The 72089-nt window shown below is 40.3% G+C and overlaps 3 protein-coding genes across 4 annotated transcripts; 2 read left to right on the top strand and 1 right to left on the bottom strand.

The window, feature by feature from the left end:
* The first annotated feature begins 4980 nt into the window (after positions 1-4980).
* Positions 4981-12877, top strand: LOC131240478 (protein SULFUR DEFICIENCY-INDUCED 1). Of its 2 annotated transcripts, none has more exons than XM_058238735.1 (4): positions 4981-5239; positions 8748-8960; positions 9068-9223; positions 12180-12877. In XM_058238735.1, the coding sequence occupies exons 1-4, from the start codon at positions 5120-5122 to the stop codon at positions 12600-12602; spliced, it is 912 nt and encodes a 303-aa protein (XP_058094718.1). In that variant the 5' UTR covers positions 4981-5119; the 3' UTR covers positions 12603-12877. The 2 variants fall into 2 exon arrangements, with proteins under 2 accessions (XP_058094718.1, XP_058094719.1); XM_058238736.1 differs by having other exon boundaries at positions 4983-5239; positions 12198-12877.
* Positions 12878-24202: 11325 nt separating this feature from the next.
* On the top strand, positions 24203-36668 carry LOC131240477 (pantoate--beta-alanine ligase). The gene is made up of 4 exons (XM_058238734.1): positions 24203-25146; positions 26836-26949; positions 34259-34390; positions 36276-36668. Exons 1-4 carry the CDS (start codon positions 24310-24312, stop codon positions 36390-36392), a joined length of 1200 nt encoding a protein of 399 aa, XP_058094717.1. The 5' UTR covers positions 24203-24309; the 3' UTR covers positions 36393-36668.
* Positions 36669-43182: 6514 nt separating this feature from the next.
* Positions 43183-51268, bottom strand: LOC131240476 (vesicle-associated membrane protein 722-like). Its single transcript, XM_058238733.1, has 5 exons — positions 50922-51268; positions 45696-45837; positions 45418-45538; positions 45204-45266; positions 43183-43583 (listed from the first exon to the last, which is right to left on the bottom strand). The coding sequence occupies exons 1-5, from the start codon at positions 51109-51111 to the stop codon at positions 43440-43442; spliced, it is 660 nt and encodes a 219-aa protein (XP_058094716.1). The 5' UTR covers positions 51112-51268; the 3' UTR covers positions 43183-43439.
* Positions 51269-72089: the final 20821 nt, after the last annotated feature.

Below are 72089 nucleotides of genomic sequence, written 5' to 3'. Positions count from 1 at the left end.
CACACCTGAACCAGCGACAAACCCTACGTACCTACCTGAACGAGCGTCGCACCCGGCCACTCAGCAGCCCGACCCACTCATCATCACTGTTCATCATCTCCATTCATCAAGTAGGTACATAGGTTTCATTTTTATTTTTATATATTTTAAAATTTAGCTTGTATTTTGGACTATTTTGAAGCAGTGGCCCACCATTTTTATTTAAAAATTTTCAAATAAAATAAAATAAAATCAGGACCGATCCGAACCATACCCAATCCGATCTGACTCAGTTTCCCTAACCGAGTCGGACTCGGATCGGATTAGGCCAGCAGTGGTCCGGATTGGATCAAGTCAAATGGCCCGGACTTGGTCCCGGATCGGATCGAGTTCGGGTCAGGCCATGTAAATTTCAAACCAAGTCGAGTTGGACCCAATCCAATCCAACTCGACTCGATGCACAGCTCTATACACTGCCCATTCATTTGAAAAGATCATTTTAGGGCATGAGCCAAAGAATGAGGAAGATCTAAAGCTTGAGTGGACCTCACCACAAAAGACCATAAAGATTGAACACCTACCATTAAAAACTTCTAAGGGGCATAGAAGTTTTCGATCAAGCTGATATTTATGTTTCCCTTTCATTCATGTCTGTGTTAACTTATCAATAGGTTGGATTTATAAACATCACAGGGACCCTAAGAAGGTTAATTTCAATTGTAGGAGTCATTTTCCTCGCTGTTTCATGTGGTGGGTTAACCCGAGAGCTTTGGATCTGTCTATTTATTTTTGGCTCATGTCTTTAAATGATTTCTCCGAGTGAATAGCATGTGGATTAGAACACATGCATGACGTCACTTCTCACTTCTGTAGAGACGCGGATTGGGTCCTACCCATCCGGACAGGGCTCTATGGGGCCTACCATGATGTGAGTGTTTTATCCACCCCGTTCATCATTTTTTTCAGATCATTTTAAGTTATGAACCAAAAAATGAGGCAAGTCCAGGTCTTAAGTGAACCACAAAGCGGCATTGAACATCCACCATTAAAAACTTCTTCAGAGCTGGAGAAGTTTCGGATCAAGCTAATATTTTTGTTTTCATTTCATCAACGTATGCATGACCTTATTAATAGTTTGGATGGTAAAATAAACATCACGCTGGCCCTTAGAAAGGTTTCAGCGGTGGGTGTCATTATCACTGCAGCTTCCTTTGATGTGGTCCACTGGAATTGTGGATCCGCTTCATTTTTTGTGTCATACCTTAAAATGATCTGAGCAAGGTGATGAACGGCGTTGATAAAACACTTACATCATGGTGGGGCCCACAGGGCCCTTCCCGGACGGATTATCGTCCGGGAGAAGGTAGGACGCAATCCGCGTCCCTTCTTTAGGGAGTCTTTATTTCTCAACCTGTCAGTAGAGCTAGGCATCGGACCGAATCGGATCGGATTGGGTCCAACTTGATTCGGTCCGAAATCTACGTGGGCTGACCCGAACTCGATTCGATTCGGGACCGAGTCCAGGATATCTAACTCGAACCGATCTGATGCACAGTTGGCCTGACTCGAACCAAGTCCGACTCGGTCAGGGAAACCGAGTCGGATCGGGTTGGGTAGGGTTCAGATCGGGTTGGCTCTGTGGGTCAAATTATGAGGTGTGTGTTATATCCAATTCATCCATCCATTTGGAGAGCTTGTCTTAAGGCTTGAGCTGAAAAATAAGACAAATCTAAGGATCAATTGAACCACACTGCAAAAAACAATTGGGGATTGAACGTCTACCATTGAAACCTTTTTGGAGGTCACAGAAGTTTTGGAACAATATGAAATTTGTTTTTCCTATTCACCCGTGTATTTTTAGCCATATTAACAGATTAGATGCAAAATAAACATTATGGTGGGGCCCCTATAACTTTAATCTCATTTCAGCCATTTGGATGCGGATTTCCTGTGAAAGACTTTCGCAGGAAGTTTCTGCACTAGCTGGGAAGTGGGAACCTAGGTGGGGCCCATTGTGATGTTCGTGAGAAATCCTACTCGTCCATCCATTTTTTGAGCTCAATTTAGGACATGAAGCCAAAAATGAACTGTTTCCAAAGCTCAAGTGGGCCAAAAACGTGATAATTAAACGTCCATAGTTGAAATATTCGTGGTCCACAGAAGTTTTGAATCATGCTAATATTTTTTATTTCAGTTCATCCCAGTAGGAATGAAGTTATTAACAGTATGGATAGCTTGTAAACATCACTGTCGAACCCAGGTAAGTTTTAACGGTAGGAATTTCCCTAACCACATTTTCCTTTAATACGGCCCACTTGAAATTTGGATACGGTTCATTTTTGGCATCATGTCCTAAAATGAACTCAAAAAACGGATGGAAGGGGAGGATTTCTCAAAAACATCACAGTGGGCCCCACCTAGGTTCCCAGTGCAAGAACTTCCTGTGAAAGCCTTTCGCAGGAAATCCGCGTCCAAGCCATTCGTGCAACTCGGCGCTCGAGGCGCGTCGGGGCTCGTCTTTGCACGACACGTATCTACACCAGCTGTATCGATGGCGTGTCTCACACGAAACGGGATAGTTATAGTATGTTACTTAGTATGCTCTTATCGTATTGAGTAAACTCTGTTAGGCCCACCGTGAATGCATACGGTTTATCCACGCCGTCCATTCATTTTTCCAAATCATTTTAGGGGTTGAACCCAAAATTGATGCATATCCAAAGCTCAAGTGGACCATACCATAAGAAAAAGTAGATGTATTGATTTCCACCGTTGAAAACTTTATAAGACCTAGTGATGTTTATTTATCATCCAACCTATTCAAAAGATCAGAAAGACATGGATTAAGGGGAAACACAAATATTAGCTCGATTTAAAACTTCTTTCGCCCCCAATAAATTTTCAACGGTAGATGTTCAATTCACACTGTTTCCGGTGGTGTGCTCCACTTGAGGATTGGATACACTCCATTTTTGGGATAAAGCCCTAAAATTACCTACTAAAAGAGATGGATGGAGTGGATAAATTGCATGAATGATATTTCGGGGCACAAAGTACATGTGGATGAGCATGGACTATGGAGAGTGGTACACCGTTTTCAAGAAATTGACAGGTTATGACCAGACGTTCGAGTGCAAGGTAAAAACTAAAAAATAAAAGAGATAAAATAAAAATGGGTAAAAAAAGTAAAAACTAAAAAATATTTAAAAAATATATATACTTGATAATAGATCCGGATCAGATCAGATCCAATCGGATCGGATAGGTCCGGATTGACGTTGATCCGAACTCGATCCGATAAACGGTCGAATCTGCCTGATCCTACTCGAACCGCACTAATCCAAGCCTTTAGTTCTATTCAGATCGGGTTGGATCCATTGGATCGGTCAAAAATGCCCTACTCTACTTGTCAGCGTCACCCTGACTCAGCGGTACGTGGATTAGCTACTGATAGGTTGAGTTAGAAGACTCCCTGCTGAATTGATGTCACTAAGTTCTATGGGCAAATCATGATTGGAAGCGGATTGGCTGGTGTACCTCACACCAGCTATATAGCTGTTGTAGGTACGTGTCGTGCAAAGACGAGCACGGACTCTCCTCAAGCTCCGAGTTGTACGAATGATTCAAAGGAGATCAAAGTTACATGGGCTCCACAGTGATGTATTTATTATATCTACATCGTTCATCTATTTTTAGAGATTATTTTAGAGCATTATGCAAAAAATGAATCATATCCAAAGATCATCTGGACCACACCATAAATAGCAGCGGAGATAATGATTTTTACCATTAAAAAATTCGTAGGGCCCACCATAATGTTTATTTTACATCCAATCTATTCATAAGGTCAAAAATACCTAAATGAAGAGGAAGAAAAATTTTCATATTGATCCAAAACTTCGGTGACCCCAAAAAGGGTTTCAATGGTAGACGTTCAATCGCCCATTGGTTTTTGTAGCGTGGTGCACTTGATAGTTATATCTATCTTATTTCTCCTCTTAAGCCTTAAGACAAGCTCGCAAAATGGATGGACGGTTTGGATATAACACATACCTCATGATCAAACCAACAGAATTTGCTTACGTCAATAAAACAGCTATATAGCTGGTGTGTGGTATACACTAGCCAATTTGCTTCCATCATTATTGATGTTTTGTATCCACAATATACATATATCCATTTGTAACCCTAATCCACTTCAGCTATAATATTATTTGTTAAATGATCTCTTCAAATGGATATATGTATAGCTGATATTTGCTTCCGATTGATGATCACGAAAAACAGTGGAGAGAGTAACGCCCACCTTTGAAACATCAATCATGATCTTTGATTTGATCCGATGATTAAAGAAGGGAAAACACAAATATCAGCCCGATCGAAAACTTTTGTGCCCTCAGAAGTTTTTAATGATGGGCATCAATTTCTCTAGCTTTAGATCTGACTCATTATCTGTCTTATGCAATAAAATATATCTTCCGATGGATGGACGGTGTGGATACAAAACATACGTCATTATGGTAACCACATAATTTGATGACGTCACTTCAGCAAAGACTATTGCTACTCGACGTGTCAGTAGCTAATCCGCCTTTGTTCCTGCGCAAGGATACTGGGTGGGGCCCACCGCGATGTTGGTGACAAACTCACCTGGTCCATCCGTTTTTCAAGATCTATGGCCATAGAAATGTTTAAACAGCGCTCACCGAATCCCTATTGTTTCCTCTCATGTGGCCACCTTGACTTTTGGACGCACCTCAAATTTTTTGTCACGCATCCTAAAATGAGCTTTAAAAACGGATGGACGGTGTGGATTTGTCACAAACATCACAGTGGGCCCCACCCAGCATCTTTGCGCGGTAACTTCCTAGCAAAGGCTTTAGCAGTAAAATCCGCGACTCTGTGCTCGAGCGCATCCAGTATCTGAAAACGCCACCAATGAATCCGGACGCAATCGCGTCCAGGTACAATCCTCCGACACGCTACATATTTCTCTGCTGAAAGCGATAAATGCCAAACATACCAAAAACAGGACGATTTCCAGTCCAGGTTCATCTTTCTCGATTTTTATATATTCGCATTTCTCTTCGCGAAACGAAAAAGAAAGCATCTCTGAAATCCCTAGAAAGAAAGAGAGAGAATGCAAATCCAAGCGAATTCGAAGATTTCTCCTCGAAAAGGAGAAAAGAGAGAGCTTTTTCACGTTATTCACAAGGTTCCCTACGGAGACAGCCCCTATGTTCGAGCCAAACACGTTCAGGTATTTTTCCTTTAGATACGAAAATTGAAAATCTCATTTCTTTTTCTTTTTTCGATTTTATTTTATTTTATTTCATTTCATTTTCTCTCGTTTTGTGTCTGTGATTTAAAGAGATTTCGTTTCCTTTTCGCGCTGCGAGAAATTGGTCGGATTCGTCGGAACGGTTTATTTTCCCGATCCGACATTCTGTTTCCGTTTTTTACATGTTCGTCGGAATCGTAGGTACGTAACAGTGTAACTTTCTCTCACGTGGGAGAAACTACTTATCTTGCGTAAAATCCACACCGTTCATCAGTTATTTCACTTCTTACTTGTTCTTGATCCTCAAAATCAGATGATTTAATACTTATTTAAGCCACTCCATAAAATTATACCTAAAAACCTCTAAATTTACTTGGTATGGTCCAACTGAGCTTTTGAATACTATGATTTTGGGTAATAATCTCATACTTATGAGATGCATCGGTTGAATGGATTGGATTGCATATAAACACCACGGTGGACCCGTCACAAAACTAATGGTGGGCGTCTCATGCCAACGTTTTCATACGGTGTGGCCCACCTGAATACTTGATGGTCATGAATGTAGGACTTTAAGGTTAGAATGATTCAGAGTAGCTGATTGTAGGGTTGGATCTTATGAAAGTTACACCTATGTGGCTCTTGGTGCGCGAATTAATCTAGCAGGGTTCGTCTCGCATGCTTAATCGACTGACATACTCTGATAATAAAGGCGTCCTCGTGTGCTGTGACATCTGGCTGCGTGGATGACGAAATTTCTCTGTGGATAGACATTATTGGGTACACATGATTTTTTTCGTTATTTAAAGTGGATTCATTCGACCCACTTGTTGTTGTAATATCACAATTTTAAAAATAAACATAGTAAAGAGTTGTCTTAGATTTTACCTGAGGCTGATTTATCGGGTTAAAGCTTTTCAAGTAGTAAGAGTGTTTATGTTAATTCCTCAACTTAGGAGTTCTCTCTCTCTCATTTATCACAAAAGAAAATGATCCTATGAGATAACATTTAACCTTTGGTAGGAGCTAAGGATGACAAAATATATGCACTTGGATGGACCACAAAAAATACATGGAGTAGGTGCTACTGATGATGATGATGATGATGGGGAGATGGGAGAAGAATCTCTCGTGGCGGCTATCTTCTTACTTCTCTCTCTCAGTCACATCAAGAGAGACGTCCACAGGGAAGTTCATTGATCTACCTCATACATACACATACTTATTATGAAAGAAGTTTATTGATGTACCCTATACATATACTTATTATAAAAGAAGTTTATTGATCTAATAAGTATTGATCTACCTCATACATATACATACTTATTGATCTACCTCATACATAAACATACTTATTATATAATCTTTCGACTATATATCTAGAATATTCATTTAATATCTAGATCATATACCAATCATAAAAGTGGACTATGATATCCTCATCAAGTGTGGTAAAAAAAAAAAAAAAAAGTTTTAATGGTTAAAATATACCTTTAACGGTTGATATCATTTAGAGAGCCATTTTTAAACTATTTGATCACTACGCTTAATGGAAAAATCACTTAATGATCTTTGATTTGATTCGATCTAAAACATAAACAAGTTCCATAGTAAACCTAGTGGATCCATGCTGGCCCTAACATAAATTAATGATTTCTAATGCACGTGCCTAGTTTCACCCACTTTTAATGGCCTCTAAAAAGCCTAGTAAAGTGTATTAAAGATGTCTGGTCAATATCCAAGATCCTTATACGCCCATGTCTAAAAATTGATCAACTTTTGTACGCTATCAAGTCACAATCAAGTGATCACAACCCAAACTAATGGGCTCTCAGACTATTGACTTGAACTTCGATCCACTAGTGTAAGTATTTAAAAGTCTAAATCAGGATCTTATGTCCATAGCACACTCACAGTCCTATGTAAGATAAGGGTTAAAGGCACGACTAACACTCAATCAGTTCCCAATGGTAGAGACCTTCCATCTTTGCCCAAGTCAGTCCCCTCACATAAGATGATTGTCCTATAAATCTTAAAGAATGATGCCATATATGTATCTTAAATATCTATGTTGATCATGACTCATCAAGATACCGAGATCATGGAACTCAACTCTCCCCAATCAGTTACCATTGTGTCTAATCTCAAGTTCTCAAGGATCAAATGATGTATTTCTTACACAATCAATATCATGTGAGTTTAAGTCATATTGATTTAATCAAAAGCATATCACATATGTCTAGAAGGACCTATGATCATCAAAATCGACGGCAGAGATCAAACCTATCACATCCACATGGCTAGTGGATTAGGGCTCATATTTATTTTTTAGTGCACAACTCCAACATTTTATGCATTCATCATATGTGCCAAATGTTTCACATGTGTGACCATTTATCTTCGAGCAGCTTATTTATGACACGTGTCACCATCAATCTTCAATGCCCTACACACACCATATGTGTCATTGTGCATATGCATTGTAAGTACTACATGTGCCACTACCCATCTTACTCTTCTCATATGTGCCTAGTCCAATTTTACTCCCTATTCCAATGTATTTGGTGAATGGTGAACCTAATAGCTAGTCCAAGAAAACATAACCCGAATAGCCCATCGAAGACGGCCGACCTTGGTAGTCTTTGGAGAATAGACCTTTGTTTACATCCAAATGGGCCCTAGGTCTTATGCATTGGAACTCACAAATAATGCCCTAATGCATTAGTTAGTATATATATATGGAGCTTGGTTGGGTCTGAGGCTTCACCCCTAGTGTGGAGATAGAGTACTTTCTTTGATGTCTGCACCAAGATGCCCCCACATCGTCCACCTATATCGATAAGGAGACTCGAATACTGGGCTCCCTCTCTAATACCACTTTGATAGTGAACAACCAACCAACGCATCAAAAACTCCAGAGCTATTGGGAGAGCATCGATTTATTTCTATATTCTTGGCTCTCTCAGGCAAACCCAGGCAAGTCCTCCCCGTGGGCAACCCCTGCGTCGCACGGGTCTTCGAAACTCATGGTCTCACCATAAGTCCCACCTCGTTGGCCACCCCACCCCCAGTGTGGAGATACGATGCTTTCCTGGATGTCCGCACCAAGATGTCCACGTATCATTGACGATGCAGGAGCATCTTGGTGTGATTACAATGATGCATTGTATCTCCATGCTGGGGTGAGGTTTGTGAGATGCAGAATAGCCACGAGGTGGGGCCCACCGTGGGATGCTAGAATTATGTTGCTTCCATGGTGGGATACAACCTTGCTGGACGGGTGAGATGTAAACACCATGGTGGACCCCCACACATCAACTAGTTGGACCTACCACCAGTTGGGTGTGATCATCTCTCTTTAGAAAATATGAGTATGTGACTTTTTATAATTGATTCCACTGTCTATCATCTCAGTACAGAATTCTATACAGTCATGTTCAAGTTTACACTCTTAAATGGGGTTTTGGTGCATGGCAATTTTCCTCAGTTGGTGGAGAAGGATCCAGAAGCTGCGATTGTTTGGTTTTGGAAGGCAATTAATGCCGGAGATAAAGTCGACAGCGCACTTAAAGACATGGCGGTGGTGATGAAGCAACTAGATCGGACCGAAGAAGCTATCGAAGCCATCAAGTCATTTAGGGATCGTTGCTCCAAACAAGCCCAAGAATCCCTAGACAATGTCCTCATTGACCTCTACAAGGTATGTTACATTGGACCGTTACATGGAAAGCTGAATTAGTCTTTTTTTCCTACATTTGTGCTAGAGCTAAAAATGATCATGGTGGTGGTGATAAATGATTGTGTTAGAAATGCGGGCGAGTTGAAGAGCAGATTGAGTTGTTGAAGCGGAAGCTTTGGATGATATATCAAGGTGACGCCTTCAATGGCAAGGCCACCAAGACGGCCCGGTCTCATGGCAAGAAGTTCCAGGTCTCAATCAAGCAAGAGACTTCTAGAGTCTTGGTAATTACTACACATTAATCACTTAATTAGCTGCTTTAATTTATTTTATATACTTAATAAATCTAGCACATGGAATGAACACGAAGGGGCACTGATTTGTAAATCGAAGTTAGTTTTGCCTAGGTTGCGACTTAGGATGGCCATCCTGTTTCGCTCCATTTTCATTCTACAACCATAAATAAGATACCTTCTTATAATCACACTTTAAAAAAATGCATTCATACATACATATATACATGTGTGTCTTTTGATTTTTGGAGTTGAATGCGAGTCATTGAATATTTTATTTTCAATGTTATAAATCCATCTACACAATGATGGTGGGAAGCATCTGTTCAATTTTTTCTTGTTTAGCCCCTGCATAACATGAAATCAAATATATTAATGGTTTTAATCTTCTTTTGACTATCTTAACATATGGACCCAATAAGGTGACCCATGCAACGATCTTAACTGGCAAGACACAAGCAAAGTTAACTACCAAAGTGGTTGTAAAAAGTAGGTTTCTTTGTATGAATGGTGCAAGGTACATGCAGAGTTGAGCACAGGATGACTAGACTCGGCTGACTCGTTCAGACTCGAGTTGACCTGAACCGAATCGAATGGGTAAGTCAGTCCGAACGGAGTAGGCTTCACCCAATCCAAACTCAAATTGATTCGAGTCCGAGTTGCCCAATAACTCAACCCAATTGGACCCAAAACTCGATCCAGTCAGACTCGACTCGATCTAAAACCCAACTCGACACTCTCTCTCTCTCTTTATGTATATATATATATATATATATATATATATATATATATATATATATATATATATATATATATGCCTCAAAGATTATTCATTTATCTGGCAGACACTCACCACCTCCTCCTCCTCCTCCTCCTCCTCCTCTCTCTCTCTCTCTCTCTCTCTCTCTCTCTCTCTCATCCTACTCTTCTAAGCCTGGCAGCTCAGGCATGCTAGACTCGGTACCAAATCGGATCGAGTTTGGGTCAGGCCTAACTCGACTCCATGCCTAGCTTTAGGTACATGTACCGTAAACTTACAGTGGTACTAGTACCAGCCACATGGAAGACCCAATAATGTTTTCATGGAATCTAACTTGTTCATCGGACGTTTCACCTCAAAGATCAGCTCAATAAAAAGGATAGTTTGGCTGGTGACTCCAAAACCAGCCAGCTAATTGGTGTCAAAGCTCTGTAGGCCACACAATGATGTTTGTGTTTTTATCCATGCCTTCTATTCATTTTTCTAGCTCATAAGTTCAAGTAGACCACACTACAGGAAATAGCAGGGATTGAACATTTACCATTGAAAACTTCTTGGCTGCCATAGAAGTTTTGAATCCGGTTGATATTTGTGTTTTCTCTTCGTTCATGTTTGTGTGACCTTATGAATAGGTTAGATGACAAATATACATCACTATGGGCCCTAGGAAGGTTTCAATGGTGGACGTCATTATCCACACTGTTTTCTGTTTTCTATTTTCTGTGGTGTGGTCCACTTGAGCTTTGGATATGCTTTAATTTTAAGCTCACGCCCTAGAATGAGCTGAAAAAATAGATGGACATCATAGATAAAACATGTACATCATGGTGGGGCCCACTGAGCTTTGACACCAGTTAGCTGGCTGGTGTTGTGGTCACCAGCCAAACCAAGTCCCAATCAAAAACTCAGGTAGGCCATATAGCTAGTTGAGAGAGAACGTCCACCGTTTATTAGAGTTGGGGAACTAATGTCTTGTATATATAGAATCCAATCCGTTTAGACCCTCCATCCAGATGTTGTGAATGGTCAAGCTAAAACTCAGGCTGTTTAGCCACTCAGCTGTTCCCCTTTTGTTACCTTTTCTGTTGTCTACTTCAGTTTTGGATCCATCTTGAGTATGGGACCCTAGGGGTTGTTGAGACAATTTAACGTAATTGATGGATGGGTTGGATGATCTGGATACATCACCTAGCCCCTCATCTCACTGGTACCACTGCGATGATGTCAGTACGACTGGAGTGGGCGGCCCTTCTTTTATTGGCTTCACTTCAATGATAGTTCATCACAATTTTCAAAATGGTGGTGACTTTTCAATCATGCACATGCCACACTCAATGCCGACCATCCAAATAGCTGACCTAGTTAGGATGAGGCATGGCCTGTGAACTACACTGAAAACATGATAATTAGCATTTTATTGTACCCTTGGAACTTGGACTCCTCACTTTTAATTTCTAATCATCCCTTTTCATATATTTAAATTGAATGGTTAAGATTGCTTGATCATTGTGATTTTAGATATATGCTCTAACCTCAACATGCCTTCCAAACGAAGGTGTTTTGAATGTCTGTACCCTTTTCGTTTAAAATACTTTGAATGGACATCATGGCTTCGCCTTATAAATTACCTGAATACCTTTTCTTTAAAATACTTTGCATGCTATAAATAATAAAATTAAAAAAAAGAAAAAGAAAAAGACAAAAGTAGTTTTCTTTTGACAGTCCATTTTAGAAACGTCTTTGAATATATCCATTGGATCTAAAGTCATGTTTGGATGAGATCCAAACCGTTAATATAATGGGTGTCACTATGGATGGGATGTACCAAAATTTAACCCTCATATCTTTTCTTACAAAAAAGTGGAACTCTCATATTGAAATACTTTAACTATTTAATCATTCAAGCCTTTTCATTAGAATATGAACCATTGTTTAAATGACCCATTTATCAAATGCTCATGATCTTTCAGTCTTAAAAATTTTGAGGCAACCACCAAGTGCTAATCTCATTATTTCAATGGTTTGGATCAATGGACATGAACCCAAATCCAACGACTATATATAATCCCGACCCAACGGCTTTATTTGTGGAGTGAATGTAAAGCTAGCTGGGTGCTCTCTACCCTTTCAATTAATCAATGTTTTGCTTTTCTTTTTTACTTTTGTTTCTTTTCTCATTGGGCCTAGCTTCTTATGCCATGGCAGGGAAATTTGGGGTGGGCTTACATGCAACAATCAAACTATGCGGCAGCTGAAGCCGTATACCGAAAAGCCCAACAGATTGAACCTGATGCTAACAAGAGCTGCAACCTGAGCAAATGCTTAATCAAGCAGGGCCGGTATGATGAGGCACGGTCCATTCTCGATAATGTTCTCCAAGGGAGAATTTTGGGCTACGATGACTGCAGGACATCGACTCGGGCCAACGAATTGTTACAAGAAATCGAATCGCAGCAGCCAGACCTTCCTTCATTGCCTATGGACCTTAACCTGGAAGAAGTGATCGTCGAAGGGCTTGATCAGCTAATGAGTGAGTGGGCCCCATCACGATCAAGGAGACTGCCCATCTTTGAAGAGATCTCTAAGTTTTGGGATCAAGTGGCTTGTTGATTTTGTTTGTAACATAGAATATTTGTACAAAAAATAAATGGGTGGGGAGGAAATATTTGAATTATAGTGTTGTTAGAGAAACATTGGCCTAATGAAATCAGTCCGGAGTGCACAGAAGCGCATGTTATCATTCCATCAAAATAAGAAGCTGGTAAGCAGAATTTTAGGCCCTGTTTGGAGACAGTTTTGAGATTTTATAATCTTTTAGTTCATTGTATTTTGAATTGGATAATGTATTTAATTTTAAATGGGTGATAGGATGTTTGGTTGTGCTACTTGAGATTTGAATTTGAAGCAGTTCCAATATATTTTTCTTATTTAGTTACCATTTTTAAATTGATTATGGCAAGACTTAGTCCATCCATGATGTGGGGCCCACATCTGACTGCACTTTCCTACCAATCAATGTGATGTTTTTTTTAATATGATAATAATGAATTATTCATTTCTTGCCCATTGATTGGATGGTGAGTATCATCAGATCAAGGCGACTTTTATGAGGGATGGGCAGTCAATGATGGGCCCACATGATGGACTTTCCAAATCAATGATTGTGACTTTTCTGCCATTGATCATATAGTCATGGTGATCAGATCAAGGGACTTGATCTTAGGTGGGATAAAATAAAATAAAATCAAATGTCGTTCTCATCTATTTGATTAGATGAGTAGGATTCGAGCAACTTTTCACTGGGATAGGGAATCATTGGTGGGCCCCACATGGACTGTCCAAATCAGTAATTAGACTCTTATTACAATCAATTAATAACGCCTAGTAATATAGATGGTCCATTTTGTTTATGAGAGAAATCCAAACATTAATATATATGGACTTTCCATCATACGAGGCTGGCCTCTATTGCCAGTCTCTCTTTGGAATCACTTTGATTGGATGATGCTAACTATTTATGTGGATAGGAAAGTAAAGATTCATAATTATTATTCTAAAAAAGGTTTAATCAATATCTAAATTCTCCATCATCACGTGAGGTGTACGTTTGATTGATGGCACTTCCTAAGAAATCACAAAGATTTGATGATCCTATCGCTCCAATAGATGGGCAAGAAATTTGTGGTTGATTTCAATGTACTTAAAAAAGGTGTGATCAGTGACCAGCTCGTTCATCATGTGAGGCTGGCCATTTAATGCTATCTATCTTGAATGTAACCTACATGTAATGATCACTATATGTGTTGTTGTTCAAGCTGCACATATGGCCACGCTTATAATGAATGGCCTGATTTCAATTAAACGTGTGTGATTAGATTAGGTTGGGTGTGTTAGAATTAGAGCTGTACACAAGTCTAGTTAGCTCAGTCAGCTTGCTCATTCAACTCGGAAAAGCTCCACTCACCTCGGCTCAAAATTGGATTTGGATTGAGTCAAGCTGTTTTTTAGAGCTCAAAAAAATTTTGAGCCGAGATCGAGTTGCCCCGAGCTCAGCTAAACTCAGATCAAATCAGCTTGGTGACTCTATTATTTTGACATGAATGCTACCCACCAAGTGTTTGGTAAAATGACTCAACGAAGTGTTAGTGAGGAAAGAATGGATATGTCAACTGTTTGATTTTAATTATGCTCGCCCGAATGTTTGATTTTGATGCTGCTCTCTAAGTATTTGATGAATTACCTAATACCGTAAAATATTGTTACTATTTTACATTATGTGAGAAATTTAATATGCATTCAGCATGTTTGAGAAAATGCTAAACAAGCTCAAACTTAACTCGAACTGGCCCGAGCTGCCGACCAAACCGAGCCGAACAAGCAAGACGGGCTCGAGGACAAAGCCGAGTTGAATTCGAGCTGGGGTTAGCTACTAGCCGAGTTGTGTCAAGCTCGACTAGGTTTGACTCGTATGCATATTTAGTTAGAATCCTTATAACCCTAGGCTCGACTGGCATAGCTCTAATTAGAATCCTTATAACCCTATGCACTGAATTAGCCAAAATAAGACTAAATGTGTAGGATTAGCTTGGTTATTCACCTACCGTTTGTTTTTTTTTTTTTTCTGGTAGGGTCTACTTGAGGCTTGGATCTGCTTCATTCTTTGGCTCATTCCCTAAAATGCTCTATTCAAATGGATGGACCGTGTAGATATAACACATACATCATGGTGGGCCCACAGAACTTGGTGACGTCATTTCAGTATCAAAACTTGGTGCTGGCGTCCATCTAGCATTGGATACCATCTCATGCAAACACATGCTTCCGGGATTGATCAGGGACGCTATCAGACAAAGGGCGCGTCTAAATAAGATCCAGACGGTTCATCATGTGGGGTCCACCGAGCTAGCCCCAGTCTAGATGATGTCGCATCGGCATCCTAACAGCAGTGCACGTGTAGCATGCTCAACATCATAATAGCTTCGAACAAAACAAAAGGAAAAGGATAAAGTTATCTTGAAAGGTATCGCAGAAGGCAGCGGATTGCGTACTTAACACGGTATGCTTTATTGTACTGACTAAACTCTGTTGGGCCCACCGTAGAAGCATGTATCTTATCCACGCCGTCCATCCAATTTTTCATCTCGTTTTAGGGGTTTATCCCAAAATTAAATCATAAAAAAATATTATGTGGACCACACCACAGGAAATAGTTGGGATAATGATGTCCACGGTTGAAAACTTCCTAAGGCCTACGGTGATGTTTATTTGTCATCCAAACTGTTCATAAGGTTAAAAATATATGGATGAATGGAAACACAAATATAAGCTTCATATAAAACTTCTGTGGACCCCAAGAAATTTTCAAAGGTATACGATCGATTCACACTGTTTTCCTAATTGCATTCCAATTGAGCTTTGAATATTCTTGAATTTTGGGACCATGCCCTAAAATGACATGGAAAAACGGATGGACGGTATGGATGACACATACATCACGGTTGGGAGTTAGTACGCAATCCAATTTCATCGCAGAACTCCACCGTCAGCCATCCTGCAGCTAATCCAAGGTCAAAATCGAGAATAACCAACGGTCCGAAACTCAACAAACGTCCAACAATCAGAAATCAGGGTCGTCTGATCAATCTGATGGTCAGCTTCAACATCTGCAGTGGGTCAGACTATATGGCTGTCATCGTGGGCTTCGGATGCTTAAGCCCAGGCCCAGGTAGGGCTGTCAATAGGTCAGGCTAGCCCATGGGCATTAGGGTCTGACCCACTTGGGCTGGAGTATTGGCCCTAGCCGAGGGGGACTCGGGCTTAAAATTAAAGCCTGCTTATTGAACTAGGTGGGCTTGGACTATATACAGCAGCCTATCAGCCCGGCCCGATCAGGCCCACTGTAAATTTCATGTAAAATTCGTGGGTTAGGGCCCAAAACTTAGACTAATCCATGATTAAGATGGACCAAACAATGTCACACTATCGGTAAATAGTATACAGAACAACACTCACCCTCCAAATTGTTTCCCTTAGTATAGCCCACCTAAGATTTCATATAATTATTATGGTAGGCTATGTAAGAATAAAGAGTGGACATTTCTGTATTAACTATTTTCTGTAGTGTGGCCCACATGAATTACGGGTTAGATTGATTTTTTGGCATAAGGCCAAAAATAAGTTTACACATCTAAGAAGTCAGAGTCACCTTAGTAGAATTTCACCACCCATGAATACCCGAAGCGGGTGTTGAAACTCTTAAGAGTCTACCACTGGAGCAAGAGTAAGGATCCGGGATATTACCTTGACAGCAACTTAGTGGGTGTTATCCTAACAGTGTGTGGCCTACCTTGATGTATTAGCTATACATCCATACCATCCATCTATTTTTTCCATCTCATTTTAGAAAGCCATGCCAAACCCTAAGGGTCTGTTTGGGCAGTGGGATTAGAAGGGATTAGGTGGGATGGGATTAAAAAACATAATTATTACCCATGGAAAGGATTGTCCCCTAATACCATGGGATAAAATTAATGCCATGCTTTGTTGATAATACGGTGGTATATTGAATGAATATACCCACCATCATTTGAAATTATTGAGAATAACACACATGTGTTATATCTAAACCGTTCATTTGTTTTAATTAGAATCCTTATAACCATATACACTGAATTAGCCAGACTAAGACCAAATGTGTAGGATTAGCTTGGTTATTCACCCACCGATTGTTTTTTTTTCTGGTGGGGTCTACTTGAGGCTTGGATCTGCTGCATTCTTTGGCTCATTCCCTAAAATGCTCTATTCAAATGGATGGACCGTGTAGATACAACACATACACCATGGTGGGCCCACAGAACTTGGTGACGTCATTTCAGTATCAAAACTTTGTGCTGGCGTCCATCTAGCATTGGATACCATCTCATGCAAACACATGCTTTCGGGATTGAGGGACGCTATCAGACAAAGGGCGCGTCTAAATAAGATCCAGACCGTTCATCATGTGGGGTCCACCGAGCTAGCCCCAGTCTATATGTATATCACATCGGCATCCTAACAGCAGTGCACATGTAGCATGCTCAACATCGGAATAGCTTCGAACAAAACAAAAAGAAAAGGATAAAGTTATCTTGAAAGGTATCGCAGAAGGCAGCGGATTGCGTACTTAACACGGTATGCTTTATTGTACTGACTAAACTCTGTTGAGCCCACTTCCAAGTATGTATCTTATCCACGCCGTCCATCCAATTTTTCATCTCGTTTTAGGGTTTATCCCAAAATTAAATCATAAAAAAAAAAAAAATAATTAAGTGGACCACACCACAGGAAATAGTTGGGATAATGATGTTTATTTGTCATCCAAACTCTTCATAAGGTTAAAAATATATGGATGAATGGAAACACAAATATAAGCTTCATATAAAACTTCTGTGGACCCCAAGAAATTTTCAAAGGTATACGATCGATTCACACTGTTTTCCTAATTTCATTCTAATTGAGCTTTGGATATTCTTGAATTTTGGGACCATACCCTAAAATGACATGGAAAAACGGATGGACAGTATGGATATGACACATACATCACGGTTGGGAGTTAGTACGCAATCCAATTTCATCGCAGAACTCCACCGTCAGCCATCCTGCAGCTAATCCAAGTTCAAAATCGAGAATAACCAACGGTCCGAAACTCAACAAACGTCCAACAATCAGAAATCAGGGTCGTCTGATCAATCTGATGGTCAGCTTCAACATCTGCAGTGGGTCAGACTATATGGGTCGATCAGTTTGTGGCATGTGCATGCCACGTGTACATTTTATTCACCATTCGTATCAACCATCACGCGTGCACATTGGTACGTTTCACAATGAAAGCTGACATCGTGGGCTTCGGTTGCTTAAGCCCAGGCCCAGGTAGGGCTGTCAATAGGTCAGGCTAGCCCATGGGCATTAGGGTCTGACCCACTTGGGCTGGAGTATTGGCCCTAGGGCGACTTGGGCTTAAAATTAAAGCCTGCTTATTGATCTAGGTGGGCTTAGACTATATACAGAAGCCTATCAGCCAGGCCCGTCAGGCCCACTGTAAAATTCGTGGGTTACCCCGTGTTAGATATAGGGCCCAAAACTTAGACTAATCCATGATTCAGATGGACCAAACAATGTCACACTATCGGTAAATAGTATGCAGAACAACACTCACCCTCCAAATTGTTTCCCTTAGTATGGCCCACCTAAGATTTCTTATAATTATTATGGTAGGCTGTGTAAGAATAAAGAGTGGATGTTTCTCTATTAACTATTTTCTTTAGTGTGGCCCACATGAATTAAGGGTTAGATTGATTTTTTGGCACAAGGCCAAAAATAAGTTTACACATCTAAGAAGTCAGAGTCACCTTAGTGGAATTTCACCACCCATGAATACCCGAACAGGGTGTTAAAACTCTTAAGAGTCTACCACTGGAGCAAGAGTAAGGATCCTCGCTATTACCTTGACGGCAACTTAGTGGGTGTTATCCTAATAGTGTGTGGCCTACCTTGATGTATTAGCTGGATATCCATACCATTTATCTATTTTTTTTCCATCTCATTTTAGAAAGTCATGCCAAACCCTAAAAAAGAAACAAATCTCTGCCCAAACCACGAAATAGTACAGAATGACTATTAAAAACTTTTTGTGAGCCACAAAAGTTTTGGATCAAGCTGATTTTTGTATTTGCCCTTCCTCCAGGTCTTCTTGACATTATCAAGAGGTTGGATGGAAGATAAACATTATGAAAACCTTACTATGAGCCTTTGGAATTTTTAACATCGGGTGCTACCCGAGTAACGTTAGGGTGGGTGATTCCCTAAGAGTGGGGCCTGCCTTGATGTATGCTTTGTATAACGAAGTTGTCCATCAAATTTTATTTTTTTTTAAGGTCATTTTAGGGCATGGTCTTAAAAATAAAGCAGATCCAAATCTCAAGCTAACCACACCACACATAAGTGGTGATTGAACACCCACCATTAAAAACTTTCTAAGCCCCACCGTAATGTTTATTTACCATCCAAACTATTGATAAGGTCACGTAGACCTCAATGGAAAAGGAAAACACAAATATCAGCTTGATCAAAAACTTTTGTAGCCCTAGATAAGTTTTTAATGGTTAATCATCACTATTGCTTGTGACTTGGTCCACCTAGGATTTAGATCTCTTTAATATTTGGGCTCATTCCGTAAAATGATTTGGGAAAACAGATGTACAGAGTTGATATATGACACATACACTAAGGTGGCCCTACAGTCATGGAAACTCCTAATATGGTGTTACTACCTATTTTGATCTCCGAACAAAAGGCTTACATGTGATCTATGTGGGCCATCCAAAAACTAGTTGGGAGAGAGATATAAACCCTTGATTTTTATGCAGTTTATGGAAATAATCATACAAATTAATTCCAATCATTAGATGTCACACCGAACTTTAGGCATGGCCCAAAAATTAGGCCAGTGTTTACATTGTTTCAATCGTGTGTTCAAAGTAAATTATGTATATGCTGATATTAGGGCCAGATGCATAAAATGGACACTTTATGGATGAGTTGGTTAACTGTGATATATTTTCCTTACGTCCGGCCACCCCATTCATTTGTTTTGACAACTCATTTTAGTGCATGATACCAAAAATGAAGCAGATATAAATCTCAAGCGGACCATACCGCTGGAAAAAGTTGTGATTGACTCCCCACCATTAAAAACTTCACTGGGCCACTGAAAAAAGTTGTGACTGATTCCCACCATTAAAAACTTCATGGGGCCACAGGAGTTTTTATTTGCTATCCAACCTGTTTATAAGGTTACAAAGACTTGGATGAAGAGGCTACAAAATATCATTTTGATTCAAAACTTTTGTGGTCTGGGATACTTTTAATAGTCAATTACCAATGTTTTTTGCATGATGGTCCACCTAAGGTTTTGATCTATTTCATTTTTGAGATCATACTCTTAAATCAGTTTTCCAAATGGATAAATGGAGTGTATGCCAGGCACATACATCACGGTGGGCCTTATGGTCAGGGATCCCTCCCAACTGCAACGGATTGCATCCTGAGTAACTCAGTACCCTAAGTCGTACTGAGTAAACTCTGTGGGGCCTATCTTCATTCATAAATTTTATCCAACCCGTTCATCCATTTTACCAGATAATTTTAGAGCTTTAGCCCAAAAATAAAGCCTATAAAAAGATCAAGTGGACCACACCAACAAAAACAGCGTGAATTGAACTTCTACTGTTGAAAAGTTATCGGGGCCATAAGTTTTGAATCAAGCTGATATTTGTTTTTTCTTCCCTTCATCATCTCTTATGAACAGATTGGATGAAAAATAAATATCATTGTGTGCATTAGAAATGTTTCAATAGTGGAAATCAATACTTCCACTGTTTCATGTGGTATGTTCAAGTCGTGTGTGGATATAATTCAAGTTTGGTCTCAACGCCTAACATGACCTTTAAAAATGGATGGATGGCGTGGATAAACCAAATGCATTCAAGGTGGGCCCAACAGAGTTTACTCAGTACGGTGAGAGCCTACTAAGTAACTCAATACACAATCCGAGGGGAACCAGCGAAGTAGAGGTGGGCATGTTGGACCCGATCCGGTGGATCCGACCCGACCCGACCAGACTCGGTACCGTTCCGAACAGAACCGACGGCCTAGATCGGCCCTGATCGAGTCTGTCCATCCAGATCCGATCATTTTTTAGGTCGGATTCGGATAGTGGTGTATCCGGACAGAACCGATCCGAAACCCGGACCGAAATGGTCCGACCCGACCCGACCCGGGATGTAAATATCCCTCTATTTTACAAAATATCCCCATATCTTTTGTTTTTCGTTTAGCGCCGAAAAAACCCGCCCAATATGTACTTGAGCCCCCAACTCCATCTCTCTCTATCTCTTTTATCTCTGTTTATCCCTCTCTCTCCCTTTCTGTTGAAGAAGAAAGCAAGAAAAAAACTAGTTAAATATCTTGAGGTAGATCAAATAACTTTTTTCCTGCCGTTGAGTTTCGGAGATTTTCTGGTAGATAGCTGTGTACTTAAGAGAGAAAGAGAAAGGCCGATGCAGCGGACATTGATCGAAGAAGGTCGGTTGTTTACAGGCGGCGTGACAGTCAGGCCAAAGACAGAAGCGGAGTGTTTACAGGCGGCGTGAAGGTCATGCCCAGAGACAAAAGCGGACTGTCTTATTAAATTGTGGGTTTAATCACGAGGTATGTGTTATATCCAAACCGTCCATCCATTTGGCAAAATCTTATTAAGGCTTGAGACAAAAATATGATAGATTAACTATTAAGTGGACCACACTACGGGAGGCAGTAGGGGATTGAACAGAGTGGACAGAGTGGATATAATGCAGGAATGTCACTGGAGCCCACTAAGTTTACTCAGTACGCTTGCTATACTAACTACGCAATCCGCTTCCCTTCATACGAAGCTTCTTCAGGAAGCTTTCGCCGTGAAATATCTTATCCCATTGGGTAAACTACATGGGACCGTTTTAAATTTTTTTTTTGGTTTATCCACTCCATCTATCAGTTTTTTCAGATCATTTAAGGAGTTGATTCTAAATTTTAAATATATCTAGTAATCATTCGGATCTGTTCGAATTAGATAACTCAAATCCGATATCAGATCTGATCGAGTTCGAGTGAGGCTATGCAAATTTCGATTAGGGTCGGGTTGGACCGAATCCGATCCGACTCGGTCCGATGCCCAGCCCTACATAAAATGAGAGAAGCCACGCTCGCCTAAACTGTGGAGACACGTTGGGTGGATTTCTAGGGTTCACCCGAGCGGATGACTGCTTTATTACAACGTGTCATTGAGATGTCTGTGACAAATCCAATTCGTCCATCTGTTTTGATAGACGCAATTGAACAGAACTCTAAAAAGTCAGACGGATCTAAAACTCATCTAGACCACACTAAATGAAAGAGTGAGGATTGAACACAGAAGATTTATATAAGGATGATTTTTGTTCCTACAGTTTTTATGAGTGGTAATAATTGTATGAACGGTTTGGATGGCATATAAACGGTGGAAGTAGCTGTTCCCACCGTTTTGTTGGTGGAGCCCACCTGAAATTTGTAACTGATTTTTACTGTCCTGTTGTGGTCATTCAAAACTGATGGACGGAGTGGATTTGTCAGGGACATCTCTGTGCACTACGCACAGGACGGGACGCGGATTGCGTCCTATAGAGAGTCTCCAGCTGGGAACCGGCAGAGCTTTGAGCGGCCACCGTGATGTATGGGTCTTATCCACACCGTTCATCCATTTTTTTCGTATCATTCCAGTAAACAATATCAAAAATGAGGCAAATACAAGGAAAAGGTGGACCACACAATGGGTATTAAACTCTTACCATTGAAAACTTCTTAGAGGCCACCAGAAGTTTTGGATCGCTCTGATATTTGTGTTTTTCTCTTCATCCAGGTCATGTAACTTTATAAATGGGTTGGATGGAAAATAAACATCACGGTGGACCCTATAAAAGCTTTAACGGTGAGAATCATTATCACCACCGCTTCCTGTGGTGTGGCGCAATTGAGTGTTGGATCTGTCTCAGTTTTGGTATAATTTATTGAAATGATAAGGAAAAATGGATGGACGGTCCGGATAAAACCCATACATCACGGTGGCCACTCAAAGCTCCACAATCCGCGTTGCACCGGAAGTTGCTGCGCTGGGATATCAGGTGGGCCAACATGATGTTGAGGAGAAATCGACACTGTCCATCTGTTTTATGAAATCATTTTAGAACGTGGGACAAAAAAAGAGGCAGATCTAAAACTCAAGTGGACCATATGAGAGGAAAATTTGGGGAAATAACTTACTACCATTGAAACCTTTGTGAGATTGACCTTGATGTTTATATCCCATCCAAATCGTTTATAAGGTCGTTCCCACTGAGATGAAGTGCAATCCTAGAAAATTTAGGCTCATCGGTGGTCACTAAATCCACACTCTTTCTTATTTTGTGGCACCTCTAGATTTGGATACACTCCATTTTTCGTCACATATCCTAAGATGATCTCGAAAAATAGATGGACGGGTGGATTTCTCCCAAAAATAACGGTGTGCCCCACCTACCATGACAGCGCAGGAACTTCCTGGAAAGCCTTTCGCTCGCAGGGAACCCGCGTACGTCCACTCCCCTCTCAAACGGATTGGCTACTCCCCCTGCCACCGGCCCGGTGGTTGGTGTTCAGTGCTCTGTGGGGCCCACCATGATGTATGTGTTTCATCCATTCTGTTAATCCATTTTTAAAGATCATTTTATGGTTTCATTCCAAAAAGGAGAGGAATATAAATCTCAGGTGGACCACACCACAGGAAAAAATAGTGATTGGATATTCACCATTAAATTCCTCCTAATGCCTAGTGTAATGTTTATTTGACATACAATATGTTGATTAGGTTATACAGCCCTAGATTAAGGGAAAAAACAAAGATCAGCTTCATCCAAAACTTTTATGGCCCTCAAAAAGTTTTTAATGGTCAACGTTCATTCAACACTTTTTCCTGTAATGTGGTCCAATTGAGAGTTGGATATAACTCATTTTTGGTATCATACCATAAAATGGTATATAAAAATATATGGACAGCATGGATGAAACACATACATCATGGTGGGGGCCACAGAGCACCGACACCAGCCGGGAGAGCTTTGTCGGTGCTCTGTGGCCCCCACCATGATGTATGTGTTTCATCCATTCTGTTCATCTATTTTTAGAGATCATTTTATGGTTTTATTCTGAATTTAATATGGATATAAATCTCAGGTGGACCACACCACAGGCAAACAATGGTGATTGGATATCCACCATTAAAATCCTCCTACGGCCCACTGTACTGTTTATTTTACATCCAATATTCTGACTAGATCATACAGACCGAAAAAACAAATATTAGCTTGGTCCAAAACTTTTTTGGCCCCCAAAAATTTCTTAATGGTCGACGTTCATTCAACACTGTTTCCTGTCACGTGGTCCACTTGATATTTTGATATACCTATTATTTCGTCTCATATCATAAAATGATCTATAAAAATATATGGACGGAATGGATGAAACACATACATCATAGTCGGGCCCACAGAGCACCGACCATCAGCCATTGGCTGGTGGCAGGAGGAGCAGCCAATCCGCGTCCATCCCACGCGCCCTCGTCTTCCAACCTTCAACCCACGGTTTCATCTTTCAACCTTCAACGCACGTCTCTCTCTCTCTCTCTCTCTCTCTCTCTCTCATCCCCAGCTCTCATCTTTCCGTTTTTTTCATGGCAAAAGAACCAGAGATCATCAGAGACAAGGACCTGATGAGGTCATGGTCGAGGACCAAACGATCCCAGGGCAAAACACTAGCCCTAGTCCCCACCATGGGCTACCTCCACCAAGGCCATTTATCTCTTATACAAGAGGCCCAAAATCTGGCCAATATCACCGTTGTCTCAATCTATGTCAACCCAGGCCAGTTCTCTCCATCAGAAGATCTTGCAACCTACCCATCTGATTTCCATGGAGATATTCAAAAGCTTAGGGAAGCTGGGGTTGATGCTGTTTTCCACCCCCAAAACCTATATGACTATGGATGTGGGGGTCAGACTGCAAGTGGGTCGTTTGGGAATTCGGGTGTTGTTGATGGGGAAGAGAGAAAGGTGGGTTCTTTTGAAACAGCTGAGGAAAACCCAAGTGGATCTTTTGGGAATTCGGGCTTTGTTGATGGTGAAGAGAGAAAGGTGGGTTCTTTTGAAACTTCTGAGGAAAACCCAAGTGAGTCTTTTGGAAATTTGGGTTTTGTTGATGGAGGTGAGAGGAAGGTAGGCCCTTCTGGAAGAGATGGGGAAGATTCAAGTGGGAATTTTGGGAATTTGGATGCTGATGATAGGAAAGATAGGAAGGTGGTGTCTTGTGTGGAGGAGAAAGGAGGTGCGAGATCGGGGCATGAGACCTGGATCAGGGTTGAAAGATTGGAGAGGGGGTTGTGTGGGAAGAGCAGGCCTGTTTTTTTTAGAGGGGTGGCAACTGTTGTAGCCAAGCTGTTCAATATAGTCGAGCCTGATGTTGCTGTTTTTGGGAAGAAGGATTATCAGCAATGGCGCCTGATTCGACGGATGGTAATTCTGATTTTGCACATTTTGAGCTATTCTTCATTGCCTTTCTCTAATTATCCTGTCTTATGAAGGTAGAATACTGTTGGATTAGATTGAAATTTGGACAAGGTTGTGCATAAGAACAATGTTTGAGTAGTTTTGGATTTGAGTAACAATTAGAGTACTTTTTATTTCAAAGAAGGACTGGATTCATTGGCATATCACCTTTCATAGAACTATAAGATAGAGGAGGTCTCAAGTCCATCTAGGGCTGCCCCCACCATGGGGATCACATTGTGCGAAAACTAGTCCCATCCATTCATCAGATTGACCACACCATAAAACAATGTTTAGCTGCCAATAAATTACACAACACAAGTCTTTATTCATCGAGTGACCACACTTGTATTTTGTAATTTATCAACAGCTAGACATTGTTTTTATTGTGTGGCCCAATTGATGAATAGATGGGGCTGATTTGTGCACAAGGTGATACTCATGGTAGCGCCAAACTATTGGATGGGTTGGGTATTGGACACCATAACAGATTGAAAGTTATCTGATGGTGGATGGTAACTTATGGTCCAAGATTCAAACTCAAGACCTTCTCAAAACAGAGCCTGTGAGGATAAAAGATATATCCTTAAATTTGTTTTATGGAGGTTATGCCATTGGAATGGTATTTTTATTTTTTTTTATTTTTTTTATTTTTTTTTTGTGCCTAGTTGATGTAGCTTTCTGAAAAGATGTGCTCCCCACAAACTGACCTTTATAATCCAATTTTGCAGTTTTTCTGAGTTAAGTTTTGCTCAATTTCAGATTCACAGAAAGATATCCTTAATGCATTGTATCTTTTACTGCAAAAATAAAAGAAATTGTATGGGAAAGTAACTCCAAATTGCTATCTATTTCCATTGCTAGATCTGCCTATGAATTCAGTAAAGCACCCCTGAACTTGGAACTAAGAAAGAAAGATGATCATTTGCTTGCATTGGAGATTCTCTGAGGCTTTTAGACTGCTTACATTTGTTTTCATCTCACCTTTGGGGCGTGCTTCAGTGGGTATTGGTAATGGTACCACCATAAGCTTACAATGATACTGGGCAGATGTGGGACCCGCATGATGTCTTCACAGCATCCCACCTGTCTCTCAGATGGACCTGAGAAAACCTGTATGAACCAAAACTCAGCCTAATCCAAAGCTAGGTGAGCCACAGCAAAGGAATGAGCTGGGAGGGAAAGCCCAGCCTTGAATTTCACAAAGGCCTACCTGAGTCACAAAACTGCCTGAAGATGAAGGGTCTGAACGGCCTTGTTATATATACACAACACGGTGAGCCCCCCAACGCTAAGCAATGGTTGCGTTCCCTCTCAATACGTTCCTTGTGCTGTGGTTCATCAGAATTTTGGATCAGCTGATTTTTGGGCTAAGGGGTTTTATGAAGTGAGGTGTCTTATGGACAGGTTGGAATTTGTGGGAAATCACTGGGTCCCACATCTACTGGGTACCACTGGTGTTTGCCCCTTCACCTTTTCCAATTAGCATAGGTCTTGACTCAAATCTCATTGTTTCATGTGCCTGTGAAGCTTTTGGCATTCATGCTTTTATTTGGAGGCTTCTTCTACTTAAGAACGTTAATGCTACTGTGTTTCAAGTTGGAATTGTTTCCCAGTTTTAATTCATATTACTGATCGGCTGATAGCTATTTTCAGGTCCGTGATCTTGATTTTGGCATAAACGTGATTGGTTCAGAAATAGTGCGTGAAACCGATGGCCTTGCCATGAGCTCACGCAATGTACACCTCTTACCTGAAGAGCGGGAAAAGGTTTGTCCATGACTTCCCATATTCTCTCTTTACATTCTTTCACTCCGCATGTAGATAAGTGATTGTGTTCCTATAGTTGTGAACTGAGACAACTTGTCATATCAATGACAGTGCCTATGCCTGTCGTATCAATGACAGTGCTTATGCCTGTTTGCATTTGGTACTTACTGAGCCTGTGATCAAAGATTTTGAAGATTTGGGACGGAAATTAAGGGGTTTGGAGTGTGTGGGTTCTGTCCTTTGGAGCTTTTCTAATAAAATATTTTCATCAATCATAAAAGAACAAGGATTTTGAGGAGCAGACACAATTTGAACTTCATGTCAGCATATAATGTCCTAACTGCCATGGCCATGTACGCTGCGGACGCACCGTTTTCATTATAAGATTGATTTCGCTTCATTGCCGTAATTTGGAAAGTTTACTGACGCAGGGATGAACGTGATGAGGATAACTACTCCGAATCCACGGAGCTTCTCTGGACTCCTCATAGAGACTTCTCAAATCCACGAGGAAAGAAAGCAGAAAATAGAAATAAATTCTAATAAATTCGAAATTGATTAATTAATGAATAAAAACGAGTTCACAACCCTTTAAATAGGGGTACCAAGCAATGGGAAAGAAATTAGAATCAAACTACAATTCAAACTCTTAGAATCCGCGACTTACTATAAATAGTAAACTTACTATTTATAGACGGTCGTGATGTCTACTAGTGCGCAAGGTTTTCGGCCAAAAATAGTAAGTGTCCTATTTGGCTTCACCAAACCATTCTCCTAATTATTCTAAGCTCTTTTCACGTTGGGCACAACTCCTAAAGCCCGACGGATGAAGAGTTATAATCAAACTAAAACTTACTATTTATAGTAAAAACGAAATTAAAACAGGGAAATGACTATTGATCCAGGGGTTTTTCGCAATTCCGGGCTGCGCAACCCGGCGTAGCTGGGTTGGTTGGCTTCAGTAGCTCGTTCTACCCCAAAATCATATATTTTACGTCAGATAACTCATTCCGGATTGCAAGATACGCCCGATTTAAGGTTCGATGGTCTAGATCACTTCTGTCGTCGACCAGGCCTTTTCTGATCCATCTTGGCCATGTAACTGTCCGCGACCCGCTCTACATCAGTCTCCTCCACTTCAAAAGAACTCGTCCACGAGTTCTCGTCATGCTCTGGTTCATGATACGCGGTCAGGTCCGCGACATTGAAAGTCTGTGAGATTGTCATGTCATCTGGAAGATCAACAATATAAGCGTTGTCATTGATCTTTCGGATGATTGGGACGGGTCCAATCTTCTTATTTTTCAACTTGTTGTACGTCCCGGTCGGAAATCTCTCTTTGCGCAGATGGACCATAACGCGGCCACCGACTTCGAATATTTTTTGTCGCCGATGCTTGTCCGCTTGTTCTTTGTACTTCTCATTCGAGGCATGTAGCTTGGTCTGCACTTCTGCATGGATGTCCATAATCTTGTCTGCCATATGTTCTGCTGCAATGCCCGTGCCTGGGTGCTTGGGTAGAGGGACCAAGTTAAGTGTGTGGCGAGGCACTCGTCCGTAGATAATATGGAACGGTGATCTCCCTGTCGAGCGGTTCACCATGTTATTGAATGCAAACTCTACTTGAGACAAGGACAAATCCCACTGCTTCGGTTTTTCTCCTGAAATACAGCGAAGGAGGTTTCCCAATGTGCGATTCACAACTTCGGTCTGCCCATCAGTCTGTGGGTGGTAAGCACTTTTGAATTGAAGTCGTGTATCAAATCGATTGCATAAAGTCCGCCAAAAGTAGCTAATGAACTTCGTGTCACGATCGGAAGTAATGGTCTTGGGGACCCTGTGTAGCCGAACGACCTCCCTGAAAAATAAATTTACCACGTGTGTTGCATCGAGGGTATTCTTGCATGGGATAAAGTGCGCCATCTTTGAGAAACGATCTACCACTACGAACATCGAATCCATGCCGTGTTGTGTTCGTGGGAGACCAAGCACGAAGTCCATTAATAAATCCTCCCAAGGACCATCAGGCACAGGTAACGAGGTGTAGAGGCCCGTATTCTGAGATTGCCCTTTAGAGGTCTGACAAACATGACAACGTTGTACGGCTTTTTCCACATCGCGTACTAACTGCGACCAGTAATACCGCTCTTCCACAAGAGCTCGCGTCTTGTCTCGCCCCAGGTTTCCACCAAGGCCACCTCTATGTAGCTCCTGAATAATCAGCTCCCTCAGAGAACTTTGGGGGATGCACAATCGATTCCCTTTGAAGAGAAAATCGTCCTGTATATGAAGGTCACTGGGGTGACCTTCTTGACACTTCATCCAAGAATCTTTGAAGTCCTTATCCTCGGCGTACAGCTCCTTGAGATAGTCGAAGCCGACTACCTCGTTGCTCATTGTAACTAGTAGTGATGCACGATGGCTAAGTGCATCAGCCACCTTGTTCTACTGCCCTGACTTGTGCTTCAGAACGAACGTGAATTCCTGTAAAAACGCAACCCATCTAGCATGCACACGATTCACGTTAATCTGACTATTAATAAACTTTAATGCTTGATCGTCGGTATACAAAACAAACTCTCTTTGAATCGGATAATGCCGCCAATGTCGCAGTGCCTGAACAACTGCGTACAACTCAAGCTCATAAGTCGACCACTTCTTTTGGGCTTCGCTAAGCTTCTCGCTGTAGAAGGCTACCGGCCTGCCTTCCTGTGATAATACTCCTCTAATTCGACGTATGAAGTGTCACACTCAACCTCAAACAATTTGTCGAAATTAGGAAGCACCAAGACCGGTGTTGTAGACAAACGATGCTTGATCTTATAAAAGCTCTTATCAGCTTTATCAGTCCACTGAAACGGTCCTTTTTTCATGCAATATGTTATAGGCGCGACTATGGTGCTAAAATCTCGCACAAATCGACGATAGAAAGTCGCCAACCCGTGAAAATTCCTCACCTCATGAATGTTTGTCGGGATCGGTCATTCCCTAATAGCTCGCACTTTTTCGTCGTCCACACAAATGCCTGTGGACGTTATAACAAATCCTAGAAACAATAAGCTGTCAGTTAAAAAACTACACTTCTTCAAATTGAGGTACAACTTGTTAAGTTGTAGGACCTGTAGCACCTGCCTGAGATGTTTCCTGTGCTCCGCCTCATCCTAGCTATATATCAATATGTCATCAAAATATACTACCACAAATCGGCCAGTGAACGGTTTTAGAACTTGATTCATGAAACGCATAAAAGTACTTGGTGCGTTCGATAGGCTGAAGGGCATGACCAGCCACTCATACAACCCTTCCTTGGTCTTGAATGCCGTTTTCCACTCATCACCGGGTGAAATACAAATCTGATGGTACCCGCTCCTTAGATCTAGTTTAGAGAACACCTTAGCCCCTTCTAACATATCGAGCATGTCGTCCAACCGTGGTATTGGGAACCGATATTTGATGGTAATTTTGTTGATTGCTCGGCTGACGACACACATGCACCAGCTTCCATCTTTTTTTGGCGTTAATAATGCTGGTACGGCACATGGGCTCATGTTCTCTCTCAAGAGACCCTTATGGATCAATTCCTCCACTTGCCGATGAAGTATCTCACACTTCTTCGGACTCATCCGATAATGAGGGCGATTGGGCAGGCTAGCCCCAAGGACGAGGTCTATGTGATATTGGATATCCCTCATGGGGGGCAATCCATCAGGTAAATCCTCAGGCCAGACCTCTTTGAATTTGTTTAGTAACAGTCTTAAACTTGGAGGGATGTTTGAGGGCTCCTCTTCCTCGCCCTTCACTACTACGGCGTATACCTCGCCAGTTTCCTTAGATTCCGCCATGAAATCCCGAATGGTCAAGAGGAAACTCCCCTCCACTTGAGAGGCTTCAGGGTGGTTCTCTGGTGCCATAGGGGCAATGATTATTTTTCGACTATCCTTGACGAATACGTAGACATTATCTCGTCCCCGATGGGTCGCATCACGATCCGACTGCCAGGGTCGACCGAGAAACATATGACAAGCTTCCATATCGACCACGTCACAAAGTATTTGATCCTTATAATTTTTGCCAATTGAAAACGAGATAGTGCATTGTTCAGTTACTTTGGTCTCATTCACCTTTTTTATCCAGTCAATTGAGTATGGGGAAGGATGTTTCATCGTTGGTAGCCGCAACTTGTCCACCATTACTTTCGAGACGATGTTTTCACTACTACCACTGTCTATGATCACATCACAGACCTTTCCGTTGACGGTGCACCGAGTACGAAATATATTGTGTCGCTATGGATGTAATTCTTTTCGTGGGGTATACAGTAATCGCCTCACAACTAGAAATTCGCCACGATCCTCGCCCGTCACTTCATCGCCACCTATTATTTCTTTAGTGGTTTGTTCATGTTCATCAAAGCGATGGTCTTCTTCTGCGGCCTCATCTTCAGTGCTCCCTTCGTTTATAGTCAAGTGCACTGCGGGACGTTGAGGACAAGTGTTTGATAAGTGGCCTGGTTGGCCACAGCGGTAACAATTGTTCGACCTTGGCCGAGTATAAGGATTTGGAATCCTACTCGGACCTGCTGTTGTGGGTACTGCACGTTGAGGTCTGGATGAGCCGCTCCATGTTTCATGGTTTGCGGTTGTAAGAAGTTGAGGTACTGGATCTTTTCCTCGTGGCAGCACTGGATCCTGCGTGGGACCCGTCATGGGAGGTCGATTTGAAGGATATGGACGAGCAGAAGCTCTTGCAAGTTGTGTTTCTGCCCTACCCGCCAATTGAACTGCTTCATCCACGGTTCCAACTGGGTACATCTGAACTCGATCCTAAATTATCGGTCGCAACCCACCTATAAATCGTGCCACCTTCTGTGACTCAGATTCTGACAGATCGTTTCGTGTAGCCAACCGTTGGAATTCTTCAGTGTAATCTGTGACGGTTCGATTTTCTTGTCGGCAATTTTGATATTGCTGGAATAATATCTGTTCATAATCACTGAGGAGAAATCGTGATCAAAGAAGACGTTTCATCCGTGGCCATGATGAAATGGGCGCCTTGTTCTGATGGGCTCGTGAGAGTTGTAATTGTTCCCACCATATAGAAGCACCAAATTTTAATTTAAACGCTACTAATTTTACCCTTTTATGATCTAGCACGTCCATATAATCAAAATATCTCTCTACTTCGGCTAGCCAATCGAGAAAATCTTTTATACGTAATAAACCGTTAAAACTAGGAAGTTCAGCCTTACCTCGATAGTCTCTTTCAGCACGATCTAGATGATCACCTCCATGGATTGGTCATCGGGTAAAACCCTCATTAAGGTCCTCGTCACTAGAACTTGAATCATCTGGTGTAGCCCTACGGTTTGCCACTGGTGGTGCTATACGAAAATTGGGGTTGTGTCGTACAACAACCATGGGTAGTGGAGCCACCATGGGTGGTGGAGCACCGCTTAGGGCTCGAGGCGGAAGTAGCGCATCCGTAAGATGGTCGAGAGTTGCCTGCAGCCCTTGCATGGTCAACTGACTCTCCCGGTGGAAAGCTTCCATTCTTTCCGAAAGATAACGAATCCCTGTATCATCATCCACAGGATTTTGATTCATACCTTCGTTGTTTGCCATCGGCCCGAGGGGAATCCTCGCTCTGATACCAACTGACGCAAGGATGAACGTGATGAGGATAACTACTCCGAATCCACGGAGCTTCTCTGGACTCCACACAGAGACTTCTCGAATCCACGAGGAAAGAAAGCAGAAAATAGAAATAAATTCTAATAAATTCGAAATTGATTAATTAATGAATAAAAACGAGTTCACAACCCTTTAAATAGGGGTACCAAGCATTGGGAAAGAAATTAGAATCAAACTACAATTCAAACTCTTAGAATCCGCGACTTACTATAAATAGTAAACTTACTATTTATAGACGGTCGTGATGTCTACTAGTGCGCAAGGTTTTCGGCCAAAAATAGTAAGTGTCCTATTTGGCTTCACCAAACCATTCTCCTAATTATTCTAAGCTCTTTTCACGTTGGGCGCAACTCCTAAAGCCCGACGGATGAAGAGTTATAATCAAACTAAAACTTACTATTTATAATAAAACGAAATTAAAACAGGGAAACGACCATCGATCCAGGGGTTTTTCGCAATTCCGGGCTGCGCAACCCGGCGTAGCTGGGTTGGTTGGCTTCAGTAGCTCCTTCTACCCCAAAATCATATATTTTACGTCAGATAACTCATTCCGGATTGCAAGATATGCCCGATTTAAGGTTCGATGGTCTGGATCACTTCTGTCGTCGACCGGGCCTTTTCTGATCCATCTTGGCCATGTAACTGTCCGCGACCCGCTCTACATCATTTTCAAACCAGTTGCATAATGTGCATACAAATAACATTTACATAAATGTATATGGAAGGGTGGTGCTTGTACAACCTGTCAAATCAAGCTCCAGCTGTTAGAGGATGGCATATCAATGTATATGAAGGGACTTTAACACTCCCCCACACGTGCAAGTGCGGAGGCATATTTGCTGCTTACAGGATTCAAACACTTGACCTTCCGCTCTAATACCATGTCAAACAACCAGTTGCTCTAAAAGCTTGAGCCGTTAGAGGAAGGTGTATCAATGTATATGAAAGGACTTTAACACAACCCATTCACACCATGTGGCATGTCCCACCATAGATCATCCATGGTTCAAAAGTCACTCTTAATTGGATAATCCCATCTATCCAAGTGGTGAACTGAAAAATGATTGTTATAGCAAAACTTATCTTATGCCATCCATTTTGCAGGGCATTGATAAGACACATGAATTATATACATACATACATTTTAGATATATGTATATATAGTTGAAGGGCAACAGGAAGAACTAAACAATGGATGAGAAGGTGTCATCCAAGATACAAGAGGAAGACAGTCCCCACAAATCCCAATAAAATACCCATTAACAGCAACAAAAGACTTCCCACACGAGCCCAATCTATAACCATATGCTTGGCTTTGATGAAAATGATGTCTGGATGGCAAGAAATATCCCAGAAAATCCAATTGTTTCACTCATGCCAAACCTCCCAACAGTGGAGCCATCTGGATGAATGATTTAGAATCTAGACCAATGACCAGATCATCTGAAAGTCCAATACAGCACATTGTGAAACGAGTTGAATATGAGCATTCTCAATGTTATTTATTCACTCTAGTTATTGGAAATTTATCTTAAGTTCTGTAAAAAGTCTTATGGCCAACCCTTGAATCTAGAGCTAGTATGTATCTGTCGTAAATTGGGTTTTTGCATGTTGTGTAGGCGTTATCCATCAACAAGTCGCTGTCTAAAGCTAAATTTGCAGCACAAAATGGGCATACTTCTTGCAGGGAATTGAGAAATTCGGTCATCCAAGCAATAGTTGCAGCTGGCGGTAAAATTGATTATGCTGAGGTAAGGTTCTGTAATGCATCTTGTTTTCCTCTATAGTTGTCGTTTGAATGTCTAGAAAGTAGCCCCAATAGAAATGGAGTCCATAAGTACGGGAAAATTCTTGTGTTTGGGCCCTGGTAAATACTTGGAATTGGTTGCATGTTGGAATCCATTTCTACCAAAAGAGACATTTTGAATTTCAAGCTAGCTTGCTAATTCTAAGGTAATGAATAGTATTGAATACCTTGCCAACGGTCATATTTTGGAATTCTCTCCCAGCACCCAAACACTGTTTCTGGATTCCACTACATTCCCAGTACCCAAAGATGACAAACAGAATCTCTTTCTTGGGGATTTTGTTTTCTGGAAACAAATTCTTTGGGCCCTTTTAAATTCCTCACTTTTAAATTTTAAAAAATAATAATAATAATTTTAAAAAAAAAAAAAATTTTAAAATCCTCACATCCAAACAATCCCTTGCAAATTTTCTTACCTGATGACTCCAACACAAAAGAAACTACTACTAGTTCCTACGAGTTTTACTGTGGAGCAAAATTCAATGCATAGATGTCTAACTAACACATGCATATAATAATAAAAACAAGCCTAAATAAAGAAAGGGGCACACTCCAGTGGCATCGGCCTAATGTGTGGCTAATGTAGTGGGGCATGGAGAAAGAGAAGATACCACGTCTGCTCCTCAAGAATAGCCTTTGAACCCATAAGGAAAGAGAAAATCTCTAAAAACAAGGAATACATTTGATATTATCGAATGAAGTACTGATTACAACGTATTTGATATGCTTATGCAAAGAAACCCTAGACCCAAATTTGACTCGGGACACTTTCCCAAAATAATAAAAATTACTACAAAGTGTAAAAAGAAGTCTAATCCTACCAAAATTCGTAGAGTTTTGCAAAGCCATTTTGGGGCCAAATAACCTTAGGTAGTTGGCTAGGGCGTGGAGCTCATCGATAGCTTTCCAGCGGTATATTGTATGCGCAAAACGGATAATCAGACACAAAGTTATGGCCGTCAAAAGCTATAGTGCATGTTTAGGCTGTTCTCCCCCTCCAATTGAGGCCCCTCTGGCCTGAATTTGTGCGATTCTAGCCCTCCATTGACTTGTCCTTTGCCCATCCTACATCAAGGCCTAGTGATTGTCGTGATTCAAGACAGCAGGTGTAGAGTAATCATCAACTCGTTGATTGTAATCAACCTATGTAATAGACTATTAGATGGTGCTTGATTGTAATCAACCCATGTAATAGTATATTACGTTGTGCCTGTGAGAGTTTTATGCTCTCATTGTCAGTCCCCTCCCCAGACAAAGGAGTTTGCATCAAGTTGGCAGCTAACATCAAACTTACACCATAACTTCCAACATGAATCTGAATGAAAAGGTATTCATGTAGCTGACCCTAGTTGGGATAAGGCCTAGATGATGATGAGGTATAGAAGAATGATCGTCCAGATTCAAGATAGTATGTATGGTGACCATCTACCAGAATGGCTAGTAGACATGGAGAAATGTGCTTAGGAAAACACTAGACTAATCCATAAATGAACTTTTTGTCCAAGGCATTTGAGATCTTCCCCACAACCGGAGCCCACCTGATGAATGGCTTGAATCTCTTACCCACATGCCACACTGGTACATGTGGAGAAAGTATCTCCATGCCTTGTGCTGCAGACCTTAGCTGACCTCTTCTCTAGACATGTGGAAAATGCATTCTTCCATGCTTTACACACAACCATCGTTTACATTCCATGAGCTTATTTATCTTGTTATCAAATGCTCCATTTCTTTTTTATTTTTGGCTTTTTCTTTTTTAAATTTCTATATTGTTGCAGACCAAAAAATAAGAAATAAAGAAATGAATTCCATTTTCATGGTATATGCAGATCGTGGATCAGGAAAGCCTGGAAGCAGTGGAAGAGATAAGAAGCCCAGTCGTGTTTTGTGTAGCCGCTTGTTTTGGAAAGGTTAGGCTGATTGACAATATGGAAATCTATATATAAAAAAGAGTTCTTACAACACAAGAGCACAAGACAAACAGCATGATTTCATGGGACAAAGCAATCCGGCCTACTGACTGTTTGATGGTAGCTTTTGTGGAGAAAGGTGAATTATTTAATTCATTGTTTTTCCATATCGGATTTTGAAGTACTTTTCTTTTGCCCACTTTTCAATTAACTACAGCTGGAAAATCAGCTGAAAATATCAATAATGTGGATGTTCTGCTTTAAACCTGTATTTGAAATTAACTAATTATCAAGATTAGCAAGAAATCTCAATTTGTGTGAAATTCATATCCTTAGATTTACAAGCATTGGCCTTCGAACCTTGGCTTTCTTACTTGAAATCCATTAAGAGTCAACTGCCTTCCCATAATCCTGGCTGTGGTGGACTGTTCATATGGCGAGCCCCACTATGGACAGATTATGATACACCATACATGCAGCACTGGCCTTTGATTTGTGGCCTTCAAATGGACAGTGACGATTCAAAGGCTGTCTATTAGCAAAACAGTGCTATTTTGTAGGTGCCAGCAGGCCAGGTCAGGATCAACCGAGACTGACCCGATTAAAAATCTATCCAGCCTGAATTTAATGATGCATGATAATCATGCCCATGCACAGACTGGCCCAGCCAAACAAATGGACCACTGAGCTTCACCTAAGCCTGGCTAGATGATTCAGCTGGTATTAGAATTTCCAAAAATAATGAAATTGGGCTCCTTTATGCTGCATTGGAAGGAGAGGAGGTCTTCTGCACCTACGAAGTAATGTATTTTTTTTATCTTTTGAAAATTATATCAACGGTACAATTTCTAAGGGTCTGTTTGGTAAGATGCCTGAAGATGAGGTGTCATATCATTTCTTCATTAGTGATTATGTAATAGAGATCATATTTCTAAGGGGCAAGAATTAAAAAACGGTCTCGATAACCAACAACCATGATCTCTAGTATATAATTATGATTGACTAAAATGAGATGAACTCATTTTAAGACATCTATCAAACAAACCCTAAAGATTGTCTGTTATTTTTGCCATAGAATGAGCCAAACACAGGGTAAAGGATAACATACGGGCAAATTATTCTAGTGGTTCTGATTGCACCTAACCTAAACAGAGTCCAAATCAAGAGAAACTTGGGTGATCTGGTGATCTGGAAGATTTATGGTTCATAATTACTAATTGTACACATGGCCACACTTAACGGAACTGTCCACATTGTGGACCCCACTTTAGGTGGGCCATAAACTGACAGTAACTGATGCTCTAACTGATTGGTGCACGTATGATTGATGGTTGACGCGAAAGATAGTCTGCAGTTTAAGGGCTTGTTTGGCCTGTTTATTCTAATTCAATAAGAGCTGAGCTACTCTAATAAGCTTCTTTTGTTCTAGCTCTTGTTTAGAATAAGCACTTTTGATAAAATTATTTTTTTCAAAACCCAAAAAACCCCTTATTTGAATAAATGCGATGGGTAAAATGTTCAAATAAGAGCTTTTTGTAGAGGTAGTTGATGTCATTTTAAAATATTACAAAAATTCTATTATAAGAGCAATCCATATGGCTATGGCTGTTTTGGTGGATCTTGCTGGAGATAGACCGAACCCCAAATGGCAAAAGAATCGATGGCTACAATCTTCATGTTTTAAGACATTTGGGCAATTCATTATGTTGGATATTATATATGAATAAATGCGATGGGTAAAATGTTCAAATAAGAGCTTTTTATAAGGGTAGTTGATATCATTTTAAAATATTACAAAAACTCTATTATAAGAGCAATCCATATGGCTATGGCTGTTTTGGTGGATCTTGCTGGAGATAGACCGAACCCTAAATGGTAAAAGAATCGATGGCTACAATCTTCATGTTTTAAGACATTTGGGTAATTCATTATGTTGGATATTAGATGTGGATCGTCTATCATGTCGAGCCCACCTTTGATGTGTACCATCTATCATGTCGAGCCCACCTTTGATGTGTACCATCTATCATGTGAGCCAAACCTTCAAAGTGAGTTGTCCATCATGCAAGGCCCATCTTGGATGTAAACCATTCATCATTAGGGGCCCATCTTGATGTAGATCATCCATCAAGTGGGGCCACCATCAATTCTAATTGTCCTTTATGTGAGGCCTTGCAATGTCCACCACCCATCACGCGTAGTCCACATTTGATGTGTTCATCGTGTGAGCCCTACCTTCAAAGTGGATTGCCCATCATGTGGGGCCCACTTTTGATATACACCATCCATCATGTGGGCGGACCTTCTATATGGATCATCTATCATATGGCCAACTTTGGATATGGGCACCTTCTATATGGATCATCTATTATATGGGCAACTTTGGATATGGGTCATCCATCATGCAAGACTAAAGGTGTACATGAGTCGAACTGAGTCGAGCTTGGCACAGCTCAACTCGGCTCGGCCACTAGCTGACCCCAGTTCGATCAGCTCCTCGGGCCAGTTCAAGCCAAGATCGAGCCGAGTTCACTTGTGTAGCATTTTCACAAACACATGAACTGCACCTTGAAATTCTCATTGTATGTAAAACAACATCAACGGTTTTACAGGTATTTCATCAAACACCTTTTAAGCAATATCAAAATTAAGAAAAAATAGCATTTGTTTTATATACATACCTTCCTTGCCACTAGCCGACACTTCGTTGAGTCATTTCATCAAACACTTGGTGAGCAACATTAATATCAAAGTAACCGAGTCACCGAACTGGTTTGATCCAAGTTCGATTCGAGTTGGGGTTCGATTCGAGTCGAGTCAAGATCGGGCAAGTTCGAACTCAGTTCGAAATTTTTTTGAGCTAAAAAAATCAGTTCGACTCGACTCAAACTCAGTTTCGAATTGAGCTTTTTCAAGTCGAGCGAGCTAACTCGATTCATGTACAACCCTGTGCGAGACCTTGGATGCGGACCGTCCATTAGATTGGGCCCACTTGATGTGGATTCTCCATCATGAGGGGCCACACTTTAATGTGGTCCATCCATCATGTGAAGCCCACTTCATCCATTATGTCAGCCCACCTTGATGTGGACCATTCATTGTGTGGGGCCCCATCTTCAATGTGGACCATTTATTATGTGGGCCACCTTCAATGTCCATCATCCATCATGGTGGGCCTCACTTTTTAAATGTGAATTGTGCATTATGTGGGCCTGCTTGATGTGGACCATTCATCATGTGGGTCCCACTTGATTGGATAGTCCATGTGGGGCTACATCTTGATGTGGATCATCTATCAATGCATGACCCACCTTTGATGTCCACCATCCATTATGTAGGTCCCACCTTTAATGTCCTCCATCCATCATTATGTAGGTCCCGCCTTTGTCCGTCCATCATGCGGGGCCCAACCTTTAATATGGTTGTTCATCATGTGGGCCAACTTTTAATGCCAATCTTCTATCATGTGGTCTCACATTCAATGTCCATCATCCATCATGTGTATCTTGCCTTTGATGACCATCCATTAGGTGGGGCCCGCTTGATGTGGATTGTCCATCATGTGAGGGCCACACTTTGATGTGGGTCATTCATTATGTGAGGCCCACCTTTGATGTGATTGTGCATCATGTGGGCCCACCTTGATGCCGAGCATTCATCATGTGGGGCCTCACCTTCAATATGGGTCATTCATCATGTGGGCCTGCCTTAAAGAGATTGTGAAGAGGAGAAGATGGCTAGTTAAGAATTACTTAAAAATTCTAAGACAGACTTGTCTAAAATTTTGACATAAATGTCTACTGACTTAAGCCAAATAAACTCTTAAAAAATAAGTAAACTCCCCTTATTTTTTTAAAGAGCTTTTTAGTGAGTTTCTAAAAAAATGAGTGGTAAAATTAGAGTTAGACCAAACATTCTATTTTGAAAATAAGAGCTTATGTATTTAGAATCAGCAAATAAGCTCTTATTAGGAGAGATGCCAAACAGCCCCTAAAAGTCCACTGGCAAAGTTAGGATCTTCTTAGTTTTCCGATTTCAGGATTACAACATGTCTATGGTGCTTGTCACGATTTGTATGGCTGGATTGAGTATAATTTATAATGAATGTGATTATGGGCCATCACACCGCCAAATTATCAAATAACTCTCATAAAAACAAACTGTGCATTTTTAGATTTTAAACTTCATTGTTAGGCCGTAAAGGTTTTGAGTATCATCATCTCCTTATTTAGACCGGAAGTAATATGAAATCAGTAAATTTTTCTTTATGACTTGAGATTGAAGTAATGTGAAAGTATTGTCGCTACAATTTTACTCGTGATTTCTGGAAACGGGTACCTGTTTTCTTACACTTTTATTATAACAAATTGAAGGAATTGTATCCTGGGCATCCCCAAATGTACAGTTAGCAAACACAAAGGAGCTGTTCTCATTGAGTTCTTTTATCCAAACTGTTGATCTGGTAGGACCCAACTTAGGTTGGGAAATTTTGAGGGATCTTCCCAACATCTATATCCTAACCCATCCATACTTTGGCCTGTTCTTCCTCACGGTGTCACATCGAAGGTTTGGGATCCACAGATCCGGGACAGGTTCTTCTGCATGGTTTCTCATCCAGATGGACCAAACCAACTCTCAGAGCTACCGCCCTCCAAATGTCCAGGAAAAACCAAAATAAATGTCTTTGGCAATTTTGGCTGAATCAGTGCTTCTACCTGTTCTTTTCTTTTCTTTCTTTAAAAAAATAAAATAAAATTCAAAAGAAACATGAAATGTGAAAACGTGAGCTGAAATAATCCCAACTTGGTTAATTTGGTTTTCGGCCGTTGAATTTGATTTACGAACCTTCGTAGGTAGAAACATTTTGGCAGAAAGCTTTGCTCAAATCGTCATATCCAAGTGGCCAATTTCCTCCTCAGCTTCCTGACTTTCAAAGGTATTCTAAGTTGAGAAAGTATCTACTAGGATGCCAACATCTGAATCAGTCATCTGTACCACTCAAATCTGTCCAAGTTTTCACACGTATCCGTAGTGTTATTGCAGGAGCCCTGCTTCCACGGTTGATGGACCAAGCCCCAACATTATCTACGACTGGAAGCTTCCAGCCATCCAATTTTGACTTTCGTTCAGTCAAACCATTTATCCATTTATTTTCTTGAATAAATACTTGCATACCATCGATGGAAGGGTTAAATTGTCCCATCCATCCAAGAGACATTTGGACCACTATCCATCCAATGTGGGGCCCGTTAAATTGGTGAGGCCTCGTACAAGTGGGCCAAGGAAAATGACCGTTTCATCAATGGATTGGGGTTACGTTAAATCCGGCCAGTTACTGCAACTGGGAGAGAAGTCGCCTGGAAGCAAGAAGTTTGTAATTATCTTGTTTGGTTAGGAGTGCAGTTGCCGGTCAAAATGTCACAAGGTACTGGTCCTTTGTCAAATGATGTGACCTGTCTCTTGTAAGCTTTGAAAGAAATAGTACTGTGGAAATGAAAATCAATTTCCACACTTTTTTTCTCCTCTCAAACAGGTGAAAAGTATATATCCACAGAGATCATTTTCTTTTCCAAAGTTGTCATCCTTCCCGACCCTTCTGCGTGTTGGATTGAGAATACTATGGAAACGTATCTAGTAATCTGTTGTTTATGATAAATAAATAAAGACAAGAAAAGAAAGAAGAGAAACCATGAAACTTGATTTCCATTCCCAATGTTTTAATTTTTTTTATTTTTTATTTTAGCGTGGATATCAATGTCTACCAAAAACGATATTAATTACTATTTCCAAGGTTACAAGAAACAGCTCTCAGCCTTTGACCATTAGCCTGTTACATTTCCATGCTACAAATCAAACAATAAAACTATGGTCACATTCCACAGTTTTTCATTTGCAGAGAATTTTCATTCCATGGGTTTTCCATGCTCACCTTATGGTTTCTGTCTATCCAAACGAGGGAAACAGGTTCATGGCTTGCATTTCCCCATCATCCTGTTCCCGTTCTTTCTAAATTGTGGTTGAGACTCTTTTCCTCGTATTTTTCAAAATTTCAAGATACAACCAAAAACTGTTAAGCTGTGTGCAATATGTAGCCGCCAGGCACATGTGGGAACCTTCATCCACAAGGCAACAAATTGGAGGTGCTATAAACATTGCTTCTCCACAATACAGGTGACCAGTGATCCACGCCATCCATCCTATAAGGATGCAGTATGGCCCAATAATCATGACGATTGGACAATATCCAAGTGGGTGGCTTAAAAAATACAGTCAAAACAGAGTGACAACCATCCACATTCAACAGAAAATCCCATTGAATGGATGATTTTTATTTTATTTTTTTGAATTATATTGAATGGGTGATTAAAACATATCCACTCAGTGAAATCCATCAATGGTGGGGATGGGCAGTGTGGATCTCTGAACACAAGGCCACATATCTAGTGTTAACAAATAGCACACCATGGGGAAATGATTAGAGTAAATTACCTGAGGCCCTGTTCCTGAACCCAAATTGGGATAAGTATTGGATCATGATGAACTAAGGCCCTGTTTGTTTGGTAGATGCCTAAAAACGAGTTCACCTTACTCTAATTACAGGTAATTATGTACTAGAGTTCCTGTATTAGAGATCAAGACCTTTGATACAAAATTACTCCTAACTAAAATGAGATGAAAAGCGTCTGCCAAACAGGGCCTAATATTTTATATCCATAAGAAGTCCCACATCTATTTGAGCTAAATATGAAAAAATTAGAAGTATAACAATCACTGCTCTCTTTATACAGAGCAATGAATGAAATTTTATGGCATAAAGCTCCAAGCATCATCATCAAAATAATCTCTCCTCATATAAAGAATTCATGCTTGAGACAATCTATACATGCAATGCAATCCCATACAAAATACAAATCGTTCTCCCATCCCAGAAACAAAAAGTATAGAAAGGCAGAGAAGGAAGAAAAAAAAAACAAGACTCATTCACAAAAGGGGACATCAAAACAACATATTAGAACCAATCCAGATGTAGACATACCTAATGCAGTAGTCCAGTGTGGAGGGGAGAGGTTGGTTTTTCTTCTTTCAACAGTTGAAGCCACGGCAAACAGACAATATTATGATGAGAATCAAAGCAATGATAATCCCCAAAACGATCAGCTTTATCTTCATGTTCTGCAGCCACATCTTCCTCCTCATCTTTGTACCTTGTTGCCGGAAGTCTTGTGCCTGAAACAATGTGTAATCCATGCATGTGTCATCATTAGGAGATGAACCGCAGCCCTGCCTAACATACAAGCGTGGAGGGCTACCTCATCTTTTGAAGAGGGAGACAGTATTTAAACACTACAAAAGCTTTTTCAAAATTAGATCTAAAGCAGGGTTTATACCAGGTACTCAACAAACTTGTAACCTTCATAGAAACTCAGGGCAAGTTTAAACTTTGAAGTATGCACAACATAATAAAAGAAGACTCACAGGATCCTGCTCATCAGCAAACTAATAGTTTCCTGACACGCATGATTCCATGTGGGGCTATGGTTTGGTGGAGCAAACCATTAATCCAATGAGATGCACATTCGCTGGACACTGCCTCGAAAATCTTCAATAGGAAGATCCTTAGCCATCATTCAGCAGCCTATGACACAACGGGTAAGGAGACTGTCAATATTCAAAGGAAAATATTGACGTGTGGGCGTGTTCAAATCATCCAAACCATTCAGATGATGGGCTCTTGCTATGGATGGGGGACAACCAAAAAACTATAAAAGAAAAAAGAGTACAGAATAACACATTCCCCAAACAGTACATTTGCTTATGAGCAGAATCCCACAATACCTTGTTATAGAAAATAGAAGAAAAACTCAACCGAGTAAATTTCACAAAGAAAGGAAAAAGTTCTGTAAAACTCAAAAAGAAAACTTTACCTTGACAGTTAACCAATTCATTGAATTTTGATTGTTTTGTGCATTGAGGGGAAAAACATATTTACAATTTTCACTCAACCTTTCAGGGCTTGCCCCTTAGGTCTATCAACTTTCAGATCCTAGTTTTACCTTGCCTTTCTCCAAGGTTTGGAGGCAGACATTCCCTTCCATTTTTCTTATGAACTTTTGAAGAGAAGGTATTGTACTCAAAAGAGAAGGTATTGTACTCAAGTGGAGTTACCCTGTGTTCATATTCTTCTTCTTCTTCTTCTTCTTCTTCTTCTTTTTTCTTTTCTTTTTTTATAAGATCAACAAAACAAATTTGTTAAAGGAGAAGCAAAACATCACCAAGACAAGGGGTAAGACGACTTGTTAAACAAGCAACCCTCTCATTGCTGGCCAATCCAACTCTCATAAGAGAATTGGCAACCTTGTGACACGCCCCTCAAAACATTGAATAAAACAACTCATTCCCTTGAAACAAGCTTCTCTAATTTCAGACATAATAAAAGATAATTTCCAGGGTGGGTAGATCAGCCGTAGAGCCCGATTAATGGTGCAGCAAGTCCCTTTCAATCACAAGAAGGAATGAGAAACAGTGTGCAACCCTTCTCAAATCACATATATACCTCATTGGACCGCCTAGCACCATCATGGTATTAGTTGTTTTACTATAATTATACACCTGCTTTCACAACCCATAACACAACCATGTTTTTGCTGTATATTGGTGTTGAACGAATCTTTCATTATATTTATATTCTAGAAATTTTAAGCATTTTTCATTTTTTTAAAAAAAAAAAACTTGAAAGAATTGATCATCTACTTGACTGAGTCTCAAGTTGACCAAGACATGGACCCTCATCAAGTCATAGTCACATTTCAAGCTTTCACACCTTGCTCTAAGGGTATTGCCACCAACCTGTGAACGAAGATTTTCCGTTTTGTCCACCAGAAGCTCAATTTTCTCCCCGCGGTCAAGAACCTGAAAAGGAGAGAGAGATCAGTCCAGCCTGAATTATCATGTGCCTCAAAAGATCAAAATACATTCAGCTCCTTCCACAGAACAAGGGTGGAAACGGCAAGAGATAATCTCAATGAAGAAAATCCCAATTAGCATAGAAAGGAAGCAGTACCTTTTCAATATTTTCCATCATCACTCCTTTAACTTCTGACACCTGAGCCTTCACTTTTGCAAGCTTGCTGATCTCCTCTGGATGGTCCACACAGTACTGCATGTGCTCCTTCAGTTTTGGCCTGAAATGTTCACAATGATTTTATCATTCATCTATAACACCAACAAAACGCAATCTTGTTTTTTCTTATTTCCCGTTGTGTTGTGTTGTGTTGTGCTGTGCTGGGGGGGGGGGGGGGGGGGTGGCGGAGGAGGGGAAGGAAGGGCAAGGTGAATTACCCAAACTCTTTGTTAAGGCTGTTAGCAGCAGCAGTCGCAGCTTTTCCTCCTCGATACCTCTTGTTGAAATCTTCCTTCACACGCTCCAGGAAGGCAATAGGAACTTGCCTTCCTGCTGACTCAACTGCAACTACACAGTAGGCTGCACCATCCAACAAGATAAACGAAAATCATTATAATGAGGTTCAAGGCATTTAGCCAAAAACATCTGCATCAGAAGACCACCCATAACTTTTGAATAGATATTACAAAAAAAGAAAAATAATAATAATAATGGCATACAGTATTATAATAATTACCGAATAAATACTTTGCTTGCAGTGTATCTCTTTTTTAAAATTTATCATTTCTATTGTCCTAAAGAACCTTCAAGTGCTAATAAAAAGACTAAAGAAGCAGTCAGCCAGTTCCAGGGTGCTTATAATGACATTAAAACAAGTCTAATAGTTCAGTGTTTTGATTTCTTGTAATAAAACACTCCCCTTGATTTAGTCAGTTGAATTCCATGACATCAAATTTAGGATTTTTTTATTTTTTTTCTTTTTCTATTTCATTTGGCGGTTAACTGCTGAGGTTCAAATTGCTACACACGGCACAAGATTTGAGCAACAACAGTTTAGCTCCCTGCTGGTGCTGATTTACATTGGTAATTATTTGTTTGAATGAATTTCCTCCTCCTTTTTTGGGTAGAGCATCAGGGTAAGACCTGATCCCGGGCTCCACCGAGCTGGGTATTTTCCTTTAATAATTGTACCAGTTGTCACTTCAATAAATAGCAAAAAGAATCAACATGAGATCATGGCAGAAGGGTGTGAAGATGAACTAAAGCATGCCCTTTAGAAAACTAATAGCGTAGCCAAATTCTAAACATAGGAACCTAACCAACAGGGGTCATGGCCCATGATTCAACATAAACCCAAAACTCCTATCTTTTCAAAATTGAGCAACACTTTGAAGTCCAGTATTAACACAAAGCTTAGCCTTCACATGCTATGATAACCATGAGCATGGGCACAAACTTTCTGTTCCTAGGTATAAAACAGCAAATTGGACAGGATAGATAGGAAAAAGAAAATGCTATAAATATAATTTTTCTCCTCAAGAACCTTTCCGTTCCTAGAGCATCTATCAACAAAATTTGGACACCTTTCCTGTACTAAATGCTCCAAATATATTTCTCAATGATGATACAATTTCAAAAAAAAAAAAAAAAAACCATGTCTAACAATTTGTACACAGAACTCGAAAATTATTTGGAATCAACTGTTTCATTTTTTCAATTTTAACATATAGAATATATTGATGAACTATTACAATACATCCCAAATCCCCAAAGTAATCAGGAATAAGGATAATTGTAAATGCCAAAAGTGCAAATATCAACTCAACGTCATAAAAGGGAGAACTTAGAAAATACACCAAATTATCCGAAATCGCCAAAAATCCCAAGATCCCTGATTTGACTCAGGAAACTTATTAGAATCAATGAGAGAGTTTACACCAACTCCAGCAGCTTGTTACCAAAGATTATGTTTCAAACAGATCAAGAACTGCAAACACATGGTCATGGATCAGTAAACAATGGCTAAGTGGCTAACTGTAAGGTGAATCATATGGGATCAACTATTTCCAGAGGATTCAAACAGCTTTGCAACAGTTTCTAAACACGACCAACTTATTATGAAGTAAGATTGAGGTTCAAATTATCCCCGCGGGGGGGGGGGGGGGGAATCTTGGCAATTGTTAAGTGTCGTTCTTTCCAAACCATCCCAACAATGCGAACAGGGATAGTTTTCAAAGATATCTCTAACTTATACCTAATTATAAGTTATAATAAATTAACATGTATTTATGACTTGAACCTTCTCCACCCACATTTAAGAGACTTTTAACTTTTCAAAACCTTCTCAATTCACATCCCTGCACCTCAGCTCTCACCAACCCACATTCAAGAATCGCCTTTTCAAAACACCACACCCCCACCCACATTTAAGTCTTAACTTCTCAAGAGTCCAGAATTCAAACTGCCCCTTTGCCTTCCCCTAGCCTTAGCTGTCAACAGATACTCTGGCCAATGCTCTGATGCAATACTCCAACCCACGCTCCAACGCTGACAAAGAATGCTGATGCTCTGCTAGACACCAAAACTACTATGCCCCCATCCATTGTTTGGTCAGTAGTGGGCACCTGAGATCTCCTAAATTGGAAGGCCTTCTTTCAGATAATGTAGACTGTTCATAGCCCTGAAGTAGATTTCTAAAACCCGACAGGTAGTTGGGTCTTGAACCTGATAGGACCCTAAACCGACCCCCTTAGGCTGGTCCAGATAAAGGTACACCAGTACAAGACCCATGATAGTCCTACTTCAAATGTCTCCTAAGAAAATCAGAATACCTTATATCTCTGTAAATAAAAAGTAAACCTACTCTACCATGTGTCATCATTTTCTCTCAGCGACAAAGAAATTTTATGCACAAAAATAGCAAGAGAGGCAGTTATCCATTAAGGCAGTAGAAACTGTCTCCGACTGCAGGAGATGCCTTAAAAAACACCTTTAGCAAGAGCAACTATGCCATCTTTCATGGTCCTAGTTTACTAGATAGAGGGTTCTGAACATTGACGTTCGAACTAGCCACAGATGAATTTTGTCAATTGAATAATATGAAACCACAAAGCATGTGATGACTAACGGCTTCAAGAGAAACCATACAACCTGACAGAAACAAGCTTATAGGAGCGATAATAATTCCTCAAGTTAGAGGCCCAGAAAAATAAGAATGAAGATACTGTAATAGTCAGCTGAGAGGAGAAACAAGAGGCATAGATACCATGTTAAAGCGGTAGATTTGGATGTTATAGGATGGTGACAAGGCAATCATGGTGTACCAAATCAGTTACGTATTGACCGATACTTAACCGTAACGACCAAGTATGTTACGCGATACAGGGATCGAAACGGTGAACCCCCAGTTTTTGGCTCGATCAGCCGTTACGCACCATACCAGTTCTTACTGCCCCGCAACGGTCAGGGCATAACAGTTATAAACAGCTCTTTTTTGTCTTTTTAAATTGCGATTTTTCTCATTTTTTGGCACTTCTCTCTTCCAAATTCTTTCCTAAAATATTCTACTGCAAATTCTGACCACTCTTAGCTTGAATTTGAGGATCAAAACAAGTTATTTCAAGGATTTTGTTGAATCAAAATTTCATGAGTCATGTTCTGGAAAATCTTCAAAAATAGGTATTTATACCTTCTTTTTTTTGAATCTTTGTTGTTATGATTGAACACGATGCATTATTCAAATTAGAACATATGAATATGCATTTTACAAATTATGCAATTAGTTTTCTTTCTTTGTTAAAAAAAATTTCAGACTATTTTCGGTCAATTTTTAAAAATTAACAAATACCTACACATGTAAGATATTTGGATATTAAATTCATTTTAGTATATCTATCATTAGTATTAGATAGAAAATTAAATCTATGAGTTTTACAATCAATTCCAGGTTGTCCATAAATTTATCAAACCACCCGATACGGCTTTCTCACCAAAGAGTGAACCGTTACACCACCATAAACACATTTAAAATTATAAATGAATGCATATTTGGATTATTTAGAATTTTCTGAATTTAATGGATATTTCTTTGAATTTTTTTAGAACAAAAAATTTCTAACCATTACAGGGGCCGTATCGGCCGTTACAGCCCTGGCCGTTACGGGGCTGTAACGGCCGATACGGCCCATAACCATATCGGTAATGGTCGGGCACCGTTACACCCAACGGCCAGGGCTGTAACGGCCGATACGGCCCATAACCATATCGGTAATGGTCGGGCACCGTTACACCCACCGTTACCGCAACAGTACACCTTAGATGCAATTGCATTCTTAAACAAGAAGATGTTTGCTCTTTCTACCCATCATTCCACATAAAACAACAAGATTACCAAATCAAATAAACAACCAGACTGATTTTCCTACTAGAATACCATCATGATGCTCTGCTTGGTTCAAACAAAAGAGGCTTGAAAACGGGGATTGCAGCACATACATTGAAAATAAGCCAGTTGGGATCCAAACACCTGGAAATGACCCCTCATTCATCTAAACTGCCATAATTTAGGGGGTGTTTGGGTGCACTATCAAATTTATAGCAATTATCATCCTTGCCATTTATATTGAAGAACTAAATCATAATTCTTCCTTAGCATTTATATTGAAGGACAAAGCTCCAAATTTCAACCATGACCCTCTCATGTAGGACTAGAAATGGATGCAAATGCGCTTTTTTTATTGCAGTTAAAAATAAAAATCCCAAGATGGATGTAACTGCAATCTGATGGTTACCTCCTCGTTATAAATACTAGAAACATTATTTTCTCCTGATTAAACTGAATTTTAGCAATTCATTTCCTTTGTGCATCCAAACAAAACCTTACAAAGCAAATGAAGGTTGCAGCAATGGAAACAAAAACGTATCTTCCAATCTAAGGCAGCTGAGATCTATCGCATCAACAACCCAAGCCTCTAAAAACATATCCTAATATTATGCTATTACTACCCACCAACTAGATTGCTAAACCTGAAAACTTAAAATCTAATGATTAAAAACTAAAAAACCCAATCAAAGATGAATTAATCAAAACTTTCAAATAACAAAATAAGAAGCAAATACACACACATGCACACGTGCGCAATCGTGTGTGTTTGTGCCTGCCTATGGGTGTGCGTGTGTCGAAACACACAGAGGATGAATACAGCCACAAGTGCAAGGAAAATATAAGGTCTATCATGATAACAATTTCCTCGATCTGAAAAAAGATCAGATGCGGCAATCAAAGATCTGGAAAAAATAATAATAATAATAATTTACGCCACGCTTCCCTGAAAATTCCTCTTCTGAACAAAATTGAAACCAGAACATCCACATCAATCTAACAATCATTATGAAATAGAACAAAAGAAAAAAAATCCAAAGAAAGGAATTACAAAACCCTGACCGCAACCGAAACAAGACGCAAACAGCAAGATCACATCGAAAATGAAAAGGAAAAGATGATCTGCAGCATCGAACCAATCCTAAACAGATCAAAACCTACCCGCATCAAAAGATCAAACCAAAACAAGCATCTAACATCAGAAATCAAAAATCAAACGATTATAACCCTTCAAACCATCAAAAAACCGCGAAATCGAAAAGAGAAAGGATTGGAATCGCACTGAAACCGTCTTCGACGAGGTAATTGAAGGTATGAGAATCGCAGTCGTAGGTGAACTTGTTGTTGGAGGCAGGAAGCTTATGAAGGCATTGAGATGCGATGCTTGTGAAATTGCCTGTGAATTCGGTGTATTCAGCAATGATCACCGTCCCTCTCGCTACGAAGCTGTAGATCAGAGATTGCTGCCCCATCTCTTCCCTTAAATCCTAACCCTAGATTCGAAAGACGAAGGAGAAGTTCGAACGAGGAGGAGTTTTTTTTTCTTTTTTTTCTTTTTTTTCTTTTTTTCTTTCTCCTCTCTTCTTTCTCTGCTTTTGGCTTTTTTTCGCTATGAGAAGAGAAATACACGGAGCGGAGTCGTAGGGAATATATAGCGGGGGTAAAATGGAGAGACCCGGTGTTTCCTAGTTTCCTCCCCCGCCTTTTCCTTGGATGAGAAGGCCGTCTTGTTATAATCGGAAAAGCAAATGCCGGTATTGTCCTGTGTGACAACGGAAATGCCAGCAGTCTTTTTCGAGGATTATATTATACTCAGGCTGGGTGAGGCACTTGATATGCGGGCGTTCGGAAATTGTACACGTGGCATAAATTAAATCAAGTAAACAGACTGGAATGTGCACCCCACCGTTTCTAATTCATAAGCCTAATATTGTATTGGTTGAATAATCGTTACACTATGATTCATGGACACTCGTTTGGGTTGGGCGCCTTGCACAAAACCTTTGAATCTATCCTCGTGAAATAAACCAGAATTATGGAATAATAATGCAATGAAAACAATCAAAGCATCAATCACACACCATACAAGAGATTTTTACGTGAAAAACTCTCAAAAAAGTAAAAACTACAGGACCTCGTTCAGATCAACAATCCACTATAAAGCAGAACGTTACAACCGATTACAGGCACACCTTGCTATGATCAAATCTTCATTACTCACGTAGGAGTGGATAAACAATAAGAGAACAAAAGAAAAAAGAAAAAATATCACCGATTACGAGGACGTAGAAGCGCTGAGACGTAAACTCCCTTCCACAAGCTTCCTCTCTCTCTCTCTCTCTCACACACACACCTTTGATAGCCCTAAATCCTTTGGCAAACCCTTACAAAACTTTAGGAAACCCTCTTGTTTTGTTTTCATACACTATAAAAGCCCTAGGGACCCATTTTTATAGTTTTAGGAAACTCCCTTCCACACCCCTTACGAAAGGGCCTCAAAAATCTGAATCCCGCACAAAATCGGACAAGAATCTGTGTAACCACGACTAGTCGAGCAGTGTCCTCGACCAGTCGAGCGGCCCACTCGACCAATCGAGCACCTCCCTCGACTGGTCGAGCACCACGGAAAAAATACCCCGTTCATCACTGGACTTTGAGTCAAGACAGAGCTCGACTGGTCGTGCACCATCCCTCGACCGGTGAAGCAGGCTCACGACCAGTCGAGCACGGGATAAAAAATCTCATCAAATCTCTCCCTTTTTTGACCCATGAGGGATTCATCTTCTTCAAGTCATCCTGGTTTTTAAAAACCTCAAACTTACCCTTGAGCAAAGCCTTGGTCATTATGTCTAACCCATTATCGTCCATGTAGACCTTCTCAAGCTGTAACACCTTCTGTTCCAAAGTATCCCTGATCCAGTGATATCGAATCTCTATGTACTTCTACTTACAATGTTGACTTGGATTCTTACTCAAGTGTATAACACTTTAGCTATCGCAATATAGACCACGTGCTGCTCCTGTTTCAGGCTAAGTTCCTGTAGGAATCTTTTCATCTAAAGTCTCTCTTTACATGCCTCTGTGACTGCAATGTACCCGGCCTCTGTTGTCGACAATGCTACGACTTTCTGTAGCTTGCTCTGCCAAGAAACCGCTCTCCCTACAAATGTGAACATGAACCTCGGTGTAAATTTTCTAGAGTCAATGTCACCTGTCATATTACATCTGTGTAGCTCTCTAACATAGATTTACCATCACCATAGCATAGGCTCAACCCGGATGAGCCTCTTAGATACCGCAGTATCCACTTCACCATATCATAGGCGTGATTCTTATGCAAGGATCTCATCACCTCTCGCATAGCTCTTAACCACTCCCCCTTATGCTCATCGGCTAAGGCCTCAGAATAATCTTCTGACTCTCCTCCATCAATGAGCATAATGTACTCATGTGGCGAGTACCTCTTAGATGACTTTCTGTCTCTAGATGACCTCCTCACCTGTGGCTCAACAGGTGGATCAAGTGGGGGCTACTTCCTTGGTTCATCCTCTAAAGGAACTCCCTCGTCCTCTGCACCTTGCGGTACTCCCCCGTCATCAGGCACTACGGGAGGAATAACCAGATCCATGTCCTCTAGCTCACCTGAACTAGGTCGGTTCTTCTCTGGCTTACTAATGTCTTCCATATACTGATCTTCAAAGAATACCACATCTCTGCTCCTGACGAGCTTCCTCTTGGTCGGATCCCATAATATATAACCGAACTTTTCATCACCGTACCCCAAAAACACACATAGCTTGATCTTCATATCGAGCTTGGACCTCTCGTCCTTTGGTACGTGAACGGATGCCCTGCATCTAAACACCCTAAGATGACTGTACGATGGATCCTATCCAGTCCACACATTCTCAGGCACTTCTCCGTTCAATGGGGCTGATGGAGACCTGTTTATCAGATACACTACTGTGTGCATTGCTTCTCCCCAGAACGTCTTGGGCAATTTCGCATAAGATAACATGCATCTGATTCTCTTAATAATGGTGCGATTCATTCGTTCAGCTATACCATTATGCTAGGGGGTCTTGGAAACCGTCTATTCATGCCGTATACCCAGGGACTTACAATACTCATGAAAGTCACCGATGTATTCACCACCATTATCAGTGCGGATGCACTTCAATGATCTACCTGTCTCTCTCTCGACTATAGTATGAAACAATTTAAACACACAAAAGACCTCGTCCTTGGATTTTAAAGCATAAACCCAAACCCTCCTAGATGCATCATCTATAAAAGTAACAAAATACAATGCCACACCCAAGGTTTTTGTCCTAATAAGACCACAAACATTAGAATAAATCAAATCCAATGCATGCATTTTATTAACATGAGAAACAGATTTAATAAATGAAACGTTATGTTGTTTTCCTGATAAACAATCAATACAGGTTTTGAGAGGCATACCTGTCACGTCTAGAAATAGCCGCTTCTTTGGATGTTATACTACAAAAATGAGTAAGATTAAAATCTCAGGCAGCAGAAAACAATAGAAATTGACTGAAATCTTTCCAGGCAACGAAGTTTTGGATGACAATGATATTTGTTCTGTTTGTTTATTCTCATGGAAATAACACGTTAGAAAGGGATTTCAAGGCGTGAGCATTTCAACTTGCACTTTTTCTATGTTGTGGTTCACTTAGAATTTTGGATCTACCTTTTTTTTTTTCTTTCTTTTTTTTTCCTTTTGTTTTTCATATCTTAACATGGGATAATAAAACTGACGGGTAGATTGGATGTCACATGAAATCATGAGGGAACCCCACATGTAGAAACTTCGGTGATCTTGACGCGGCCAGTTTGGCACCCCTAGGAGGCCCACTTCAAATGCTCACGGGTGCAATCCCCCGCTCAACTGATCTGGATTCATCTATGATGTTGGGGCCATGAGCAATTCAAGATGGGCCCACTAAATGGATGATTAGGATTGAGAAGAGGTTGCAAATGAGGAGGTAGATCGTTGCCTTGTAGTTTGAGTACTGCACGAGAGTATGTGGTAGTGGGTGTGAGTGTTTGAGAAAAAAAAAAACTATATTCCTGGGTATTTAAAATATTTAGTTTTGTTATATTTTAAAAGCTACTAATCCATTGTGCACATGGAACGTGAATGATATCTAAAGCAATCAAAATATCGGCAGCATTAATATAGTTACATCAATAATCCGAATAGTACGCATATCACCCATGTATATTGACAATTAAGAGACATTGATAAATTTGGAATTTCGTCATTTTTTATTAGAGTACGTATATTAATTGACTTCTTACAATCATTCTATCAAATATAACATATACACTTAATAGCGATATTATGGTTGATTCAGTAATGAAATTTAATTTTCTACAAATATGCTATAGAATTTGAATATATTATTACTTCTGAATTTCAAGGCACATTGCAAGCTACCAAATCCAACTAGGAGAATCACCTCCATTTGTAATTTGGAATCCAATCCAATCCAATATGAGCACCCAAATGAGCCTGGAAGGAAAAAGTCACATGGTATAATTTTTAGATTATGCTCTATAAAATGGTGAGTTAGCTGTATGGTGTAGACTCATATGTATACAGCTATGCCAAGCATGCAGTTGAAGAGGTAAGTCGATTGGGTAACCCAAACACACCCTAAGCCCATCATGATGTATGCGTTTTATCCTCGTTCTCAATCCATTTCACCATCTCATTTTACTACATGAGAATAAAAATGAAGCATATCAAAGTTCAAGCAGTCTACATAATAAGAAATAGTGGTGATTGAACATCCACCATTAAGAACTTCTTAGATGCAGCAAATGTTTTGGATTAAGCTGATATTTATGTTTCCTCTTCATTAGGATGGTGTGACCTTATCAACAGTTGGATGAAAAATAAACATTATTGTTGGTTATTGTGGTGTAGTCCATTTAAGCTAATTAGGATCTGCTTTATTTTTGGAATCATGCCCTAACATGAGCTCCTAAAAACAAATTATATAAAACACCTACATTGCAGTGAACCCCACAACAGTCACCACCCAATCTGCTTCCACCGAAAATTATTCACCACTCTAATAGTGCCCATCCAATATAGAAACCTAGCCCCACAAAATATTTGATCGAATGGTTGGAATCGTTCAACCTTGTGGCCTTTGAGAGGTGGTCCATCAAATGGGTGGTCTTAATCATTGGGTGTTCCTAAGTTGACATTAGACCTTATAGCCTGCCTTTTTTTATTTATTTTTTTTCTAAATTTTGGCACCTACATGCACCCTCAATGCAATAACGGGACAGTACATTCTCAGCCACAGGAAATATTAATCTGAGAGTGAGAATGAAACTGTATTTCTCTGTTTTTATTTCTTTTTTATATTTCTCGAGCCTATACACGCACTGTACTAATCAGCTCTCAAATCTTTCTTCTTTTTTTTCTTTTAATTTTTTTAGTTCTTTCCACTGGAGCCCACTTGAGAGAGAAATGATATCATGGCTTATGACACAGTATCTTTTTCTTAACGTTAGAAGTGTCATATATATAGAACATCCTATTCATACCAAAGTGGGCCACACCATGTTGATCACCTTGTATGCTCCTTATGTGGGCCACACCAGCAGACCAAGTCACACCATCGTTCATTCATTCACATTGAAGTTGGCATAGTTGTATGTGCAGATCGGCATGATTTTTGCCATAAGAGGTTCAGCATGGTGGAAAAATATATTAGAAAAATTGAAAATAAAATTATTTCAATTTTAACACTGAATCACGTAATTATAATTACGTTGTCCTTAAAGTTTTATTCATCCCCTTATCAATTGTTGATAGGTTAGAGGCTAACTGCTTTCAGGATAATGAAGGAATGATCTACTTATAAACCTGGTAAATGCAGCCGGTTGTCTTGATGAGTGGTTGTCCGACAATTTTATTAGAAGAAAAATGTTTTGGAAAGATTAGATTAAATTCTAATGAGATCTATTAGAGTTGATGATTTCGGATTAGGATTATCTAGTTTATATATGCATTAGAAGAGTGGACCGTTTTTAGGTAGTCATCAATGGTTCAGAACGTTTATAAAATGTTTCTGACCGCTGGCACTAAATTTCGAGCGTTTCAAATTGCTGGATCAAATAATCTAATTGTTGGATCATTAAGGCCCGTCCATTTTCGAACCATTTTGACTATTCACACCATCTCGCGACATGAAGCACACATGCGAAATATATCATTTACTGCTACTATGGCCACATTGCCGTCACCCATGCCTTCCAGTGCGCACTTGAACATGTAAACTAAGCATCTTATGCTTCATTTCTCTTACTCTTTCTAACATAGGATTAAAGAAAACACAATTTCTTGTTTAAAAATTTTAAAATCATTTTTAGAGGAAAAATAAAATTTCAACACAGTATAGGTGTGGCCCACGTTATACAGTTTCCAAGAAAAAGGAAAGAAAAACGTCCGTACTATCACATTGAAGCAAGAACCGCTGAATCTACCTAATGTGAAGAGAGAGGATCGGACATTGGAGGGGTTTGCGTGCATGGCAAGTACCATGCAATGGGGTGTAGCGGAAAAGTGCTTTGTATTTTTTATACGTAAATGATCCCTCATTCCCTCCTTGAAAGTCGAGAAAAACCATCAAAACAACGTTTTAGAATAGAATAACAAAAATGCCCTGACCTTGCTTTTGACGAGATTCCTTTCCTCATTGGAGCGTTTGGGTATTCCAGGTTGGCATTTCGTTAGCTTTTGTGTGACAATTACAAAGTGTTGGCAAAATGATAATTTTTAATGGGAAATGAAATTTCGAAGGATAACAAGGGACAATTTTGTCATTTTAATAAAAAAGTGGCATTATTGCCCTTATGTTTCCATTTATTTTCTCACAAGGCCTGTTTGCATTGGGAGAGGATTCGGTGTCAGCCCGGTGAGACGTTAATGGGTGTTATCCTTACCCTGTGGGGCCCACCTTGATGAATGTTTTGTATATCTATTCTGTTCATCGTTTTTTTCACTCATTTTAGGACATTATCTGAAAATTTAAGCATATCAAAAACTCTTGTCGACCACAACACTAGAAAAGGTGGTAAATAGCCATTAAAAACTTTTTGTACGCTACGAAATTTTTGGATCCAGATGATCTTTGTATTTCTCTTCATACAGGTCTGTTTGACCTTATCAACGGTTTGGATGGTAAATAAACATTATGGATCTTCTTACAATGGGGCCAAGTAAGTTTTTAATGGTAGCCATTCCATCAGCACTGTTTCCTGAAGTGTGGTCCACCTGATTTGCTTAATGTTTTGGACCACGTCCTAAAATGGGCTGAACAAACGGATGGACGGCACAGATATATAACACATCATCAAGGTGGGCCCCACTAACACCAAATCCGCTCCCGTTTTCATTAATCTTTTGTTTTTTCAAGCGCGTGGGCAAGGGAGGTCGCGTTTGGACGAAGGAATGAAATTGTCTCCCGTCACCAATCAATCGAATTTGACTTTTCTATATATATATATATATATATATATATATATATATATATATATATATATATATATATATATAATATGTGTGGGAAAAGGTACTAATGCGCTCGACCTCATGATAAGCTGCCATGAGGTCGAGCTGTGTGGGCCCCACCGTGATGCGTTTCAAACATCTACCCCATCACTCAGATGCACCATTCCATCGTGAGCCTAGGTCTCAAAAATCAAGTCAATCCGTGACTTGTGTGGGCCACACAACATACAGAAGTGGAGAGGGGCCATGCACAATTAAAAAGTTCATAACCATTTTTGGGCCCACCGAGATGTGGTTTGCAAATCCAGCCCATCTATTATGTGTGTCCCACTTGGATGAGGGTTCAGACCAAGTTTCAGATGCATGAAAATTTCAGCTAGGCCCCACCAAGTGCTGTTATATGTTTTAACGGCGTCTTCACATGATTTTAGATGGTATGGCCCACCTGAGTTCCTTATACGGTTGATTTTTGGGATATCCCATAATCTAAAGGGGACCCATCAAATGCACGGTGTTGATGGTCGACATGCATCACGATGGGGCCCACATAGCTCAACCTCACGGGAGCTTATCGTGAGGTTGAGCGCATGGTACCTTTTCCCTATATATATATATATATATGAAATTTTTACACCCAAAATGGTTGGTACAAACGTCATTTTCTCTGCTAATGATAGACGTGGGCCTTTAGGTGACGTGGCTTATAGATAAGGCTTCTTCAATCCCTAGGGGCCACATTGGATGTTGATCTTCAGGGTCCAGGTAGGTTCGCAGATAGGTTTCAGTGTACTGTATCGGACCGTACCAATATGGCTCGTATGGCCGGGAACGGATTGACTGCTCCTGCTACCAGCCAATGGCTGAGTGTTCTGTGGGCCCCACCATGATGTATGTGTTTCATCCAATACTTCTATCTATGTTTATAGATCATTTTACGGTACGAGACCAAAAATATGGTATATCCCAATCTCATGTAAACCACATTACAGGAAACAGTGTTTAATGAACGTTGACCATTAAAGACTTTTTGGGGATCATAAAAGTTTTGGATCAAGCTGATCTTTGTTTTTTCCCTTCATCTGGTCTGTATGACCTAATCAACAGATTGGATGTCAAATAAACAATACAGTGGGCCTTGGGAGGATTTTAATGGTGGATATCCAATCACTATTGTTTTCATGTGGTGTGGTACACCTGATATTTATATGCCACTCATTTTTAGTATCCAGCCCTAAAATGATCGGTAAAAATGGATGAACGGAATGGATGAAACACATCATGGTGGGGCCCACAGGGCACCGACCACCAGCCACAGGGCTGGTGGCAGGGGGGGTAGCCAATCCGTTCCCGGCATGGCCCTCTATCTATCACCTTCTGTTTGGGCTGTTTTGATCCGTACGTGTGGGCCACAGATACTGATTTTGGATGACATGTCAAACCATGGTCCCGAGGCAGATGGTCCTTTAGCTTTGATAGCATGCAGGGTAATGTATTAGAATATGGCTCATTTTGTAGCCTGTACTTGGTATGAATTTATAAATGCATGGTAAAATAATATAGAATATGGCTCATTTTGTAGCCTGTAATTGGTATGAATTGAAATATAAATTATAATTATTATGAATTCAAGTGAATTAGAATCGTTTAAAATTTATTTGGCAGCTTATATTTGAAATGTATTAGAATCTAAATTATAATTATACTAGAATCAAGGTGATTCTCAATCTTTAATTGTGTTTATCAGCTTGTAAGTAAGGGTGTACATCGAGTCAAACGGAATTGAGCTAGCCTCAACTCAACTCGGCTTGGTCCTCAAGCCTGACTAGCCAGCTCGACTCAGTTCGGTTAGCAACTCGAGCCGAGTTCGCTATTGCAACATTTTCACAAACACCTGGATTGCACTTGCAAAACATCACTATATTTGAGACAACGGTAATGGTTTTACAGGTATTTTATCAAACACCTTCTAAGCAACATAAAAATCAAGAAAAAAAGAATGTTAGTTTCATATACGTACCTTCCTTGCCACCAGCCACACTTCTTTGAGTCATTTCATCAAACATTTGGTGAGCAACATCAATATCAAAGTAACCAAGTCACCGAACTGGTTCGATCCGAGTTCGATTCGAGCTGGGTTCGATCCGAGTTGAGTCGAGCTGGGGCCAGCTCGAACTCATTTTCGAGCTCAAAAAATCAGCTCGACATGGCTTGAACTTAGCTTCGAACCGAGTCGAATTGAGCTTTTTCGAGTCGAGTCGAGTCGAGTGAGCCAACCGAGCTAGCTCGGTTCATGTACACCTCTACTTGTAAGTGGAATATAGTAGAATCCAAAAGTCATGTTTGAATCCCTAAAACATTTGGGAATATAGTACAAAATCCATATTTTTAGACCTAATATTTTGAATTGATACATTAGATGGAGATAGAATGCGTCTTATAAATTATCTTTCATTAATTGATGTTTTTTTTTTCAATCATTTCTTTTGTTCCTTGATAACTAAACAATTGAATCTCTCATGTGATGGGATTTCATCAAACTTGCACAGCAGAATCTGTTTTTCTCCAAGTTCAAATAAAAAATCCTAACTCAAGCTTTTCTGAATACAATCATGTATAATTTCTCGAGACGAATAACTTATAATAAAGTTATATCACACCCAGATCTGACAATTTATATTAATACAATGCCAATGATGATGTTCCAAATTAGGAGGTCTCTCATCGATCTATCCCAGTACTTAACAGATTTAGATAAAATATCCTCCGGTAGATACCAAAGAATTCCCACAACCATCCACAATGATAGATAATACAAAGATGGAGAAGATGATGAAAAAGCTCATTTTTGCTCTCTACATATATTTCTCTCCTTCTTTTTTTTTTTTTTTTGCTCTAATTCACACACCTAAGGGGAAAGGTGTAAATAAATAAAGAGGAATCTATGGTTTCAGGGGTGGTATTCCGTCACCCTCTGCACAACTTTATAACATATTGTGAGTGAAGTGCATCAATATGCCTCATATATGCATATACTCGTGATCAAATTCCTCCACTACCATGATCATCCATTAATGATTATATCCCATGTTAATCAGAAGTAGACTATCAGATATAGACCATCAAGTTGTCATCAAGTGCGATTAAAGCAATTTTAACGGTTAAAACAAGACTTTAGCAGTTAAAAATGTTTGAAAATCCAATTAAAAAATTAGAGAGCTGCGCCTAATGAAAAAACTACTTGATGAGTTTCTGATATATGCATATTAAAGTCATAAATATGTCCCTAGGCAAATCAGTTGACCCTTGTTGGACCGTGCAAGAATCAACGGTTTTTGATGGAAGTGCTCAGGTACATCCACTTCATTAGCCCCTGCATGGACATCATAGGAAGAGCCAAAGCCAACCAAACAAGATTGTGACCCTTACACATCACCATCGCTAAGGATCAATTATCTTTCATGCATCATCAGGTCCTGATGTCACAATCATACTTCAGGCTAATGGGCCCCTAAACTGTTGACTTGATCTCGATCTACCAATGTAAGTGACCAAAGGTCCAAACTTGAATCATTTGATCATTACACACTCACACTCCTATGTAGGGTAAGGGTAAGGCATAAACCAACACCAAGTCAGTTCCTGATGGTGGAGATTATCCATCCTGATCCAAGTCAGTATTCTCACACAGGATGATTATACATCTCATGAAATGATATCCACAGGTGTGCCCCATGTATTTGTGATAGTCATGATCTGATAAGGTATTGAGATCCATGGACCATAAGTCTCCCATGCCAATGATCGTCATGTCCAATCTCAAGTTCCCAAGAACTATCAGAGGATTCATTCCTCAGTAAATCTTTAAGGCAACATTATATATTGAGGATTAATGAAATGTTCACTAAGAACTCATGCTCATCATGATATACGGCTGAGATCACCCTAATATAACCATATGGTTAATTGATTAGAGCACACATTGGTTTTCCAAGGCACTAGCTCCAACATCATGGTCATTTAGTTTCTATTGAAGTGTTGTGGAATACTTTATTATATTCACGGGAACTTAAAATTAATTAACTAAATCTACTTTAATACCCCAAATTGGTACTAAAGATATGGACAATTTGATTTAATTTACGTTTGCACTTCTTGTTCAAATTTTCACTGCCTTCATATCAACTGGGGTATCAAAGCTTTTCTCTTGTATAATGCAACATCACTCTCACATGTCAAGTGCCTACATCAAATTGAGTAACGTATGGTACAAGCAATGCACGTGAAGTGAAGAAGGGATAGCAAGAAAGATGGGAGAGTAATTTGAAGGGGAGAGAAGAAGGGAGAGAGATAGAGACCGGAGTCCTTTATAACACCAATTTTAAGTGGTGCATAAGTACTAAAGTTTGTAGGCCGAATCATATTTTAATGTAAAATCCATTATACTCATTAAATTCTATACTTGATGTCGATTCTCGACATTAAAAAGAAGAAGAAGCTAGATTTACAAATCAAATGGGCCACACCATATGAAACAGTTTGAATGGGATGTTGACCATATGTTTATGTGTGGGACACTGTGGTGTATCTTTTATCAAACTCGTTAATTAGATCTAACTCACCGAGATAAAGTGGAGATGCAAAAATCAACCTATTAAAAACTCAAGTGAGTCACACCATGTAAGCTTAGTGGTTTAAGAGCAATTTTACATTGTTCCCGCTGGTATGATCCATATGAGTATCTTATCATCAACTATTTTATATGTTAGATCTAATAGAGCATTGCATGATCTCCTCTTATGCAACGTGGGCACGTTTGTAGGTAAAATCTTAATTACACTTTATTAAGCATGCACAATTTGTGGAGACAAAAACTGTCTTTTGCTATTGGTGTTGTAATGTATACTAAAGATATAGCACATATTATGCGCACACATGAAAGCAAAGAGAGGATAAAAAGAGAGCCAAGAGAATTAAGAGGGGAGAGAGGTAGAGCGAAACTAGACTCTTCTACAACACTTATTTTATGTGGTGTACAAAACACCCAAGTTTGTTTGTGCCACCATACTTTAAGTGTAAAATCCACTCCGCTCATCAAATCTTATACTCATGTTAGGTCTTGGTGTAAAAAAATTAGGTAGATCCATAACTTAAATGAGCCACAGTATATTGAATAGTGTAAATGAGATGTTGATCATAAGTTTATAAGCTTGTGCATAGGCTACCATGTGTTGTATCTTTCATCAAACACATTAATCATGTCCAACTCGTTAAGATTAGGAGAACATAAAAAATCAACCTATTTAAAAACTTAAGTGAGCCACATGTTGTAAACTTAGGGCCTGTTTGGACAGTGGTATTAAGTTGTATTAAATGAGATTCCATTATTAATCCCACTTTGAAATTCGGAATGACATGTTTCGAAAGAGTGTGAGATGAGATTAAAATTAACTTTATAGGCTTTCGAAAATGAGCCTTGTATTGGAAAGTGTGAAATATGATTACTAATCCTACGGATGATAGATTTTTTGCTTCATCCAAGTTCAATCCAAATGTATTTTGAAAGAAAATTCTGAAATTTATTTTTAATGCATACATTCTAAATATAATAATAGAAAACATGGGATACACCTAATCTATAGATAATACCATACCCATGCATTTATTGTAGCTTTTACCATTCCATCCACTTAATTCCACCTTGTGCAACTGGCCAACCAGACCCTTAGAAGTTTTCCAAGCAATTTTACATTGTTTGAATTGACGTGGTCCATATGAATATTCTTCGGACTGATTTGGTATGCAAGATTTAAATAGTAGTTATCATTGCATGGATGGAATGGATTTTACATGTACGACATAATTTCTCGTATCTCTTAACCTCAAAGCAATCGGCAATATAATATAACGAAAAATCAACGTACGGATGCGTGCTACATGAGCTGGTAACAGTCACCGTATTTTTGTCAGTTGCATGGGAACTGCATGGAGCTTTTTACGCAGCTCGATGTATGCCAGCATTCCTCTGGTCGAAGCTGGTTCCAGCGCTTGTACGGACAAATCGTTGGAATCGGATTCCGAAATTGCCCTAGAAGAATACCCGCAATCTCATTTGAGTACCAGAAGCTTTTTTGTTGGGAAAGGTGTAAGTACATGCGCACAGGACGGTTGTGGCCCGTTAATGTGGGGCCCACAGAAGGAAATCAAATTCGAAAGTATACGCTGCAGGCGCCAATTTTAGGGGGATCCCGTGCAACACCTATTTTAGTTAGCACGTGCAACACCTGAGCTCTGTGGGGCCCATTGTTACGCGAATGTAAAATCCACACCGTACATCAGCTGTTTCACGTCCTTTTCACCGATCAAAACAAAAATAGGCTCAGTATAAGATAAGTGGGCCACACCACTGGACTTCAGCCCAAAACCTGTAAATTCACTCGTTGTTGCCCACAAGAGTTTTGGATCAGGATGATTTCTGGAGTTTATCTTCGTTGAAGTGTGGATAAGACGCTATAAACCACAAGGTTTTTAAGGGAATATTTCTATAGTCCACGTCCCCATCGGTGGATCGTAAACGGATTGGCTGCCCCTGCCCAGTCTGCCACTAGCCCGGTGGCTGGTGATCTGCTCTGTGGCCCCACCATGATGTATGTGTTTCATTCATGCCGTTCATAAATTTTTACAAACCATTTTATCGCTTGATCCTAAAAATGAGGGGGATATAAATCTAAGGTCGACCATCCCAAAGGAAAACAATAGTGATTGGATATCCACCGCCCGATGTACTGTTTATTTGACAGCCTAACAGTTGATTAGGTCTTTTTAATAGTCTACGTTCATTCAACACTTACGAATGGCATGTATCTCGTTTTTGATCTCATACTCTAAAATGATCTTGAAATAGAAATGGACGGCAAACACATACCTCATGGAGAGCCCAAAAAGCACCGACCACCAGCCAATAGTAGCCAATCCGTTTCCCGGTGGATCCCTGTGAGCCCACCCACCTTCGTATATGTGGCTTACATCCATACCGTCAATCCGTTTTGACATCTCATTGTAGGGTACGATCCTAAAAATGAAGAAAATTCAGATATCAGGTGAACCAGACTGGAGGAAACATTGATGCTTGGCCGTTAAAAACAAAATTCAGATATCAGGTGAACCATACTGCAGGAAACCCTGATGATTGGCCATTAAAAACATCTTCCGAGCAACAAAAGCTTTGGATAGAGTTATTATTTGTATGGTCCTTCATTTCAGGTCTTTGTGACCTAATCAGACAACAAGTTGGATGGCAAATAAACATTCCAGCGGCCGCTGAGAAGTTTTTAACGGTGGGCATTCAATCACTACTGTTTCTTGTGGTGTGGTCCACCTGATGTTAAGATCTTCTTCAATTTTGGGATCAAGACCTAAAATGATCTATTGAAAAGGATGGGCGGCGTGGGTGTAAGGCACATACATCAATGTGGCCCCACAGTCAGGGATCCATCGAATTCATGTCCATCCCAACTGTTACCTTTGGCGTGGACCACCTGAGTTTTGGGTCGCCCTGATTTTTGGGGATAGGTACTAAAATAAGGTAACTCAACTGATGGATGGAGGTGATTTCATACATACATCGGTCTGAACCCACGAAGTTCGGGTGTTCCACGCTTTCTATGACACAGGTGTTATAGACGGTTCGGATCCGCGACAATTACGTCCCGTCTCGTCTCTACATACAGAGAAAATTACCACTGTAGACCCCACTTTTTATACAGAGTCTTTTATGAAAGATCCAAAACTTACCTTCCCAACTTAGACCATGCACGTACGGACAGAGCATTTGAGTGCGAAAGTACCCCTTCTCAGGCCACCTATGGCTACGGTTATACAAACGAAAAATCACTTCGAAAAGCAGGGGTATTTTCGAAACAAACCATACTCCTCCGGAGGAAGATACATTATATACATGCACGCCCTTATCATACAATCGGCATGATAAATCTCAATCCAACCCATTCAAATTAGAAGGGAGGATACTGGGTCTAACGAAAAACTCAAAACATGGAATCCAGCTGTTTAAATTCAACAAGAAAATATCAAGTAATCAGATGGTCAGGATCTTTCAATCAAATTGACTTTTGGGTCCACATACATTCTCGGCCTTTCTTTGGGCATTTTTGGATTAAGCTCTACATGCATGCTACTTGAAAGCTGGATGTCTGCAATCTGCATGCGAACAATGGAACAGATCGTTTTGCCTGCAGGATCACCACCAATGTTTGAAATGTGTGTGTTAAGATAACGAATTGCTCACGACAGAACCCGTTACGGATCTCCCGAATCTCCGCGTATCGGGTGGTTTCGGGCCGATACACCTGTATCGGTCACAGGCGGTAATGTGACGCATCGGGCGATACGTACCAGTTTCGGATGATACTTTAAACAGGACGCGGATTCCGTAGCGAGTAACTCACCGTGCTACAGGGTGGTTAGTAAACTCTGGGGGCCCAGCATGATATATTTATGTCTTTTATCTACGCCGTCCATCCATTATTGAATGAGCCCAAAATTGTATTATATCCAAAGCTCAAGTGGACCACACCACAAGAAGCAGTTGGAATTGAATTCCTACGGTTGAAAACGTTTTTGGGGGCAATGAAGTTTTAGACCAAGCTGATATTTGTGTTTTCCCTTCATCTATGTCTCTGTGACCCTGTGAACAGGTTGGATGACAAACAAATATCACTGTGGGCCCTAGGAAGGTTTCAACGGTGGACACCATTATCCCCACTGACTTTTGTGGTGTGGTCCACTTGAGCTTTTGGCATGCTTTAATTTTGGTCTCATCCCCTAAAATGAACTCAAGAAATAGATAGATGGAGTGGATAATGACGCATAAATCATGGTGGGCCCCACAGAGTTTACTCTTCACGTTATAGCGTGGTGAGTTAGTACACAATCCGCGTCGCTTTAAACCTTGAATTCACCACCATGTGTCGCCCCAGGGGACGAATGCAGAGATGGTCCAGTGATCAGAACTGTTCATTCTCTGAGCAGAATGCGAGCCACTGAAATTTTCTTTTCGATGGTCCAGATTTAGCTATACGTGTCAACGGTTCATTGTGCAGAAAATGAACGGATCAGATCACCTGATCATCTCTCCATCTTGGACCAATGGGACAAGTGAAACGAACTGCCGAGACGATACACTGCTAAGTCGGTTGCGGTCACTTTCTATTTTGGACGCGGATTTCCTGCGAAAGCCTTTCGCAGGAAGTTCCTGCGCTGGGAACTTAGGTGGGGCCCACTGTGATGTTTTTGAGAAATCCTCCCCGTCCATCCTTTTTGTGAGTTCATTTTAGCATATTTTGTCAAAAATGAACCGTATCCAAAGCTTGAGTGATCCGTACTAAAGGAAAATGTGGTTAGGGAAATTCCTACCATTGAAACCTTCCTGGGTTCAACAGTGATATTCAGATGCCATCCATACCGTTAATAACGTCATTCCTATTGGGATGAACTGAAAAAAATATATATTAGCATGAATCAAAACTTATGTGGCCTCACAAATATTTCAACTGTGGACATTTAATCATCATGTTTTTGGCTCACTTGAGCTTTGGATACGGTTCATTTTTGGTAAATTGTCCTAAAATGAACTTACAAAACGGATGGACGGATAGGATTTCTCACGAACATCACAGTTGGGCCCACCTAATTTCCCAGCGCAGGAACTTCCTGCGAAAAGCTTTCGCAGGAAATCCGCGTCCACTTTCTATCAGTTGGAATCTCAATTCCACGAATGTCGACTGCGTGGGAGTCCCCGTCAATCATTCGGGCACTTTGTGCCCGGGGCTATGTGGGTCCACAGAGATTTCCTTGGAAAATCCACTCCGTCCATCTGTTTTGAAATACCACAGTAGGACAGGATTCCAAAAATCATGCAGATCCAAAACTCAGTTCGGCTACACCAACAAAACAAAACAGTGGGAACAACAACATCCACTGTTCAAACCTTCTTTGGAACTGATCATGATGTTTATGTTCCATCCAAACCGTTCATAGGATTATTACCACTCAGATAAACCGTAGGAACAGATATCATCTTGATAAAAAAAAACTTTCGTCACCGCCAGGCGTTCAATCTCCACTATTTCGTATGGTATGCCCACATGAGTTTTGGATCTCTCTAATATTTAAAATCCTGTCCTAATCTGGTCTTTTAAACCATATGGACGTAGTGGATTTGTCATGGACATCTCTATGGGCTCCACACAGCTCCGGGGGAAAAAAAAGGATTGGGAGAATACATTACATGTATCACTATGGTATACGTCGGTACTGTAGCCGTTGGATCTAGGTCTTGTCCAGTGATCCAAGCTGTTGATCTTATTCGTCACACATATAAAGAAGGGTACCTCGAAAAGTATTCAAGATTGGAAGATCTTAAACTTTTGATAAATGGCGTTGAAAATAACAGTTAAGTAGACAGTTTATAGCAAAAGGCAAAGAATTAAATAATAACTATTAAAATACTCTAATATGGGAGTTACTTTTTGTGGCGTTTGGTTGCACCAAATATCATAAAGTTTCATGATATTTTATGATTAATCAATTTAGTTGGTGCAAATTTCCATGATGTTCATGAAATTTGGTGCACACAAACACACACGCCCTTAATGGGGTTACTTCCCATCACATGAACGGTTTGGATCAGCAAGCGTGACTCCAGATTGAATGGCCATAGCCCCTTTTGGATCGCCGACAACGAGTCATCCGACTTTGTCCATGGATTGCCTGCAAAAGCTTACTTCAATTTTCAGATCATGTCAATACATGAGCTAGAAATGAGGTAGATCAAAACTCGAGTGTGCCGCATTATCAGAAAAAATGATTAGGAAAATACCTATTGTTATGGGGAAATATGGATCGACCGTCCTCTGGTCGGCTCAAGCTGACGAGCATACACTTGCCATCTCACCCAAAGAAATTAGAGTTCGCTTCCACAAGAACTGCCTTCGGCAGCGTGCGTCCCTGAGATTCCACCTGTACACGTTACAAGGAGTGTTTTGAAGTGCCATTCATCTCAGTTCAGGACGGGCCCAAGGAGGTGATCAGCTCAGTGAAGTTGAGGAAGAGCTCATCAAGGACATATGAGATTGACAAGAAGATAGGTCCAACCTTCAACTCGGCTCAACCAATACGAAACTTCCGAGCTCCTTAGAGCAATCCCTGGTTGATCAAACCGTTGAGCTTAGCTCGGCTTAGCTTGGAGCTCGGTCGATTCCCGGTTGATTGATAGGTTTAGCTCGACTCAGTTCAGGTCGGCTTCATCCGGTCAATCAGTTGGTCCAGCTCGATTCCGACACAAATAAACAAAGGTTCAGCTTGAATTTTTGTGATGTCCAAATTTTGTAGCCTTTAACTTCTTCATGAGCCCTGGTAGTCTCTTCAGATCATTCATATATGGATCCACCTCAGATGAGACAAGGGGCCCACACTGTGCCGACTTACCTCCTCAGATGGACAAATGATCTTCCTCGACTATGCACGACTACAGTGTAACCGTTGATACCCATCACTTACGTAACCATCCACTACGTGATTCCAGATAACTGCCCACATTCATCACTCACGCACATCTCACCCAACGGCTAAGATCGTGCCTAAATTTACAAACCACCCCGTCCTACAAACACTATAAATAAGGAGACCATTTACATGAAAAGGTACGCAGAATCTATTGCCTTAAACCCTTCCATGTGACCAGACCTAGATTCCCAGCCTGACTTTGGCATCGAAGGGTCCCCTGATCTATTCAGGGTCTCCTTTGCTTTTCTCCTGTGCGAGTGCTCAGAGGTCAATTCTTGCATCAACACCTACTATTAAAACTTTTCTTAGGTCAATAATGATGTTTATATGTTGTTTATACCGCTCATTGAGTCATTCCTAATGGGATGAATTGAAAATACAAAAATATTTGCTTGATCGTAAACTTGTATGACTCTAATGTTTCAATGGTTGACATTCAATCCTCATTGTTTCCTATCATATGGCTCACTTGAGTTTTAGATCTTCCTCATTTATGGGCCTATATCCGAAGATGATGGGATGGGTGAATTTTTCCCACGATGGGCCCCACCTAGCTTTCCATAGTTTCCCTCACAAATCCGATATGGAGAAAGCTTATATCCGTATCTGATCTAAATAGCATTAGGTCATTAAACTTGTGTACAATGGCAAAGATAAATGATTTTTTCATCGAAAAGCATACTCAAGTCGCCAGAAGATGCAACGGTTGTATGCTTAACGTCTAAGCATGAAATGAGATTGAAATCCTCCAACCTACTTTCTGTAAAAGAGAAAACAATGAAGGAAGTGATAGCCATACTACAACCAACATATCATCAACGAGTAGGATTTTCGTATAGTTTACTACTCACCTGGATTTTACATGGCACGGACAACGACAGTGCTGCTACCACTCCAAAAGATAAACATTTTAATGGGAACCGATCATTTACAAGTGATGGCACGAGATTGTGTAGGACATTGGTACCAGTACCCTGCAAATGGTTCGTCCCTATCATGAAAAACAATGAGAACCGTCCGTTTCACGAGGAGAAACTGTTGAAATGAAGGGATGACCAAGCCCATCATAGAGACCTAATGTGTGGGATTTGAACACAAGACTATCATCTATGATATCCAGTTATGGGAAAAATGGAACGAAAGATAAGATCAGGTCGGAACTCCATGTGTTTAACTAGGCCGGTCAATAAACTGATACGATCGAGAGAACCAACCTCTGACTCAAAATTGAGTAGGAAATGAGATCGAACTTAGCATATCATCATCGAGATAGAAATACCCATAGCTTGCCAGAAGAGTTGAATCAATAAGATTTTAGGTCGAAATACTCCCATGTCTGCACAACCCACCTTCTTTTGATTCCGGCCTGATCTCGACCACATTTTTTCGAGATTCCAGCTGAAGATCCAGGAAGTCTACTACAACACGGATCCGCTCGAGATCTCAGCCAAAAATCTAGAAAGATCCTCACGACTTGTAGTAGCACTTGAATTCTATTACAAAGTATCTTTACTAAATAGGGAGTTCCCCCCTACGCCATCGTCCCTCCTTACCTTTAAATAGGAGTACCTCCAAAGGTAAAATGTATGAACGATTCTAAACCTTAAACCCAATCTTCAAATAAACTTAGATTCCTTGGTCTGACTTTAGCATCGAAGGGTCTTCTGCTTAAGCCAGAGTCTCTTTCATCCGTTTCTTGTGCAGGCACTCAAAGTTCAGATAAGGCTAATCAATTTTCTGCATCAACATTACCACGTCAAACAATCACTTATTCTAGAAGCTCAAGCGGTTAGAAAATGATGTATCCTTGTATATCAAAGACTTTCGAATGGAAGTTCAAATGTTCGAATCATGCCAGAGTATTGTGGATGTTAATGCCAATGAGTTCAAATGCAACTGCATGCATTGGAAAGCTTCTTTGCCCATAGCCACCGAACATGTGGCATGCTTGTAACTCAGTAACAACCGTCCAAGTTGTGAGGATGGGCCCCATCAAATGATGTGGTTTGAATTTGTTTATATGTATGCCACGTGTACGGTGGCATGTCCATGAATGATCCTATTGCTTGATTCTAACTTTGACTGTCTCCACACGCACTAACGAATGGAGGGACACAAACATTAGCTTTTGTAATAAAAACAGAAAAGAGAAGTTTAGTGAGTGGTCCACCAAAGCCACTTCGGTGATGACATCAACCAAACAAAATGCCAACCTGTATTTTATTTTATTTAAAATCCCTCACTCCAAAAAATGGAAATCAATGCAATTCGCTTTCGGCGCCTCCTTGAGTAATGAATTTTTCTTGCTTTACT

This window comes from Magnolia sinica, chromosome 3 (genome assembly GCF_029962835.1).
Source record: "Magnolia sinica isolate HGM2019 chromosome 3, MsV1, whole genome shotgun sequence".
Classification (NCBI taxonomy): Eukaryota; Viridiplantae; Streptophyta; class Magnoliopsida; order Magnoliales; family Magnoliaceae; genus Magnolia; species Magnolia sinica.
This window is presented reverse-complemented; position numbering and strand designations above follow the sequence as displayed.

What these genes read in the sequence shown, in the direction of transcription:
- LOC131240476 (XM_058238733.1), bottom strand. Translation starts at nt 51,111, where the DNA reads ATGGGGCAGCAATCTCTGATCTACAGCTTCGTAGCGAGAGGGACGGTG. An exon ending in CCTCGTCGAAGACGGTTTCA is followed by an intron (nt 45,838 to 50,921) that starts GTGCGATTCCAA and finishes TGGATGGTGCAG; the next exon opens with CCTACTGTGTAGTTGCAGTT. An exon ending in TGATGGAAAATATTGAAAAG is followed by an intron (nt 45,267 to 45,417) that starts GTACTGCTTCCT and finishes TCTCCTTTTCAG; the next exon opens with GTTCTTGACCGCGGGGAGAA.
- LOC131240478 (XM_058238735.1), top strand. Translation starts at nt 5,120, where the DNA reads ATGCAAATCCAAGCGAATTCGAAGATTTCTCCTCGAAAAGGAGAAAAG. An exon ending in TTCGAGCCAAACACGTTCAG is followed by an intron (nt 5,240 to 8,747) that starts GTATTTTTCCTT and finishes AATTTTCCTCAG; the next exon opens with TTGGTGGAGAAGGATCCAGA. An exon ending in TCCTCATTGACCTCTACAAG is followed by an intron (nt 8,961 to 9,067) that starts GTATGTTACATT and finishes TGATTGTGTTAG; the next exon opens with AAATGCGGGCGAGTTGAAGA.
- LOC131240477 (XM_058238734.1), top strand. Translation starts at nt 24,310, where the DNA reads ATGGCAAAAGAACCAGAGATCATCAGAGACAAGGACCTGATGAGGTCA. An exon ending in GGCGCCTGATTCGACGGATG is followed by an intron (nt 25,147 to 26,835) that starts GTAATTCTGATT and finishes AGCTATTTTCAG; the next exon opens with GTCCGTGATCTTGATTTTGG. An exon ending in GTAAAATTGATTATGCTGAG is followed by an intron (nt 34,391 to 36,275) that starts GTAAGGTTCTGT and finishes TGGTATATGCAG; the next exon opens with ATCGTGGATCAGGAAAGCCT.